We start from the raw sequence: 72089 nt of genomic DNA on the forward strand, positions 1-72089 counted from the left end.
TACTACCAGCACATCTGTGTACAGCACTGGGACAAGAAAAAAAACGGTCGTGAAAAACAAAAGTAAAAAATTGTCGGAAGCTTCAGAATTTTCAGGAAAATCTCTTGTTTTTTCTGGCCTTTTCTATGGCTAATGATGGGACAGAAACATATACAGGGTGTAACAAAAACAAGTGATAATACTTTAGGGTGTGTACGTGTTCCTTGTAGAGAGTTCACTGTGAAAGTAGCAGCGCTGAAAGACCAAAATTTTTTATCACTTTTGTATGGGGATATGATATTGAATGTACTGTCACTTCTTGGTGGAAATTCATCTTCAATTAAATAATTATATACTTTCCTTGCACTTATTCCACTTTATTTTAATATATTTAAAACAAAATTGTTAAATACACGACCGGTTTCGAAAAAATCATCATCAGGTGTACTGCAGGTAATTTTAAATTTTTATGTATGGTATGGTTGGGGAAACTCGTGACGCTCGGGCCCTTGCCCATACATGAGTGAAAAAATTTTTTGGTCTTTCAGAGCTGCTTCTTTCACAGTGAACTCTCTACAAGTAACACGTACACATCCTAAAGTATTTTCACTTATTTTTGTTACACACTGTATACTTAGGTGCTATCGGATAAGTTAATTCATAGGCAGATGGCGGACTTACGTAATTTGGTCGCGTTATGTCAAACACAGCCGACAGATCACGACTAACATTAAATTATTAACTAAGCCGACCAAATGACGTAGGTCCGTTACCAGCCTATGAATAAATTTCTTCACATCAACCTTCTGTCTTCGTCAGGGGTTTAAAAATGAGGGTTCGCGGATTTCTGGGGCGTGACTGGGGTCAGACGATCCGACGTTTCCCCTTACCAATGAAAATACTTACCCAGCGTCTTCGTTATGACTTAAGAGGATACACCAGGGGCTAGAGAAATGAAAAAAAAGTATGTGTAATATCTATAGCTGTCTCCCTTACCTCAAGCCTGTACCGCAGAACGCAATAGAGACAACTGCAGAAAATCAACGATTCGTTGTCCCCTGATTCCTTCTCCAAAACCTAACCGATTTAAGTACTTTTTTCATTAATGATTAACGAAAGGCTTGATCTGTGTTCCTATGTTTTTTTTTTGTAAAATTTAGCCAAATCTGTTTTCGGGATGTTTGAACACAGCGGAAAATCTGGCTATTTTTTTGGGTGTTTGAACCTTCACATCTTATTTAATAATTAAATTATGAAAAAAAGAAAACATAGGGACATTATATTAGTGGCCGTAGATATTCAGGATTTTTTTTTACGTTTGTATGGAAAAAAGGGCGGTGTGGACTCCTCTTAAGTGATTTTTTCAATATTATATCAGATATAAAAATCGGCAGACGTATAACTCGACGTGTAAGTAAATAAACAAAGTGTAACAAAAGAAGTGTCCTAGGGGACATTGTGAAAGTAGCGGCGCTGAGAGTACCTTTTTTTTACTTTTGTATGCAGCTCAGTAACTCTAGCATGGCCCCCAGTAGAAATGCGAAAGTATAGACAAACTGTGGAGATAAACTTAAGATGCCGTTCCGATCTTTACCGCGGCTAATCGCGACCGACAAAATTCTATTAAAATGCCACTTTATGACAGACTATATAGAAGCTAAGAATGCTGAGTTCTATGACAAAATATTTTTAATATTTAAGTCTGGTACCGACTTGTGTACATAGAAATAGTTGAGCTTTAGGAGAGTTATGCATTAGCACATTAAAGAGTAAGAATTATTTAACACTTTTTAGTTCATTATAAATTATTATTGTTTTTACCCTGGAAGTCGGTCTTAATTTTTTGTTAAAAATAATAATTTCACTCTTTTTAGTCATATTCAATAAGCTGGTTTTTTGTACAGACCAATGTGCTATGCTTAGTGACTTTGGATCCGACAGCTCGCTCTTAATCAAGCAATAATAAAATTAATGTTCAAACGCCTGTCTTTAAAGGCTCTAAGGTACTGTTCAGTGAATTTATTTCTATCATTACACTCATGGAAACTCATCAGCTCAGCAGCTAATATAATATTATGCTCAAATATAACTATAATCGTCCTTATAAATTTTAAGGAGAATAACATGCCTCATAGATCTCATGATCAAATTGCTAACTTGGTAACCTAAACACCAAGATCGAATCATTTACATTGAAATAACATTGTAATTTTGTAAATCGTTCGACAAATTCGGGTTTCTTTCTTAAAGACGATTAAAAGTACCAATAATAAGGGTTATAAGTAATTAGATAATTCATGGTGTGGTGACTGGTGGTAGTGATAATGATGATGATGAATGTAACTTGCATAGTAGCATATGCTTTCAGTTCTTAAACCAACTCCGAAACCCCCAAACTTGTATTTATAAGGAATCCGGAGTTCTCTTAGCACCTTCGGAACCATGGTATATCTTATTGCAAAATCTTGCTTTTTGGTAGCATATGCTTAGGATACTTCTTAAAAAATTGAAATCACTATATGTTTCCATATAAAATTTGAGGAGTTCCCTCGATCACTCATGGATGTATGGTGGAATGGTGGTGATGATGATGATGATTAATGAAATTTGCACAGTAGTATATGCTTTCAGTTCTTAAGACAACGCCGAAACCCCCAAACATGTATCTATAAGGAGTAAGGAGTTCTGTTCACCACCTTCGAACCATATCCTGGTGCAAAATCTTACTTTTTGGTAACATATGCCTGGAATACTTCATATGAAACCAAAAAAATCATATGTTTCCATTTGAATTTTGAGGAGTTCCCTCGATTACTCATGGATCCCATCATCAGGTACCACTTTTCTGAACATGGTACCAAATTGGAGTAATACCCTATACAAAAATTTTGAAAATCGGTTCACAAAGGGCGGAGTAATCGTTGAACATACATAAAAAAAAACATATCCACAGCCGAACGTATAACCTCCTCGTTTTTGGAAGTCGGTTAAAAACAAATAGGAGTTTAGGTCTCGTATAGTGCGCTGCTTTCATGTACCGCTGGGTTGCCACCACCAGTTTGACCCCGTAGCTGGCTATGCTTGCCGAAAGCTGGTTAAACGTGAATGCATTCTAAGTTTGTGACTTACCCGTATAAATATCTTCGTTTTCATTATTATCATTTTGTTTGTTTTCATCGTTTATTGTTACATCAGCCACACTGATTGGCAGCTGATTACCTGTGTACCAAACAGGAATGTACTTCTCACAGTCTTCCTTCCAGCCGTGATCAACTGGCGACAAACTAGTGGGAGTTTCTTTGCAGGCATTACTCTATATATAAGACACATTAGACAATTTCAAATTAGGTAGGTAGGGTAGACTGGGTACGATTGTGACAATTTTGGTTTGGAGGGCAATAGTTTTGTTAATTTTACACCTACGAGTAGCTAGGAAAATTTTATCACAAACCATAGTTTATTTATTTGTCTACATAAAAATACTAATATATCATGCTAAAATACGATGTATTAGTCATGGAATCAAATTTAAAAGAAGGAGGGAAATTGTCACAACCGACCACAACCCAAGGACGGTTGTGACGGTGGTTGGGGTGACATCTACAAAAAAATGTTTTATATGATTTTTATTTCAATAAAAATGTACCATAAAACATCATAATCTTATTCTAAACAAATTCATCTAGCGTATCAAAACATAGTCTATTTCTAAACATATTTATCAACCAAAACAACGACATCCGATTCATTTGATGAATTTCTTCGTTCTCTGTAAATAAGTCCTACGTTTGACTTCTCCGTAAGTATTGTCGTATTGACTGATAATATCCTGCACTCGTTTGGTCTCCTGCAAGCGTTTTTAGACATCTAAGAAAAATTATAGGATAAATGTATGTCACAACCGTACCCATAAGATTTGTAACAACTGTACCCAACACAGAATTTTAATTATCAAACAAGCGCCACGAATCGGCTAAACGATTTACGTAAAAAATAATCACTTGTAGTTAACTACTAATGATCAACTTATAATAAGAAAATAAACGACATAGGCTATTTGCATACAAAAAAATAGTAAACAATCAAATGAAGTAAATCAAGCAAGAAAACCTACTTTTGACTCTTAAAAAGCAATGAAGGCCCCTGATAACATTATCGTCAAATGCTGGCGGAAGCAATGCTGGGAGAAGCATTCAGACTTGCAAGACGCGTCTTTCTCTCTTAGCACCCATCCCCATATTCCGTATAGTTTCGCTGTTATGACGACTGTGTCAACCGTTCCCTGGCACAACCGTACCCAGTCTACCCTATGCACTGCATACTATACAGTGATAGTTATAAAAAATAACTGTAACCTAAACAACCTTATACCCATGAATTGCAACAAAATATTTAGTCAGTTTTGGTGTCACTAAGCTAGCACATACTGATACTTTACACCATATATTAAGTCTATGCTTTACACTATGTTGTTTTCAGCCATTTAACTGATCGTTTTTTTTGGTCACAATAAGTCACGTTTGAACGCTCGTTGCTTCATAACGCAACCGAATATTTGGTCAGTTTTGGTGCCAATAAGCTAGTACGTACTGACAGTTTACGATTTGTAACGTAATTTTCAGCCATTTACATTTTACCTGATCATTTTTTTTTGGTCACGATAAGTCACGTACTTTGAACGCTCGTTGCCTCATAACGCAACCGAATATTTGGTCAGTTTTTACGCTACTGATATGAGAACAACTAGTACTTACCTAATATAACTTACTCAGCCATTTACCTTATAATTTTTTTTGGTCATGATAACTGGGTTTTCAGGCGCCCTATACAGAGAACGCAACTACTTTACGCAGGCAGACCGACATATTTGGCATCAGAGAGTTGCTCTTTATCTTCTCAATCTAAAATAAGTAATTTTGGATATCGTTACCAAAAATGTCGTGACCTCCTAATCTAATAGTATAATTATGTCATAATAAAGTAGAATATTATTTCAATTTTTAGGACTATAGTCTGTCATAAAGTGGCATTTTGATTAAATTTTTCGGAACGAAAAAAGATCGGAACAGCACCTTAAGTTTATCTCCACAGTTTGTCTATACTTTCGCATTTCTACTGGTGGCTACTGAACTTATGTATATAGGCAGTACCTACAGGCCATGGTCTATAGGCGGCAGGGTCCTATGGCGTCCTATTAAGGCGTTATTTTTAACATCCATCCTTAAAATTATAATTTATGCGAAAGTGTGTCTATCTGTCTGTCTGTTACCTCTTCACACCGAAACCGCTGAACCGATTTTACTGAAATTTGGTATGGAGGTACTTTGAGTCCCGGGAAAGGACATAGGATACTTTTTATCCTGGAAAAATGTACGGTTCCCGCGCGATAAATTGCGGGCGTCATCTAGTAATTCACTAGTTAACTGCACCACTGTGAACTGTCTGTCTGTAAAGGCTGGTCATTGGCTATTTCAAACGAAACTCAAACATGTCTCCAGGCTTAGAATTCTCATTTAAATCCTAGTATCTAGATTCGTATTTGATCGTGATTGCGTCTGCGAAATTGGATGAGAGCAAACTAGTGCTCCTCTCGTGCGTGGTATTTACATGTCTACACGGTAAATACGATTTAAGGTACAAGTTGGTACTACTAATATATAATCTGTGGTTCAAGTTTGAACCGCGCGACAGACGACCAACTTCTACCTTTAGGTACACGTACAGCAGAAATTATCAGAAACTAGACGACGCCTGCAACTCTGTTGCGAAAACATTCGTTTAATCGCGCGGGACCCGTACATTTTTCCGGAATAAGTATCCTATGTCCTTTCCCGGGATTTAAAGTATATCGTTACCAAAACGTTTTTACGTGGGAGAGCCATGCTTCGGCACGAATGGGCTGGCTCGACCGGAGAAATACCACGTTCTCACAGAAAACCGGCGTGAAACAGCGCTTGCGCTGTGTTTCGCCGAGTGAGTGAGTTTACCGGAGGCCCAATCCCCTACCCTATTCCCTTCCCTACCCTCCCCTATTCCCTTCCCATCCTTACCTTCCCCTATTACCCTGTTCCCTCTTAAAAGGCCGGCAACGCACTTGCAGCTCTTCTGATGCTGCGAGTGTCCATGGGCGACGGAAGTTGCTTTCCATCAGGTGACCCGTTAGCTCGTTTGCCCCCTTATTTCATAAAAAAAAAAAACCCATACCAAATTTCAGCAAAATCGGTTGAGCGGTTTGGCCGTGAATAGGTAACAGAGAGACCGACAAACTTTCGCATTTATAATATTAGTATTTAGTACGGATTTTTTCCAAAAAAAAAAATCCGAAGCAAGATGATCCATGCGTCGGATGAGCATGTAAAAAATCGGTCCTGCGCCTGATCTCTCACCAGTCGTGTCGGTCGTCCGTCCCATTGGGTTATGAGAGTAAAGGAATAGAAAGTGCTCTTGTGTACTGCGCACATACTTGGGCACTATAAAATTACTCCTGCGTACCTAGCCTGGTTTCAATTGGGACGTTTACACTCAGCCCTTGCCGCTGCTCCTGCCGTTGTCGGAAATATTGCCCCAAATACTTCTGCGGCATTATAGAGGCGAGTGGGTGGTCACACTCAGCCCTCATACTCTTTTACGTAACGACAACGATTGCGGATATCGAAACTGTTGCGACGACAGCATTATGTCTGCTGAGTATATATAACTATAATTATGCATATTTTAAAAAGAAATCAAAACAGATCGAACCGAAGACGCCGTCGTCGTAGTAAAAGAAAATTGTAGATGGGGGAAATTCATTCATTTTTATCACACGGATCCCATATTAATATTATCCGTTCTGTTTCATAAAGTTCCAAAAACTTAATGATTTTCTCGTTACTCCACTCAGTTGGCGGCGGTATGGCGGTTGGCGGTATTTTTGTGGATTTTGTCGCACGTGCTTCTCGTTCAAAACGCTGGCGGCAAGTGAGCGGGAGAGCTGAATGTAAACACTTACTCGCGCTCGCGCTGCCCGTCCTTTGACTTCCGCCCGAAAAACCGACACTCGAGGGAGCGCCGGGCAATGGCAGCGGCATTAGCAATGGCAGCGCGAGTCACCTATTTATACAGTGTGCAACAAAAATAAGTGATAATACTTTAGGGTGTGTACGTGTTCCTTGTAGAGAGTTCACTGTAAAAGTAGCAGCGGTGAAAGACGAATTTCTTTTTTTCACTTTTGTATGGGCAAGGGCCCGAGCGTCACGAGTTTCCCCATACAAAAGTGAAAAAAAATTTTGGTCTTTCAGCGCTCCTACTTTCACAGTGTCCTCTCTACAAGGAACACGTACACACCCTAAAGTATTATCACTTATTTTTGTTACACACTGTATATTCACGCTGCCCACTTCCCTGTCCAACAGGGCTGAGTGTAAATGTCGTAAATGAAACCGGCCACCGTCACCGAGACCGGTGTGGGGAGTATTATTGTTATTATTATTTAGTATGGATACATCGCTTTTGCATCATAACATGATCGTCGTCGATTGTGCAGTGTGCACTCTACAGACTGCTCCGCGATCATGGTAGCAATGGTAATATTGGTTATCCATCATAGCCAGTGGCGGGACAAGATCTAAATATTATGTAGGCAAGACATCTTTTGCGAAGCCCCCTGATAGATGACGCAAAAGAACCTATCCTCACTTTCTCTTTCTTAGATTTTTATCAATCATAACTTTGTCAAAATTGCTAGCCGGATTCTTTATTGCTAGATATGAGTAATTATATATTGTATATAATATTTTGCGTATTTTTTCAGCGTTGCGGCCTTCGAGGCGCGACTCGCGAGGCCCCTTCAACCGCGAGGCTGTAGGCGGTGGCCCACATCGCCCACGCCTTACGCCGCCTCTAATCATAGGCCATAGCCCAATGCAACGTGAAGAAAGGCCTACAAACTCTATTACTTAAAAATTAGGTATGACTAGGTGTTAAACACACATTATAATATTTATTTCGTTTATTAAAAACATCGAATATTATAACACTCGTTCAACGTCTACATACAAATATCTCTAAGATATTTCTCATGCATTTTATATTATATTATTTTTTATTCGACTTGAAATCTCATTTCATAATATTATGTTTACTACAGGTGTATAATTTAATATTTTTTTTAAATAAATATTTTTAAGCGTCGGACAACGCAGCGACACCAGGCAACACTTTTCCTGAAACAAAGAAAAAAGAAGATTAGCGACTAATTATACAGGGTGTAACAAAACTTAGGGTGGGTTGCACCAACTTACTTTAACTATAACTGTAACTTTAACTATAACTTTAACTACAATGCAAAATGTCAAATATTTGGTTAAAGTTAAAAATGGACGCCATCAAGACGCCATATTTAACCATAACCATAACGCTCGACAAGGCTTTAAATGCACATGGCGAAAAAAGGAACTAACGCTGTCATCATACAAAAACGCCATTTTTGCCAGCATCGTCTTCGTCATCGTTATCGTCAAAGTTAAGGTTGAAGTTAAATTAGCCTTAACTATAACCATAACATTGACCATAACTTTAACTTTAACCACGCCTCTGGTGCAACCCAACCTAAGTGATAAATGATAGTACTTTAGTGTGTAAAACTAAGTGATAATACTTTAGGGTGTGTACGGGAAGCTACATTTTTTTCCCCACTCCCACACCCACCGGCCCCGGCCTGCCAGCACGCAGATTATCAGAAAGGATTGTTCAGGGAAGGAGCTAACGCAGTTTTAATACTGCAACTGAAGCTAAATTGAATTGACATAAACGGCTATAGTACACCGACGCTGCGAACTGCGAAACAGCGGTGAACCGATTTACTGTCTCACCCGCCACACGAGTCACGACAATGGCTTATATTGCATCTCGCTCTATTCCTGTTTCACAGATTTTTCGCGATCGGTTCGCAGTTCGCAGCGTCCGCGTCGGTGTACTAGAGGCGTAAACATTCAAAAGCGCTAGCGAATACATGAACTTGGGTCAAAAAAAGTACTTAGTGTTAATATGACGTCACTCGGCGAACGTCAATCGTGCAATGCGCTATGCAGATCGCATGACGCTGCACGCCAGAGTTCTAGGTCATTTGCGAAAATTCATTTATAATTGGATACAAATTAAAACTTTTCTGGTCAATGTCCTTGGATCCAGTCGTGGTAAAAATCCTGATCAAATGTTTTCTAACGCGTTCTTTACACATTATATGAAAGAGAAGGCGTAACTTTTAGTCGCATTATTACCCCTAGACGATCACGACAATGGCTTATATTGCATCTCGCTCTATTCCTGTTTCACAGATTTTTCGCGTTCGGTTCGCAGTTCGCAGCGTCCGCGTCGGTGTACTAGAGACGTAAACATTCAAAAGCGCTAGCGAATACATGAACTTGGGTCAAAAAAAGTAGTGTTAATATGACATCACTCGGCGAACGTCAATCGTGCAATGCGCTATGCAGATCGCATGACGCTGCACGCCAGAGTTCTAGGTCATTTGCGAAAATTCATTTATAATTGGATACAAATTAAAACTTTTCTGGTCAATGTCCTTGGATCCAGCCGTGGTAAAAATCCTGATCAAATGTTTTCTAACGCGTTCTTTACACATTATATGAAAGAGAAGGCGTAACTTTTAGTCGCATTATTACCCCTAGACGATCAATTTTATTGCCCAATATTATTGTGCAATATTATTGACGGCCTAGGCCCTAGGGTTAATATTGAACGCACCAACCTTTCAATCTCATTGTCAAATAAATTGTTCAATGATATTGCACAATAAAATTGATCGTCTAGGGGCCCACTTAGAGATATAGCTGTGATTGGTGAGGCCTTTATTATATGGCGGTCTTGTTAACATTGCATGACGTCACTGACTATAATACATCTCCCTCCTCTATAGGAAACAGCATCAATGGTTTGCGTCGCTCTTGTGACGTTATTGACCACTTTGTCGTTGTGTCAAGGAAATAAATACATATCTGCCGTTTCAACGTGCGTAAGTTACCCAATCTTAGGGGCCCCACGAAGGCAAGCTACGCTTCTGATGCAACATTATGAAGAGGTAGCTTAGCTAGCTTTTCAATCTAGTTATTAAGCCGGCGCCAGACATGTGATCAAATACGCAAATTCGCCAAGTGTGGCACTGACATTTGCCTATTTGTGGAAAGTTTGCTCAAACTTGGAAGCCCATGTCTGGCGCCGGCTTTACAGTACGTCCTACGGAATATTATAGATAATAGATACATTTTCCAAAATATTTTATTTCGTCAAAGGTTTTGAGCCTTCTAATTATTATTATTATTTATTCGTGATCCTCAGCAAAATCTCCACCAAAATTATAGGCCGCAAGGGCACCGGCATATGCGTCGCTGACTTTAAACTTGTAAAGTCATAATTCGATAGGCAATTTCATAAAACAACCGTTTCAAACACGGTAAGTGGTCCGTCTTACATAATGTAGCGAATTTCCGTGCTGTGCTGCGGGGCTGTGCATTATGAAATGATGGTGTTCAAACTGTGTCACGGTCATACGCTACCTTTCAGCCACAAGAAACAGCTAATTAGAGAGCCAAATTTGAATTACTTTGAACCAATTTCAAATAATAACTGTTTTAAAATAGTTTAACCCATTAATTGTGATGGTCGGTTTAATATTGCCATGTAAGTTGTAACATATTTTATAATTTGTATGTACGCCATAAACTTAATCATTAAGTTATATTAGTACATTATAATGTTATAACAAAATTAAGGAATGCTGCGCAGAAAGTCATAAAAATAGGATACTTATTCTTTAAACTTATTGAGCACGGTCCCTTTTAAGCGGCATTGTAAAACAATTTTTACGAATGCGTTGCGATGTGTGTATGCATTGTAAAGTAGCGTAAAGGTCTTCTCCACTTTACTAGATAAACATGCACATTTATCAATCCTTATTCCCCCCCCCCCCCCTTATCAATCCTTATCCCCCCCCCCCCCCCCTCACGCACGCACGCGCACACACACACAGTACAAGACGTACCTTCGAGCAGCTCGAGCGAGGCGCCGCCGCCGGTGGAGACGTGCGACACCTTGTCCTCCGTGCACCACTTCGCGCAGCACGTCGCCGTGTCACCGCCGCCTACACGTACGAAATAAGTCATCAAATGTTTCAAAATTTAGGATAGGCTACGACGCACTTACACTCAACTAAGCTTAATAGTACGGGAGCCCTCAACACACAACTACAAAAATCAGCTCGTTAGGGTTCCGTTATAGGGTTCTGTAATCAACAAAACTTGGTTGACTACTGAACCCTAAAACGGAACCCTAACAAGAGATTTTTTGTATATTGATGGGTTAGGTTAGCTCACAAAAAATTAGCTTGATAGTAATAAAAATGTTCTTGGGCTCCCGTACTATAATAGTTAAAACATACAAAAAATCGGCGTCATTTTTAAGGACTTAAATATCAAAATGAAGGCTAAATCTTAAATAAACGCAACCATCTACATATATTTACAAATCACTTTCACAACCTACCTTCTGTTTGTCTGTCTCCTATAAGAACAGGCTAAGACAGACATACAGAAGATGTATAATACCTTATACCAATGAGACTTACCGATGATGGTGATGGTACCCTTGGCGGTGGCGGCGACAACGGCGTCCATGAGGGCGCGGGTGCCGCTAGAGAACTTCTCAAACTCGAACACACCCGCCGGTCTGTATAATAACAAGTTGGGAGTCATCAATATAATCTTATATCTTTAAACGAGCAATTCTTGTATAATATATGTATATATATAATTGGAATTAAATTTAGGAAAGGAAAGGGTTTCGGGGGCGATAAATCGATCTAGCTAGGAATCATTTTTAGAAAATGTCATTTTATTCGTGTTCTATCGAATACCGAGCTAAGCTCGGTTAAACTGCTAGTATTACATAACAGAGCAAGAGTAAGAGGTAGGGAATTTACCAAATGTGATGGAAAATGTAAAAGAGATGCTAAAAAGCGTAATATAAGAGTTAGTACTTCAAAATCTTTTTTTTTCTGATTTGGTACATACCTATTTTAGCTTTGTCTATCAAAACTAGATATTATACATTATCAAGTTTTATCTATAACACATTGATTCAGTTACAATAGGATAACCATTCACTTTACAAAAAAAAAAAACAATTTTATATAACCGTTCCGCGCGGCTTCGCCCGCGTAAATTAGATATTTCACAGAAAAATTAGTCCACAAAAAAGTCTATGATCCTTCACGTGGTCTACTTCTTATCTGATCCAAATAACAGAAAAAATGCTCTAGTAGTTCGTGAGAAAAATTTCCCCCATTTTTTCCATATTTTCCTCTATTTCTTCGCTCTTATTAGTTTAAGCGTGATAAAATATAGCCTATAGCCTTCCTCGATAACTGGGCTATCTAACACTGAAAGAATTTTTTAAATCGGACCAGTAGTTCCTGAGCGTTCAAATAAGCCCTTCAAAATAATTTCCCCCATTTTTTTCACATTTTCCTCTATTTCCTCGCTCCTATTAGTCTTAGCGTGATAAAATATAGCCTTTAACCTTTATCTATAACTGGGCTATCTAACACTGAAAGAATTTTTCAAATCGGAGCAGTAGTTCCTGAGATTAGTGCGTTTAAATAAGCCCTTTTAAATAATTTCCCCCCGTTTTTTCCACATTTTCCTCTATTTCTTCGCTCCTAGAGTTGAGACTGGCTTTTTATTCCAAAACTGATTATGGTAACACTGTCATTAACGTCAGTGTCTATAGCATCTGTTGTTTATGTGTCAAAGTGAAAAATATTTCTGTGGTTTACGTGATTTTTTAATTTAAGCGTGACGAAAACTTTGAAAAGAGATTTGCGAATACTGCTTTTAGCTATGATTAGTAAATACGAACAAAAAAGAAGTGAAAAGGATGCAATTTTTAAACAAAAACAAGATTGTTTACATGAAATATCCCAGTGCATTGGTAAGTACAGGTAAAAGATTTTGATACTTTCAATTACAATTAATTAAAATCATTATTATTTATCATTGAATATATTGTTTTGCAGGTCACATGAATGATGCAAAGGATTCAGTTATGCAAGTTAAAATATCAAGCATAAATAAATTAAATGAGATATTATGTTCCAAGAAGAGTGTTTAAAGACAAAATCAGTTCCCTGATGAGATTTCTTCTTAGACCGGTAAGACCCTAACGTTACAAAAAAAATACCTGAAAGCAACCTTGTTATTGAATGCTAACTTTATTTATGAACATATTTTCCGATGTCAGTGTTTGTACCCTAAAAAGGATTAAAAAAGAAGGTCACATAAATAAAGGCGTGTGGAGTTTGGCTGGGAGGTGCTAATGCATCCGCCGTATAGTCCTGACCTTGCACCTTCAGATTTCTACCTGTTTCAATCGCTGCAGGATTCCGTCAGGCAGTGTCAGGTTGACATCACAAGAGGACTGCCAAAACCACTTGTTGCAGTTTTTTCATCAGAAGCCCCAAATTTTTATAGCAGTGGGATCGTGTCCCTGCCAACAAGATGGCAAAAAGTTGTGAAACAAAATGACACCTATATATTTTAGTCAATTGTAAATAAACTTTTCCGCAACCTTTGATTTTCTGTGTTGTTTTTTCATCTCCCCTTAATCCTTGGTTTTTAATCAATTTGCAAGGGGGGGTTATTAATTTCAGGCATGTACAAGTATGTATTAAATAAACATATTTGAGTATAATTAATACAATCTATGATGCTTGCGAGTAATAATATAAGTACTTAATATAGGAAATTATTTAACATTTTAATTAAATTATATTTAAACTTAGTGACAATTTAGTTTAAGAAAATGAAGATAATTGTTTGGTTAAATTATATTTTGTAATATATTTCATGATGTACTTACGGTAAGTGTTAAATAAGAAGTTTTAATACTCCGACAAAAACATGCAAGAGTTTTCGTCAAAAACAAAACACAATGAAATGTATTGCAAAATAAAATTTAAGTAAACAACAACAATAAACTTACTCTTGAAATGAGTTATCCAAACTAAAATATATATATAATATTATTGTCATAAATAATCAAGTATCAAAACTATAATTCCGACTATAGACAAGGTTGCCTGGATACGTAGATTTTTTTAATTTGCCGCCTTTTTTCAGTCTCATCTTTCGCTAGCCAGACCTTATTAGTCTTAGCGTGATAAAATATAGCCTATAGCCTTCGTCGATAAATGGAATATCTAACACTGAAAGAATTTTTCAAATCGGACCAGTAGTTCCTGAGATTAGCGCGTTCAAACAAACAAAGAAACAAACAAACAAACTAACAAACTCTTCCGCTTTATAATATTAGTATAGATTAGCTGTCCCGGCAAACGTTTCTTTGCCATATAAAGTATTTCGGCCGTATTATTTTATTGAAGTGACTAAATAAGTATGTCACCATGGCAACGTCCATCGCCTTCCCGTCGCACAAACAATGGTCGCCGTCAGTCTCGAGATGTGATAATTTACTATTATTTATTCAACAAATGCACTTATCAATATAAAAAGTACCCAGTAGCCGATTCTCAGACCCACTGAATATGCATATAAAATTTGGTGAAAATCAGTAAAGCCGTTTCGGAGGAGTACGCGGCCTAACATTGTGACACGAGAATTTTATATATAAGATTATAAACAATTCATCAACGGTGGAGTAGGTGTTGATCATACTTAAAAATAGCCATGTCCAAAAAAATTTTAAGTAATCTCGCGCGTAACATAAGTCACTGAAGACATTTATCGTTATGACTTTTTTTTCATTATAATCACATCCTGTCTTTTATAAAACATACCCATTCCACACGATGACCTTAGCTCTCGTGATGGGCTCGGCGAAGAGTGCCTGGGATTTGGGACCGACGTCCAGTCCCATCCAGCCGTCTGGGATACCACTGTCCACCTCAGCGGTACTAACCTGGATACAATTTGAGATAAACCTTAATAGGAAAACCAGATTTGCAAAGTTGTAAGTAAATAAAAATAATAATCATATTATAATAAGACTCGCATTTCAAGTCAATGACACTTTATGACATAGGCCCACAGACATAGATCAAGATAGATACTGCATGTCGCTCCATTTGTATGAAAACGAGCGTGCCACTTTTTTACTACCTACTGTGACGTACCGATGATAAGAAACGTGTCCATTATCAAGGCCAACGTTTCTATTTGAATTTCTACAGCTCAATACGACACTTTTAGGCATTTAGGCATTTTTAAAACTCCGATTCACGTCCGCTTCCAATAGCAGACTAAAGAACATACTTTCGAAAGACGTGCATTGCTCGTCGTTTGGGAACGCTTTATGGCACACGAAGTACATACACATGCGGTATCTATCTTGATCTACGTCTGTGCATAGGCCACAGGTTTCATGTTGCTCTACACCACTACAAAGCAGCAGCGGCATGGGTCGCTAGAGTAGACCAGTGATACTCAAGCTTTTTTTATACAGGCCACAAACATGTCGTTTTGAGTATAGCTGGTCTAGACCGATGTCGGTAGAAAATAAAAGCAATAGCGTAGATGTCATAAAGTTGCATTTTATTTGAATTTTTTCGGTAGCGGCAAACGACACATCGTGTCGTTCGGAACGGCACCAGGGTTTTGCAATAGGCCTACATTATAAATATATTAGTGATTATTTGAAAATACCTGTGCATTTTCATCGAATTTGTCGCCCAGAACAAAGTCTACTGGCAGGTGAATTTTAACATTATTCTTTGCGGCCTTTTCTAATAATTTACCGACTATCTTGGCGCCCTCAGCATCGTACAGCGAATTTCCGATCTGAAATAAAATAAATTATTACATTTACAGAAATAAATCAATCATAATTATAAATTCATCCTTACTTCCTTCCTTATGTTATTAACATGTAAGTGTATAATATTATCAGCCGGGCTAAAGTGGTAGCTTTGGAGAATCATATTATGAATCATAATATGATTAATTTTTTTAAATTGCAAAATGCAAGTCTGCTTGCAATTCATGTCTTCTTCTTCTTTTTGAAAATGGCTCCTTGGTGAGTTGCCAATGTCAGAGTGATTCATGGCGAGACTCTGTGTTGAAGAAGGTCTAATGACTAAACAAGACCTTCTTCAACACAGAGTCTCGTAATTCATACCTATTTGACATTTGTCAGTTTGACAGTTTTCACAATTCATTTGCTGAATTGATTGAGAGGAATTGCTAAATGTGACCAATTTAGCCCCGCAGTTCTCTCTTTTCACACTCTTTATACTCAAAATTCTGAATTGATTTTAAAGAAATTTGGTAAGGAAATAGTTTGTCTCACTGGAAATACACCGGATATAGTATAGTTTTTAAATACTTTAAAACCCAGGAAAACAGACAATATAATTTTTATCTGAGCTTACCGCCATGCCTTTGCTCTCTTTAAGGAAGGTGTAAGCCATGCCTCCACCAATGATCATTTCATTAACTTTATCTAATAGATTTTCAATCAATTGAATTTTGTCTGCCACCTTAGCACCACCAAGAATAGCCAGGAAAGGCCTAGAATAATGAATTCATATTATTTTACATATGAGAACCAAATTACAACAAAAATATATTAAAATATAATAACAATGTTAACCATTGTTAGCATTAATGTCCTTGAAATTAGTTACTCTTTTAGGCCACAAAATAATGGAAAACATAAAATAGGCTTAATTAATTTGCTAGTATATTTTTAAGTAAAAAAAAACAAAAATACAACTTTATTTACCTCTCTGGCTCGTGAAGGGCTTTGGCAAAGTACTGTAATTCTTTTTTAAGCAAGAAGCCACTGGCTCTTTGTTCAAACCCTTCACCCATCATGGAACTGTGTGCTCTGTGTGCTGTGCCTGTAACAAACAAAAAATATAAACAGACGGACATACTATAATCTCCTATTTGGAAGTTGGTTAAAAATAGTGTCTTTTTCTTCTTTAGTGCCTTTTCGCATCAACTTATTAGGCATTCATCTATGACTTACCAAAACATTAAGAGCAGGTACACATTGGGCGTTTTCACAGCAGGTACACATCAGCGCGCGTTACTGACGCACTTGCATGAGTATGCTTCAATAGAATCCAGGGTTCTCAAAACGCGCGTTAGCAAAGCGCGTGCTTTAAAACGCCCAATGTGTAACTGCTCTTAAAGTACAGACAGAAATCATGTTAATAAAAACTATTGCCTGCCTATGAAGAATCTATGAAGTTATATTTTATGGTTGCCTGGAAGAGACTACTTCCAGCAGTAAGGCCGCCAATTCAAACTATTTCTGTTTTTGTAACTAGTGTAAATTTATGTGTTTTATTTTTGTTTCAATAAAGAGTTTTTTATTTATTTATTTTAAATTTATTAATCTTCCTATGAAGGAAAATAATTCATAGGCAGATCCCACCTACAATATTTAGTAGGGTTAGAAAAATTTAATGTTAGTTGTAAATTAGTGACCGACCGAACTTTCGGTTTCGGTTTCGGCCAGTTTCGGCCAAAAAATCTAGTTTCGGCCATAGTTTCGGTTTCGGCCAAAATATAGCCGAAACTTTCGGCCGCGTCGAAACTCATGCGTCGTTCGGTAAACTTCGCAGTTAACTCGTGCTTGCTTGCTGAGGCTCCGGCTCAGTTCGCCACATCTATTTAATCGTGATTTGGGATTATGTTTTCGAGATTAGTCCTAAATCAAAAATTAGAACTTCGTTTTATTTTTATTAAATTGTCTAAACTTATTGTTATCGAAATTATATTATTGAATTTTATTTCTACGACAAACGCAGGCTTATATAATATACATAACTATTGGCAAATTACGTGCTATTTTAACAATGTTTACCAAACAAACGATTTAGTAAATGCTATGATAAATTGATTATAATATTGTGTATGAACTTTATTTACTTAAGAATTTTGTTTAACTGTGAGATTGTAGGATATATTAGGATATATCTTGCGAGATTTAGTGACGCCTACTGCAAGTTTGCTTAGTAATTTCATTTTGAACTTCGGCGCGGTCGTGACCATGTTTCCCATAAAAATAGTATACTGCAATTGATTTTGTTTTCAGTAGTACGCCGTTAATGTCTAAGGGAGGTTTTCACCAATCACACAACTTTGTTTTATAAAACTTAGTTCTCATTAAACGCGTACGGGGATGTAAATCTCGTTTTGTTTCAACTGGATTTCATAATCTTAATCACGATTAATAAATCAAAGGTTAGGTGACGTCTCGCGATGATTTTACATGGTTTTATCATTTTGGAGTCTAGTTACATTATTTTATCAACAAAAAAAGCAAGAAACGATACATAAGCTACCCAAACGCATCTATCAAAACTGTCATCTTGTCATTTTTTTCGTTTATGATTTTCGATTCGCCATGACACTACACCTTTTTTTTTGGGTCGGGAAATGCTATTATGCATCCCCGGCAGTGCTGGGGAGGACAACCGGGGTATGTGGGACTCGCTGCAACCGATGGATGGTAAGTGGCAGCTTACCCACTAAAACCCGACCGTGTTCCTTTCTGCGCCGGTACTGACAGATCCACGGGAAATGTGGCCACCGTAATTCTATCAGCGGGCGTCTGCCTGGTCGTTGGCAGACACGTCTATGTAGAGGCGTTTAGTTGCCCCCCAGGCCGAACAGAGACCCTACTAGGGCTCGTCTAGGCCATTTCTCTGCGTTTACGTCGCGATGCACTGGAACACATAGCGCATCGCGACCCGCTCGGGGGCTCTGTGCAATGGACATCGGCGTCCCCACACCGATGCCCCGATGCCCCGACCGAAACGTTCCGCCATAGCCTGGGAAGGCTATGGCGGAACGTTTCGGTCGTCATGGTTGACCCTACGTCGGCTTGGCCGGCTGCGTCTTCGGAGGTCGAGCGCCTCCCGCTCGCGTATGCGCTCGGCCTCCTCTTTGGCGGCCATTACTTGCTCAGCAAAGTCTTCGACCGCCTTCCATCCTTGATTGCTGCCCAGCATCGAGCGAATCAATGCTGGGAGCGAGGTGTCATATCCGATGGCGGCCGTGAGGGCCGCACGTTGTCCATTCCTTCTCATTTCTGAAGATTAAACTCATTTGCTGTAAATTTTGTTGGTGAAATGCAATTTGGTGCTATAAACGCGTTTAAATACGTTTAGAACAGATTTAGTGTAGACGAAACGCGTCCTATTTCTTAGGTGAAATTGCACCTAAATAAAATGACTTGAAATAATTTCTATTCTTGTTTCTTAGGGTAATCCTTCGTTGTAATACATTAAGGGGAATTTCACCAATCACACTTAAAACTTCGTTTTATTAAACTGAGTTCTCATTGAACAAAAAAACTAGGCCTTTACATCAGTTGTGAATGATTTATACAGTATTTTTCAGCGCGAAGTAACCACTCCTCAAAATACTGTAGTGCCTGGGACAAGATTTTTAAATGTCCGTATGGTTGCCCAAGCGCATACGGCATTCTCGCATCATAGTCGGCCTAGTCCAGAGGAAAGAACTAGTCAATACGTCTGGGACCAACTATGTGCGGGTTTCCTCACGATGTTTTCCTTCACCGTACGAGCGTCCGTATTATGTACTTGAGATCAGAAAATGTCTCATAGGTACACGCCTCCACCCGGGTTCGAACCTGCATCCTCTAGGAGTGCGAACCGAAGGTCTGCCCGTTAGGCCACGGACGCTCTTCATTGAACAATGAACGCGTTTATATGGCGACGTTAATCTCATTTTGTTTCAAATGATTAATAAATCTACGTTTACGTTACGTCACACGATGATTTTTTTATATTTTTATCATCTTGGAGCCTTGTCACGTTGTTTTATTAACAAAATAGCAAAAACGATAAATAAGTTCCCCAAACGCATCTGTGAAAACTGCCATCTTAACAAGTTTTTCGTTTATGTTTTTCGATCTGTCATGACACTACACTGACAGGACTTAAGTGTGTCTCATGAAGTTAAAATTCGAATATTGGGCGTTCAGAAGATAAAAATCGTATTTGCTGTGAACGAGTTTAGGTTATGTTAGTGAAATGCAATTGAGTGTTACAAACGTGTTTATATATTTAGAACCGGTTTAGTGTGCGCTAAGCGCGTTCAATTTCTTTGGTGAAATCGCACCTACTTGGAATCATATAAAAACGGAATATAGTACAAAAAAATATCTAGGGAACATAATTATTAGAGTCTAAGATTAAGTAGATAATAATATTTATTTTAAGAAATGTCACAAAAAGTAAAAAAATCAATACGATACTTTTTCTTTAGTTTAAAAAGTTTTAATTTATGTCAAAAATCAATAAATTTCAGTAAATAACCTTAATTTGAAATGCCTTACTCTAAGTTTCGGTATCAGCCGAAACTTAGAGTAAGGCCGAAAGTTCGGTTTCGGTTTCGGTTTCGGCTGAAAAAGCAGTTTTGGTCGGACACTATTGTAAATTAGCATGTCTGAGGGCATATTATTTAAATTAGCATATAATAGAAGTCTGTTCTTCATTGCCACGAGATTGATTTTTCTGATACTACAAAGTAATTGGTATTTAGTTCCGAGTTTTAAGGACTTACCAAAAGCATCATTGACATACAAATCACCCAACTTCCTCAAGCTTGCCCGGAAGGCTTTTACTTTCTCTGGGTCCGCCTTAACCTTGGCTCCCTTCTCATCAACACCCTTGCCTTCTTCCTCAACATGGAATCTGAGGTTCTCCAGCAGTATAATTGAGCCCGCTGGTGGATCGGCACAGGCCTGTTCTACTTCAGCTCCAACACAGTCAGAGAGGAATGTAACATCTCTGAAAATATAAGCAGCATATGATATTGAATGTATCATAACTTCTTGGTGGAAATTCATATTTCACAGTAATAATATACACTTTTCATTCACTTGTTCCACTTTTATTAATTTATTTTATTATAATTATGTTTCACACGACCGGTTTTGATAACCACACATCCTGATGATGATTTTTTTGAAACTGGTCGTGTGAAACATAATTGTAATGAAAATAAATTAATAAAAGTGGAAACAGGTGCATGAAAAGTGTATATTATTACTGTGATTTAAGCGGCAATTTAAATATATGTAAGTAGGAATTTTAAAACCTTTTGCGCTAGCTTTGCTGTAATGAAGGAAATGATTTTGCAATTGTTGGCCTAAGAAGCCAGCAAATGAGATATTTGTATTTGTTTTTAGTAAATACCTTACAAATATTTCAGTTTTACAAATTGTTTATGCTTTATAATGTTTTCCAACTAAATCAGTACTTTAACATGTTATTCTTTTTGAAAATGTACAGGAACTTCTAAAAATTTTATATGCTTTTGGATACTTTACTTGTTTAATAACTTCTTTAGCTCCTCGGCGACGGGTTTCATGGTGTACTTTAGGTTCGCCTGCCCATCCGGCCTTCCAAGGTGGGACATAAGCACCACCGACTTTGCCCCTTTATCCAAGGCATACTTTATGGTGTCTAGCGCCGCGACTATGCGCTGGTTATTTGTTATCTTCCCTTCTTTGAGAGGAACATTGAAATCAACTCTGGAAATAAAAGAAATGATAGATATTTACAAATTTTGAACAACCAACAAAAGGAACGTCAAGTCGATTGAGTTTACGACTTTTTTAATTACCTCATCAAGACACGCTTTCCTGATAAATTAAGAGCATCAATACTTAATTTATTGAGTGCCATATTAAACTTTTCTGGGCTAAATTAAACAATTTGTAACAATCGAATAAACCACAGAATTTGTTTTAACCTTGTCAAATGTCAAAAGGGTCAAATATGACGTCTGTCAAACGTTTTTTTTAATGCAGCAACTAGCAAGAAACTATAGTCTGTCAAATAAGATTTTAAATATTAATAATATTTTAAAGTATATATTGAGGAGCAAAACTGCCTTTTTATCCCGATAGGCGTCGCATCGTCGACTGACCTTAATTTCACATTAGAGCTGTCAAATCCAATACATTTTTTGTAAACAAGAGTATTATTTATCAATTTTCGTCAAAATGCCTCAATGTTGTGCTTTGAGTTTTAAAAACTGGAGATATTCATATATTTCCCAAAGACCCAAAGTGAAGAAAAAGTGGGGAAATGCCTTGTGAATAAAGAATTTCAAGGAAAGAATATGGCACGCTTAAGTTCACTTCATTTCACAGAAGATTATTATTTTGAAGGAAGTAAATAGGTACACAGGTAAGTTGTGAAATTATGATGTCTAGCCTAAGCCAAACTTATTAGAGTCTGGCCAACGAAAGCTGAACCAAGCATTTATTTCGACTGGCAACACTATTCTGCCAGTCGATAGTTTGCGGTTGCACGATTTTATGATCTTGATACTTGGTCATAATTATTATTTTATACTCTTATGATCTTTTAATTTTTCATACTAGACATGTTATTTATTTTAATAAATGGTATTTTTATTGAAAATCTTCACGAAGATTCGGATGAGAAAGTTTCCACCATACCATTGTGACCTAATTACCCATCGAATATTCTACTCTCTCGTTAATACCGATTAGACAAAAACACAAATAAAACACAATTATTTTACGTGCACTTTTTCCACTATATTCATTTATTATTATTACTAATTAGCTAAAAATTAGCTAAAAACACGACCGGTTTCGAAACAATTCTACTAGGCTTAGTTTTAGGCTTAGATAACAATATATTTTCTAAGTCAGTATAGGCTATAATTTATGTTAGACTTTTCTTTTATAGGTGCATAATTTTTTGCACATTGGAGTAATATAATATCTAGCATCAGCAGAAAATGATCTAAATCTATTATTCCTACTACATTATGTGATACCATATAAATAATTTTTAAATTTGCCGCGGTTCGCTTGGTTCAGCTTTCGTTGGCCAGACTCTATTTCCTAGACATGCCTCTTACAAACAAACCAATAACAAATTATAACATATATTTTCAGATGCTGAGCCATAAGAAACATTTTTAAGAAATACATACAGAGCTTCTGTTGTCTTACTGTTTATTAGCATAATTATGCAAGATCTATATGTGATTGACAAATAATGGGAATAGGCTATCTTATGACCAAGTGTCGAAGCAAATTCAAGACATGTTTGCTAATAGAAAAGTTACTGTAAGGATTCCGCAGCTTGTTGTACCACAGTTGCAGCAAGTACTAAAATGTGTTCATACCGAGAGGATTATAGGATTAACCAATAGCAAGTCAAATATTTTTTGTTTCATGTGTTGTAACTTTAGAGAATGTATTATGAAAATAAATAAAAGCTGATATCAATGATTGTTTGGTTTTATTACATTTAAATAATTTTTATACAATTATTTTTCAAAAACTGCTGGTTCAAGATAGTGGATGTAAGCCATGAATGACCATGACACAGACATATTGTTTGCACTTAGCAAATGCACCATTTCCTGCAGCGCATTCACAATAGCATTCCTCTACCCGTCTACACCTCCTTCTTGAGAGACTTTAATGTCTACTAAATACATCACTTTTGCAAGCTTTGCATATTCTTCTTACCAAATGTATAGTGTCCCATGAGTAAGGGGCGGTCAGAAGATGTCTAGATTTGTATAAAAGTTAGCCGTTGGTTCTGTGTTCAATCTGTAAAAAGATATATTTTAAGATCGTTAACACAAAGAAAACATAGAAAATCGCAACCACCCATTTGACACTTGTAGTCAATGAGTTTCTAAAATACTATTACGTGCTAGGGTTCGAGGATTTGGAGAGAAAGACCTGGTGACTCTCTTGAAGACTTTATTAACACTGCACTAAACACTAGGTCACAACACTTAGCACTAAGTCCAAACACAAATCACTAGGTCCAATCACTAAGCACTATCACTGTCCTAGGTCGTAGCCAAGTCGCAGGTTTCACTGGTTCACTCACTATTGATCGCTTGTTGTCGCTCCGAAATCGCCTTGATGAAAGCTCAAAAACGAACTGAACTGCCGAGCCTGCCTGCGGCTCTTTTTATATGGCGAGACGAATTCCAGAAATTTCCCGATTCACGTAAACAAGTAAACAACCGTGGGAAATTTCTAGGAGGCTCGGGCATGTACCACAATAAAACTGCCGTCCTTGCGATAAGTGCAGTAAGTTGAATTTAATTTAGACCTTATGGACTCAGTCATAAAGTCTAAATTCAAACACGCTAACAAAATAAAGGGTAAACACGTAAACAAACATTAGACCTTTCTAGAAGGTTCGAGTATGTACTTGCGCACCACGTGTCCGTATACCATGTACCGTAACAATACGTTACGTGTACGTACGTTTACTGTTACGTTAGTAACATAGAATATCATTGCTTGTAGTAAACAAAAGCCAGTCGCTGGTGGCTCCATCTGCTTCGAGCTTTTAGTTTGGCTCCTCATTCTGATTGAGTAGATTCTTTATAATATAATATTTTTTTAAGTAATTAATGTTTTATTATTATGTAAATTTTATATATTCTAGATAATAATTACCATTATTATTAATGATTTAATATTTTACTTAATAGGGTAAATGACCTAGGGTAGATTGGACAGTACTAGTCATTGAAATAAGGGTTCCGTTTTTTGCAATTTGGCTACGGAACCTTAAAAAGCACAAAAACACCATATTTATTAATGCTGCTTTAAAAACTGACTGTTTTTCTTTAAAAACAGGCGTTCTTTTACTTTAAAAACAGAAATTTTTAAAGCAACATTAATAAATAATTACAGACGGGTAAAAAATTTGTAAAAAACTTTATTGCTAAAGTAGTTACTCACATACGGTTTTGCTCGGCCGAGCCAATAACGTCGAGCAAAACCCGCGGCTCAGGCTTTCGTCCACACATTCAGCATTGCTCGATAGTTTTACTCTAAGGCGCTTTGCAGACGACGACGGTGCGGGGCGAGCCGGTCAATTTCGCCGGTATACCATGATTAGATTGGGAAGGTGCTGAGAGAACTCCTTTGCATTGCTTTAAGAACGGAAAGCATATGCTACTATGCAAATTACTTTCATCATCACTACCATATTATCTACACTACTATTATAAAGAGAAAGATTTGATTGTTTGTTTGTCTTGAATAGGCTCCGAAACTACTGGACCGATTTGAAAGATTCTTTTACCATTGGAATCCTACATTAATTCTGCTGAACATAGGCTAAATTTTATTTTGGAAAAAAAAATAGGATTCCGTAAGATATTTGGGATTTTCGGACGTAAGGTGTAAAAAATCAACCAGAAATGTTACTTTTTTCGCGTACGCTGCCTAAACTATAAAAGATAGAACCATAAAATGTTCTAAGGAATTGTAGATCTTTTAAATATCTACAAAATAGTCCGCAACACACTATACCTATCTATGTCGAGTGAGGCACAATAACCATTTTTTTATAAAAAAATCTTGAAATGTTTTTGGACTACATTTAAATGCCTTTATTTTACTCACGGCATTAATTCTTATCAAAATAAATTATTTCATTACTAAGCACAGTTAATGTAGATAATATTTGGTCTTTGAATTATTAAAATTGGACGTTTGGTTTTAATGTTATGGCGAAATTAAAATATTACGATTTCTGCTGCACGTTGCGAATTGGGAGTCGTCAAGGCGCGCCGCGCGGGTGTGCTCGCCCGGAGAGTCCACGTAAATATTAATTATTATTACCTCGATCATAGGAATCGCAGACACAATAGATTTATAATATAATAGTTATGCGACAGCCGGGTGCCGCTTCATTGATGGGATAATATTATAGTGCTTCATTAACTCATTACGTTTCACTAAGGAGCCATTATTAAAAAAGAAGAAGAAGAACTCATTACGTTTTGAATTGTGTAAAAAAACTACCAAAATATTCCATATATTGTAAGCTTTATAAATTATAGACACAAAGTGATGTACTAGAGTCTTATAAGTTATAGAGGACATTATATAAAAAAAAAATCAACGTAAAAGTCCGCGATATCGTATGTCTATTGTCTGACTATTAAAATTATTATCCTACTTTTTAATCTAAAAAAAATATATCCACAGCCGAACAAATAACCTCCTCCTTTTTGGAAGTCGGTGAAAAATATGCAATAGTAACGTTGCGCCGGTACAAACCAGGCCAAATTACTTACCAGCTATAGCTTAGTTAGTATTTACCAGATTTAATAATAATAATTGAATTATATTTTAATCAAGTGTAACAATAATTATCCCAACCATTACATTTACCACGTTTACTTAATCACGTTTACTTTATCATAAAGATTGACTAAGAAATAAAGATTGAAAAAAATTTATTTAAAAATCAATGTCCACCCGTGCGAAGCCGCGGTTGTTCGCGCGCGAGTGGGGATGGGGCCTAATGCTGGCAGGCTGGCAGCACTAGTTTTTTTTTTAAGTTTCTACTTGTCTTCTATAATAATTGGCAACACTGCAAGTACGTCGCGAAATGCACGCACAGAGACGCTCCGATTTAGAATGTTCCTCAAAAATCTACGTTAAAATTTATGAAACTTTACAAGGGAATAATATAGTTCGCGACTTACAAACTCAACATACTCGTTTCTTATATTGTTTAGTGTATACTAGTGATTGTTGTGGGTGACGAATATATCGTGAAACTTGTGCGTCGTAATTTGAAACATGGTGCCGCTAGGACCGGGGCCCGGCCATCCTACCGCACACCAAACTCACGGCGGGCCTTCCACTAACTTATCTGGACCAAATTCGCTATCACAGAGTACTTCTCAAACTAATAAGTCGTCAGTAGCGGTAAGTTATTTGAAAGATGACACATTTCAATGCAATCTGGCGGCTTGCACATGTTTATGTAACTTATTCTGAGCACGTGCGATTTGGCGCTAATTTTGATATTGCTTTCTAGAAGCCGAATTATACGCTCAAATTTACCCTCGCGGGCCACACGAAGGCCGTCTCCTCGGTCAAATTCAGTCCCAATGGAGAGTGGCTTGCTAGTTCCTGTAAGTATTCACTAAACATTTTCACAAGACGTGTAGAGACTAGATACCAAAGAGAGGGGCATTGTATAGAATTTTAATTGTAAGAATCATGACCAATGCTTTTAGAATCCAGTATTCATCGCCCGCGTCTAGACTTGGCTGGACCTGGCTCAACCTACTTTTTCATGGCTAGCTTTTAGCTGTTACAAGGCTAGCCACCTATTTATTATACAAACTGACATTTTTATCACCTTATAGGTTTTATGTCTATTTCCTGACTCTGCTATTCAATAAGATATAATGAATTTTATTAGTATTTATTACAATATTATAAGTTTTCCTCATAATATTACTCTAAAAGAAATTTGGTCAATATTTTTACCAAATGACTAAAGTCCACAATTTGTTTGATATAGTTTTGTGTCTTGTGCACACTGAAATAGAGTCCATTCTTGATTGAACAAAGTTGTCTATGACTTCATTTTTTCATGACACCAATTCTCATTTTGTACTTCCTAGTGGCTTGTTCACACCTTAAAATAGGCTGACAGCATAAAGGTTGAATGCCACACTTTCTAATCTACTTTTTATTTACATTTACATAAAATACTATACACCATTATTAATTATTATGTTCATACTAAGGAAATAGTTTATGACCTTGCTAAAAATATTCCATTTATAATTTGAGATTAAAAATATATTATTGTTCTACTTTTGTAATCTACTTTAAATCTTTAATGGGTAGTTTGTGCTAAAATATCTCTAAAAATGAACTGTTATTGCTGTGTAGGAATAGTATGAGATTTCAAATCAGTATTTATGCTATGAACAATAATTGAATTAAAACTTAAAATCAATCAAAAATATACTCAAAACTTATAAAATATTGTGTATTTGTTTAAAGTGACCAGTAAATAATCTGTGCAAAGGATAATCATGCTTTTGCTTTGCACTTTGATAACATACTTCTTTGTAGAAATTAAAAACTAAAGAGGCAAAAAAGGATATGGGCGGAAAGCTCCTCTTATGTAAATAAAAAAAAAATTAATACTACCAGCAATGGATGTTACCATCATTCCTTTTTCAATTTGTAACACTGTGGATATGTTTTTCAGCTGCTGATAAACTTATTAAAGTCTGGGGTGCTTATGATGGCAAGTTTGAGAAGACAATATCGGGACATAAGATGGGCATCAGCGATGTGGCATGGTCGTCGGACAGCAGGTTGATTGTCAGTGCCAGTGATGACAAAACCTTAAAGGTATAACATTTTGTTAGTTTTAATGACTCTCTCTAAGTTAGGTAATACTGAAGAAACCATAATTGTAAAGCTGTTTGTGTCAATGTCATGGACTATCCTATGGTTAACATTAATTTACCATCAAAATTTTTATTCTATAGAAATATGGCCCGTTACATGTTGCTTTGTAGTTGTTCATCATGAGTCAACAAGAGGCCAGGCTATAAAAAGTATGTAGGAAGCTTACTGTCAGTTTTTTGTTTGTGTATCACATGATGAGAAGTAGGCTGTTTAAAATAACATTATACTGTACTCGGCGAAACATGACGGTAGCGGTCATTGACTCCCTGTTAAAAACTTGTCGTTTTCTATATAAACCGTGATTGACAATGAAGTTTCAGATGTTGTCAATCGCAGCTTTGTATAGAAAATGACAAGTTTTGACAGGGAGTCAATGACTGCTACCGCCATGTTTCGCCGAGTATGGTATAGACATAGTAATCATGTCACTGATATAAACCTTGCAAAGTTTGTACCTGGGTCATAAATTACTCGTATTATTACAAGCTGTTCTAAATTCTTCAACATTTTATTTTTAGAAGCATCCTGAGTTAAACCTTGCATAATGATTACGGTTTCTAGTCTACAGTGTGATGAAACAAATCAATAAAAGTTGCAAAAGTGTCAGTTTCGCTCATACTTTTGACAGTTTATTAGATTCACTTGTAAACACAAAAGCTTAAAACATTTTAATAAACAAACTTGGATGTTATCACGAAATAGATACAGCTTTAATGTTTACATAAATCTAGTTCACCCTATATTCTCAGAGAGATAAGACCAAAGCAAACTTATCTAAGTATTTCACATGGTGACTGCACTCTTATCTCTCTTTTTTAAGGAATGATAAAGATTTTAAGACGATTTTATCTTAGATTTAACTTTTGGATTATGTAGAGTTACTAACTCAGGATTTTAATTTTCTAGTATATACCATACTTTTTGAATATGATAGTAGGGGAGGGGAAGGTGCTATTTGTGTAGTCACTCGAGCGTCATGGAGACCTGGTAGGTTTTTTACATTAGGTAAAACTGATAAAAAAATAATGAGTGTTTTTTATTTTATCGGTGGTTTCAGAAATTCATTTTAAAGTTTTGAAAAAGAAAATATATTGAGAAAATTGCTTATTTAGCTAAATTATTATAAATATATTTTACATTAGGTAAAACTGATAAAAAAAAATGAGAGTGTTTTTTATTTTACCAGTGGTTTCAGAAATTCATTTTAAAGTTTTGAAAAAGAAAATATATTCAGAAAATTGCTTATTTAGGTAAATTATAAATATATTTTAGACAACAAGGACTAAATCATTTAGTTTAGTGCAAAATAAAATATGTATCTGCAATTAGGAAAATATAAAGCTAAACAATAAAAATCTTAATCTGACAGATCCGATGACATTTCAATATTTAAAAAAAAAATTAACCCACCATGTGAGAAATCTGATTTCTATACCATGATAAACACATGTCGGAAGCTTATACAAGCTTAATCTGACACGCTCGAGCTTGTCCATCCCCTCTTCCCCTCCCCATTAATATGTATCTTAGTTGTTTAATGGTCCAGTAGGTTTAGAGCTTCAAAATAATGAAACAAAATATATTTTTTTAACAATATAAGAAGATATTTAAAAAAGTCCAGGATAATTTCTTGTATATTTTACTGATATTAAGTTACTGACCACATAGGCTTAGGAACCATTTCTTTACACAGGAACAATTCTTCCTATGTATTATCTTTTGCACTTCCGAAGTTGTAAATGTAATTGAGACATTTAAGTTATTGCCAACAATTATTTTAACAGAAAAATTTTACTTGCTATTCACATATATCTATAGTCTCAACACCTGCAGCTGTCCCAGCACACCTGCACCAGCTTTGCCCTAAGGGCAGGTGTGGTTCTAATTAAATGTCTAGACTCCCCCATAGAAAGTATTGGTGCATAAAATTTATATTATATTATACTCCAATATATACAGAGTGTAACAAAAATAAGTGATAATATTTTAGGGTGTGTACATGTTCCTTATAGAGAATAAGAAGATATATAGAACTGTTAAAATAGCAGCGCTGAAAGACCAAAATTTTTTTTCACTTTTGTATGGGAAAACTCGTGACGCTCGGGCCCTTTCCCATACAAAAGTGAAAAAAATTTTTCGTCTTTCAGCGCTGCTACTTTCACAGTGAACTCTCTACAAGGAAGACGTACACACCCTAAAGTATTATCACTTATTTTTGTTACACACCATTTTTTTAATAATATAATAATATTTACGAAATATAATGCTTACACAATATTTAATAAATTGGTCTCATTTACACTATTACTATTACACTTATATGTAGATGTCGCCCGCAACTCCGTTGCGCCAAAATTCATTTTTCGCGTGGGAACCGTACATATTCCGGGATAAAAGTATCCTATGTCCTTTCCCGGGACTCCAAAGTATCTCCATACCAAATTGATATCAGCAAAATCGCTTCAGCGCATTTCGCATATTACTAGCTGTAGCCCGCGACTTCGTCCGCGTTAGCATAGTAGATCACATCCCAAGTATTATTTATTGTACAAAAATATTCAATGTACAGAATTGACTTTCCTACGATTTTATTATATATAGATGTTCCGCGCGGCTTTGCTTGCGTAATTTAGGAATTTCACGCAACCGTATATTTTTCCGCAAAAATAGCCTCTGTCTCTTCACGTGGTCTATTCTTCATGTTTGCCAAATAACATAAAAATTGCTCCAGTAGTTCTTAAGATAATAAGCAATTTCAAATAATTTCCCTCCGTTTTTTTTACATTTTCCTCTATTTCTTTGCTCTTAGTCTTAGCGTGATAAAATATAGCCTATAGCCTTCCTCGAGAAATGGACTATCTAACACTGAAATAATTTTTCAAATCGGACCAGTAGTTCCTGAGATTAGCGCGTTCAAATAAGCCCTTTCATATAATTTCCCACGTTTTTTCCACATTTTCCTCTATTTCTTAGCTCCTTTTAGTCTTAGCGTAATAAAATATAGTCTATAGCCTTCCTCAATCAATGGGCTATCTAACACTGAAAGATTTTTTAAATCGGACCAGTAGTTCCTGAGATTAGCGCGTTCAAATAAGCCCTTTCATATAATTTCCCACGTTTTTTCCACATTTTCCTCTATTTCTTAGCTCCTTTTAGTCTTAGCGTAATAAAATATAGTCTATAGCCTTCCTCAATCAATGGGCTATCTAACACTGAAAGATTTTTTAAATCGGACCAGTAGTTCCTGAGATTAGCGCGTTCAAACTTCAAATAAGCCCTTTCATATAATTTCCCCCGTCTTTTCCACATTTTCCTTTATTTATTCGCTCCTATAAGTCTTAGCGTGATGAAGTATAGCATATAGCCTTCCTCGACCAATGGGCTATCCAACAGTAAAATAATTTTTCAAATCGGACCAGTAGTTACTGAGATTAGCGCGTTCAAACAAACAAACAAACAAACTCTGCAGAATTATAATATTAGTATAGATAATATTATTTTGGATTTACATTAATTATCATGTAAATAATTATGACCATCAATTTCTTTGGTGAGCATTCTATGCTGACGTTTATTTTAGTAATATATTAATATTTTTGTGATATTTTTTTTAAGGTTTGGGAGTTAAGTTCAGGGAAATGCTTGAAGACCCTAAAAGGACACAGCAATTACGTGTTCTGCTGTAATTTTAACCCACAAAGTAACCTGATTGTCTCTGGCAGTTTTGACGAGAGTGTACGGATATGGGATGTCAGAACAGGTATTTTTAATGTCTATTTATTTGAAAAGTTCAGGAGGCCTACCACGGAACCGTTTTGAGACTCAAACAATCGAACGAGAATGCCGCGTCCTGTTCTAACAACGTCGTTTCGCGTTTGTTAGAGCAGGACGCGGCTTTCTCGTTCGATTGTTAGAGTCTCAAAACGGTTTGGTGGTACGGGCCCAGTTGCGTGTCTTGTAAGGAAAGTAAGGCTATGGGTTGAGAAATTATAAGGCTGTTTTGGTGCGTGGCCAAAATCAGGACTTTCACCGTCATATTGTAAAAATGTCACATGAAATACATCTTTTTCACATTCCTGGTAAATATGGTATGTATGCTGGATGACTTATCCACTTATGATTTTGCAAGTGGCCAAAATGAACTATTTGTTGACAAAACATCCTTAACATGTCTACAGTTAAAATTCAAACAAGAATCATGTTACCTCTGTTTAGAAAACATGAAAAATTGTAACTAAAGCATTAAAAGTCATTATAATACAATACTTTTAATTTTATGTTATTTTAGGTAAATGCTTGAAGACGCTACCTGCACATTCAGATCCAGTATCGGCAGTGCATTTCAACAGAGATGGCAGTCTGATTGTATCCTCCAGTTATGATGGATTATGGTGAGTTTTGCTACAATACTTCCTGCTTTAAATTATAGCTATTAGAACCATTTTTTTTGCCTTAATTTGACAATAGCTATGTTCGGTGGTTCTAGTAAAATTATAGAACCACTTTTGCATGTACTGTATATTGTATACAATAGTTTCTTGACTGAACAAAGTCACAGACTTACAGAATGTCTGTGGGAGCTTTAAAGTTTGTTTTAAAGTAAAATTGTCAAAGGAACGGTTGAAGTTATAACTTACTCGAAAATGTCTAAGTACATATTTTATTTTGTACTTAGAGCACTTTATTTTTTCTGGGCCAAGAGTATCATCATAAAGTTAATATACCTAGCGGAATATAGAAACAAAGGCATGAGCAAGCGAGATGACCTAATAAATAATACCTTCTAATAAAATTATTTCTTTGGCTTTCTATGACACGACCGGGTCGCCAGTATATTACAATCTGTAAAGGGGTCGCGAATTCAAAAAGATTGAAAAACACTGCACTAGAAATTGACAATTACTTTTTATATTTTCAGTCGAATTTGGGATACAGCATCCGGACAGTGCTTAAAAACGCTGATAGATGACGACAATCCCCCAGTTTCTTTTGTTAAGTTCTCACCGAACGGCAAATACATTCTCGCTGCTACGTTGGACAACACACTCAAACTATGGGACTACAGCAGAGGCAAATGTCTAAAGACATACACGGGACATAAAAACGAAAAGTATTGCATCTTTGCCAACTTCAGTGTCACAGGCGGAAAGGTATGTTGGAACTTGTATTTGTAATTAACAAGGTATCTGTTTCAAACATTATAAACAAACCTCACCATGAATGGCTTTAATGCTTAAACTCCCAAGCGGCCACATGCGGCCGCGATAACAATAGATAAGCTATTGTGTCTGGTTTTTCGTTGCGTTGTGGTGCGTTGCCGCAGCAGCGATGTTCTGACGTTGACGTCGGCGTTGCGTCGTCGGACAAGTGTTTTGGAGAAATGACGTGCTGCTTTATCGCTTTCTTGTGTAGTCCTGTTTCGGTGCACTGCAATGTAACATGTAATAAATAAATGTAACTATAGCTGTTGTCCTAGCCTTAGCCAGTTTTTTTTCACCTTTGTACAAATGGCTATATTTTCGTGCGCGTGTGACGAAGCTCTATGACAATGACTAAATTGCTTTCTAAAACCAGCGGAATTTTTGTATGGAAGCCCAAAACAAAAGATTAAAAAATATATTTTAACAAAAATATACTTATTACAGTGAATAGTAATATTTAGCAAATAATTATACTTGTTACAGTGGATAGTATCAGGGTCTGAGGACAACTTAGTCTACATCTGGAATCTACAGTCAAAGGAGATCGTACAACGGCTCTCGGGGCACACCGACACGGTACTCTGCACGGCGTGCCATCCGACCGAGAATATCATCGCGTCCGCCGCGCTCGAGAACGACAAAACAATCAAGCTTTGGAAGAGCGATACTTAATGAACGTAAAATGGTAAGTGATTATAAAGGAGTTGGCACATCTGTCCGTGCGTACGCGCCGCACGCGCCGCATCCCACAATTAGTTGTATGAAATGCGGCGCGTACGGTGCGGACAAATGTGCGATTAGCTTAATAGAAGGCGCAAATAGCACCATCACCCGTAGCATGGCTACAGTAGAAATACGAAAGTATAGAAGACAAACAGCGGAGATAAACTGAAGGTGCCGTTCCGATCTTTACTGTGGCTAGCCTAGCCTAGTTTCGCCCACAATTATAGACCAATACTGGCGATTACATTCGTACAGAGGCATAACCATAACCGACGGCTATTGAGCATATATATATACATACTCGTATACAGTACGCTCAATATGATGACCTATATTTAACATATTTTTTTTGTTTCAGAGGACTGTACATACAGTGATCTGTATATGATGGCTTCATGTGGAAGGGCCCCCTAGCCGTTGGCTTGTGAATAGTTTTATAGATTAAGTTTATTATTGTTTTCGGAATTACGGACAAACGCAAAACAATATTTTATTTAGACTTAGTCGATCAGTGGTGGAGTGAGTGACTTTTATTTGTTAATAAGATAAACATATTTTTGTATGTGACATGCAATGAGGAGATATAAAATGTTAGCCATAATGATTTAGTATATTGAGTTAAGAGCCTGCTTATCATTAACTTGTTGGAGATGAAATAAAAATTTAGCAGTTATGTGTTGTTTACTTGACCCTTTGTTTGGTATCTTTATTGTACGCCGTTTTAAAACACCATGATATTATAATGTCAGGGCCCCGATTCTTATGTACCATCGAGGAAATTGATTCCTAGGCACTTGACAGACGAACGTCATTTGGTGGGATCATGTCAATTCAATGTAAATTGTGATCTGACGGCTGGGTTTGACGTAACGCGACCAACCTACGTAGGTTCGTCAACTGCCTAAGAATCAATTTCCTCGATGGTACATAGAATCTTGCTGCACGCGCAAGCAATATTTTAGTTATGTCCACACTATGCGCTTTCGTCTTCAATTTTCAACTTTCAACTTTCGTTTTGGCGCATTTAATAATTGAATGCGTCAACGAACGCAACGCCAACATTGTCATTTTTGTTTTTTGGATACGGTCAGAGGGCATGCGTCGCGGGCATGCCTCACGTTCGCTGTTGACTGCGCTATAACGCATGCCCTTGACGAACAGAAAAAGGCACAGTGTGGACAAAGCTATTGCGCTCCGTGCTGTTGTTCTGAAATTCGGGCCCTGGGTATAGTTTAGGCCAGGGGTCACCAATTAGTTTCGCTCGGGGTCCGTTTTAAGACATGAAATGACCTTCGCGGTCCACACATTTTATAAAAAAGGAAAATTATTAAACAAAAGTAATTACGGAAATTACAAAGGTATTTTTTAGATATCAATGACAAAAGTAACCATTTTTGTAGCTAATTATCTCTCTGCAGTTTGGAGTGAAATATTGGTGCAAGCTTTAGATATTGACATTAAATCCTGGAGATGTTGAAGTCCTAAGATGAACGAAGTTCATCTTCGAACATGCTCGGTCCGCACACAATGGGTCGGCGGTCCGCCATTTGGTGACTCCCAGTTTAGGCCTTAGGGAATATTATTACACAAAGGTCGGAGCAGAGGGCGCTACCGGCACATATTATAGTAAATACTCCCTGCGTTTCATTTGATGTTAAAAACGATCAAAACGCTCAAAATGCCTCCTATTTTGAGCGTTTTGATCGTTTTTAACATCAAATGGAACACGGGGACTGTATAGTCTGACCAAAAGCCGACACGTTGCACGCGTCATATAAGAATACTAGCTGTCCCGGCAAATGTTGTTTTGCCGTATAAAGTATTTCGCGGTTCGCCCATAAATTATTTTATTGAAGTGACTGTATGTCGGCTCTCTGAAGTGACTAAATAAGTATGTCACCAAGGCAACGTCCATCGCTATCCCGTCGCACAAACAATGGTCGCCGTCAGTCTCGAGTTGTAATAATTTACTATTATTTATTCAACAAATGCACTTATCCATATTATATTCTCAACTCTAGCCGATATGCTCGCTAGGATTCACGAAAATCGGTCGACACGAGAATTTGATACTTATATTAGATTCATAGAAACGTCAAACGGTGAACAAAACTTTTTGTTTACTGTCTGTTGGTGCTACCCTAGCGTGAAAACCATGTAGGCAGGTATGTTTATATTTCTCTATAGTGAAAACATTGCAGTAATATAACAATTATCATCGAAGCAAGCAGTATAATGTTTTTAATGTAGCACCAGTCATCAGTAAAAATAAATTTTAATAACAATATTATGTCGACAGCAAGCAGTGGTGATGGTGCTGGCTTCAAAGTTCAAACCTCTAATTTCGTTTGACTTTAGGAATTTGTCCAGATCAACAATAGATGGCGCTTTTCTACGATACACTTTTATTTGGGAGCCTGAAAAAAAACTTTCAATATCATAATAATATTATTATTATTTTAAGTAGGATGCAGGACGAGACTGTATCGGGAGATAATTTTATACGGCAAATATGTACGGTTCCCACGCAATAATCGAATTTCAGTCAGGGTCAGAGCCGGATTTTTATTTTTATGAGTATAGGCCACTTTAATTTAGCCGCCCCTGTGAACGAACTCTGCCGCCCCCCTAGGACGCCATAGGACGCTGCCGCCCATAGGCCATGGCCATGGCCATGGTATCCAGAGCAGGGCCCCGTAAGGGCTACTGGCGCCTGCAAAAAAAGGATTTTGGCGCCCCTTTTTGGAAAATTTTTTGGATCCTTGATTTTGGCGCCCCTAAAGATGGCGATTTGGCGCCCCTAGATGATGGCGCCCGTGTGCATTGCAAACATTGCACATATGGTATGGGGCCCTAGTCCAGAGCTGGTCAAAGTATTTAAAAAAATATTCTACGATTAGGTAATAGTTAAATAGTTCATTATTAATCGTTGAATGTTTAATAAAGCCACATGAGTATCATCCAACCTCTGTGAATGGTACCCAACCCTACATAATATTACGGACGGACGGGAGTCATCAAGTTCGTGTATTCATTAGATTTGTTCCGGTCGTACCCAATATATCCCATTTATGAGTTTGTTCAGCGTATTTTGTTTAACAACAACTTACGTAAATTATTATGAAGCACAAACTTGAGAGCTTTTGCATTGTATTAGGTTGGGGAAAAAGGTTCTTCGCATTTTATATAAAAATTCAAAAGGTTCTTTAATAAAGTTTATTTACAATTGACTAAGTCATTTTGTTCGATAACTTTTTGCCATCTTGTTGGTAGGGACATGATCCCATTACTATAAAAAATTTGGGGCTTCTGATGAAAAAACTGCGACAAGTGGTTTTTACAGTCCTCTTGTGATGTCAACCTGACACTGTCTAAGGAATTCTGCAGCGACCGAAACAGGTGGAAATCTGAAGGTGCAAGGTCAGGACTCAGGACTATACGGCGGATGCATTAACACCTGCCAGCTATACTCCAGTAATTTTTGCTGAGTAGCTACAGATGTGTGAGGTCTAGTCTAGCGTTATCCTGGTGAAAAACCACACCCCTTCTGTTGATTAATTCCGGCCGCTTACCTACTCTCAACTTCTTGCTTTAATCTCATCACTTGTTTGCAGTACAGTCCAGAATCGATGGTCCTGCCTGGCGGTAACAGCTCATAATGAATAATGCCCTCCCAATCCCACCACACACACAGCATCACCTGGTTGCGAGTAAACCCGGGTTTCGTCACAGTCTGGAAGCCTGACCGGCCTTTGACCACGATCTTTTTCGCACGTCGTTCTTGTCGTACGTGATCCACTTTTCATCACCAGTTATCAGCTTCTTCAAAAATGGTTCGGTTTCATTACGTCGTTATAAAGAATCACAAATGAGTAAGTACACGGTTCATTAAGTTTCTTTCAGTGAGCTCACGAGGGAAAAAGCTGGGTACACAAAAAAGCTCGATATTTGGGTAAATATCGAGCTCTTTGTGTACCCAGCTTTTTTCAAATGCTCCCGTTTTGTGGTCAATCTTCAGTTCTCCAGCTACATCGTAATTCGTAACTACTAATAATATGCCGATCTTGCTCCACTTTTTCAAAAATGGCATCAGTTTTGTCCGTAACGGGGGGCCAGAGCGACGTGCACCCTTGAAATCATTTCCGGATTGAAAACTCTTATAAAAACCGCGCTACTCTCACAGATACAAATTTTTTTCGTGGCTTGTGTTGCAATTTTACCTACCTACCTATCGAATTTCTTTATTAGAATCACTCATTTTAACAATAAGAAAAACAAATAAAAATCTCATATTTACCTACCTACTTAATTTGAATTTGGAATTGTCTTCTGTAAAATTAAAACTTTTTAATGATACCAAAATCAGCCAGATACAATAATTGGTACAGCCCAAGTACTCGTAGTGCAGCACGAGTCGGCGCATGAGTACCGAAAACTATTCCACCTCAATTTTTTATTTTAAGTCCTCCTGATGATATATTTATGCATGTTGCCATGGCGCAACCTGAGGGTGCAACCCGGTGCCATATTGTTTAAAATGGTTTAAAAGCAAACCTTAGATGAATGATTGGTCTCGCGCGTGCGCTACGACCGCGCGCGCGAGACCAATCATTTATCTAAGAAGCAAACATAGTTTAACAATTGCAAGGAATTGTTATTTTTCAACCGGACAATTTTTTTTTATATTCTTTATTGAAATACCAATAAAAAAGCTCCTATGACTTTTCACGATAAAGTTAATATTTTTAAAGATATGAATTTTTAAAAGTTCAAAAAATCACAAATTTGGTTCATACATACTTACTATATAATATATATGATATAATGCGAAAATACTTTTTCCCCAACCTTTATATAAAGCAATGCAATATTAATTCATTGAAGTCATTTTCTTTTATTAATTAACAACCTACAAAGAGAAATAATAATATAAGAAACAACAATGTACTTCCAATACTGTCAAGAAGGAAGTAAGTGATTGGTCGGAAATTATAGAAGCGAACCGCTTTGATGTGAGTATCAAAGGCGGTGTAAAAAGTCCGTCAGCCGCAGCGTCGCGCCGGTTTAAGCCTGGGGGCTGGGAGCCTGGGACTACATTATCCGGAATCTCTCTGGTCGAAAAAATAGTGTGGAAATAAACCTAGTGTGAAAAAAAAGCGCTAGAGATTCAAACATACAAGCTATGTTTCAAATGTTTTGAATACTTATAATGATGATTGAAGTAAAAAAAAATACTTTCACTCTTACAAATAAAAAGAAAGTACCTACAATATGTTAGGTTTTGTTAGTGAATAATATATTAATTAATTTAAGTTTATTTAAGCACTTTTTAATTTTTTTAACTGGCAAAGTATTTATATTATACCTGCACAGAGCTTTGATAGCCTTTTTTAATTTTGAGAAGGGAAATTTCGTTATGCATTCCCATCCAATAGAGGACATTAACCGGGTTATGACGTACGTACCTATTTACTGTTTAGGTCCACTCACTGTATAGGATTGCTGCTTTCTTCGCTATTCTGCTGGCCCGGAGCCACCTAAGGCCATAACTACAACAACCTTTTGACTTGGGAGAGCCATGCTTCGGCACGAATGGGCCGGCTCGGCCGGAGAAATACCACGGGCTCACAGAAAAACGTCGTGAAACAGCGCTTGCTCCGTGTTTCGCTGAGTGAGTGAGTTTGCCGGAGGCCCAATCCCCTATCCTTTTCCCTTCCCTACACTCCCCTATTCCCTTCCCTCCCCTATTACCCTATACCCTCTTAAAAGCCGGCAACGCACCTGCAGCTCTTCTGATGCTGCGAGTGTCCACGGGCGACGGACGGACGGAAGTCGCTTTCCATCAGGTGACCCGTTTGCTCGTTTGCCCCCTTATTTCATAAAAAAAACCTCATTTGCAAAAGTCAAGTAGGTATACCTTAGCAGTTAGCTGTTATTAGTAACTATATATCGTAAAAATACGCGTCACTCGGGGACAGAGGCGGTAAAGCTATTCTATAGAATTTTTATCAACTTAAGCAATTACAATTCGCATACGTCTAGTCGCACGCACACAAACACCGTGCCGAAGTCTGGCAACGCCGCACCGACCAGCACATTGCTGTGCCGGTCGGAGTGGGGTGTGTTAGGTTTTTTCGTTACGGAATTTCTTGAATCGGTCGTCGCGCTCAAAGCCCGCGATAAAAGGTATGCAATAGCTCAGGGGTACCCAATCTTTTTCAGCCTGCGCCGCACTTACATGTCAATATTTTGTCACGGCGCGGCGTCCTTCTGTACCTAGAGCTATTACAAAAAGATTAAATAAACACCTTTAATGATTATAGTTAGGTTAAGCAAGTGAATAATAATAAAAAAATATTTTGACAATCATCTGCCTGCTTTGTATTATTCATAATGTTATTATTATATTATTTTATAATATTTGTAGTTATGGATAATGATGGAGGATCGACTCACGGCGGCGCCCCTCTTGCCTTTCCACGGCGCACCAGGGCGCCGCGGCGCACAGTTTGGGAACCCCTGCAATAGCTTAAAAACTGTCAACAAGCTTGTAATGTCGCTACTAATTTATTCATTCGGTTACATTTTCCATAAGGGCCTTATTGATTTTAACTCGAAAATCAATATGAATTTCGGCACAAATCATAATATTATTTGTTGAGTAAAATATGTCAATGTCTACTTGGACGGGGCTAATAAAATATTCATGAGCTACGTGGAGCTGAATTTTTATTCGATCTTAAGTATTCACTAATTGTATAGAAGCGGCATTCGTAAGATGAAAATTTTGGGAAATGAAAAAAATTCAAACAAAGTCCCATCAGGAAACCTAGAATGTAATACGAAAAAAGACACTTTTATATTTATAGCTAGCTGTCCCGGTGAACTTCGTGTCACTTTAAAACCTTCCCTAGACTTCTACGAATATTTTAAGACTAAAATTAGCCCAACCCCTTCAGCCGTTTTCGAGTTTTAGCGTTACTAACATAATTGAAAATCCATTTTTATATATTTGACTTATAAGTATTATCACAAATCTTTTGTATGGGAGTATAGAAAAGTGTTGTTTTTAGACTTTTTCAGGAATTTTTTTTTTAGAATTTTTCTCTCCGTAAGAACCATCCTCGTACTTCAAGGAATATTTAAAAAAAAGAATTAGCGAAATCGGTCCAACCGTTCTCGAGATTTGCGCTTAGCAACACATTCAGCGACTCATTTTTATATTATAAATATGCAACTTCAGATATTATTTGTAGGCACACGTCTTAAACTTGTGTTTACCGACGCTGCCTTCAAAAGATAGAAAAGATACCGTAGAAAAGATATTGCATTCCTTGCAGATAGTTATTTACCTAACAGACAAATAAGAACTATCCTAACAAGGTCATGAAGCTTTCAGGATAGGCTATTCTTTAGCTAACTTTTACCGTTTGTAAGTATGATATATGTATAGGTTGAATGAAAATAAGTATACTAACAAGTGCATTAACTATTAACTCATCAATCCCCAAGTTAAGCGGCACCTGGCTCATAAAAATGAAAATCTATAGTGTCTGCGATTCCCACGATCAAGGTATAATGAGTGGGCCAAAACCACTGTAACAATTTTTATAATATTAAAACTTATTAAAGGTTAAAAAAAAAAAACTTCAATGCAAATGTTGTACTGTGTGGGATATTATATTTGTTAATTGTTACAAGCTACGGTTGCCAGCTACGGTTGTAAGTTACGGTTGTACGCCACGGTTGTAAGCTACGCGCTACGGTTGTGAGCCACGGTTGTAAGCCACGGTTATAAGCGTAATGAACAAAAAGCGAGTTATCGGTTGTCACAATAATGAGCGGCTTGACTTCTGAGCGTAAACAAAATTTGTGTGGTTGGACCTTTGAAGTGGGAATACAGGCCCACAGGGGTATTTGTTTCAATCAGTCTCTTTTAGGGTCAACTCACACTCGAAGCGTCGCGACGCGTCATGTTTTACGCCATAGCATTAACTAAGTGATAATAATGTACGTTAGGGTGTATATTATGAGTCCCCTGTATTGATTTCACTGTGAAAGTAGCAGCGCTGAAAGAGTAACTTTTTTAAATTTTGGAAATATTCCTGACGCTCGGGTGCTTGCCTATACAAATCACTAAAAAATATACTCTTTCAGCACTACTACTTTCACAGTATACTCAATATAAGGGACACTTACAAACCATAAATTTTTATTACTTAGTTTTGTAACGCCCTGTATAATTATTCACTGGGCTCACAGAAAACCCGCGTGAAACAGCGCTTGCGCTGTGTTTCGCCGAGTGAGTGAGTTTACCGGAGGCCCAATCCCATACCCTCCCCTATTACCCTATTCCCTAAGGCCGGCAACGCACCTGCAGCTCTTTTGATGTTGCAACTTGCAAGTGTCCATGGGCGACGGAAGTTGCTTTCCATCAGGTGACCCGTTTGCTCGTTTGCCCCCTTATTTCATAAAAAAAATTAAGTATTTCTGCTATAAAATATGATTTCTCTCTTCGACGCTTTAAAATTTTCATAATATGGGTTGGCGAAATACATGATGCGTCTTGACGCTTCGACTCTGCCCCAGCGGCAGCGTTTAATGTCAGCAATTTAAAATTAAGCATTTGAATGTACCTAGCGGAGAAATTAATGAAGCTAAAGTTTTTGCAATCGTGTCGTAGCAGCACTACTAGTTTTGTTAAAATTTACTCAGTATTAAGCGACGTGAAGCTTACGAAGAATTTATGAGAAAGAGAGATCCTGATTCCATCTTGCGAACCATTCTCGAGACGATGTTATCGTCTCATAAGTTTCTTTGTAAGAGTCACACGTATACAAAACATAGCTCCGAATGAAAGCTCTTGTAAACTGAGAGTAAAAACTTCTTTTAAAATAATACACTATTGTTGAATCATCCAAATTCTTTATTGCCATTTTCCAGATGTCTAGGAATCGTGCTCTTTTAATACTTAAGAGGATACAACAGCGGCTAGAGAAATGAAAAAAAAGTACGTGTAATATCTATAGCTGTCTCCCTTACCTCAAGCCTATACCGCAGAACGCGATAGAGACAACTGCAGAAAATCCAGAAAATCAACGATTCGTTGTCCCCTGATTCCTTCTCCAAAACTTAACCGATTTAAGTACTTTTTTCATTAAAGATTAAAAAAAGGCTTGAGCTGTGTTCCTATGTTTTGCTTTTTTTGTATAATCTAGCCAAATCTGTTTTCTGGACGTTTGAACACAGCGGAAAATCTGGCCATTTTTTTGGGTTTTTGAACGTTCATATCTTATTTAATAATTAAATTATGAAAAAAAATAAAACATAGGGACATCGTATTAGTGGCCGTAGATATTCAGGAAAAAAATTATAACTCTACTAGCATTATCCAGGGAGGAAACAGGGGACAACGTTTGTATGGAAAAAATGGCGGTGTGGAATCCTCTTAAAAGGGCCACAGAAGAACCTCAGGACGAACCTACACCATCTAAGCATTTAGGAAGCATGGAAGAGGATATCGAAAACACAGCCGTTGCAGCAACAACTGACGTCTCGTCAGTTGTTGCTGCATCAGTGCAGGTATCAGCATCTTATGAAACATCAAAAGGGAGGTACCCGTTTCTATTATATTTTATCGTAGCGATGAATTTATAGATCATCCTAACACGGATCCAACGTTTATTTTACCTGCTAAAAATGTCAGTCGACCTCCTGTCATTCCTAGAAGAGTATGTTCTTCTTCGTCGAGTTCGTCGTCAGACTCTAGCACATCATCGTCAAGCTCCAACAGCTCGAGTAGTACATCTGTTGATGAATCCTATAGACTTAAGCCTTCTATAGCAGATACTCAAAGGAAGTCTAATACTACTCCGACTAACGTAGCCTCTACTTCTGTCGCTGCAGCTGTGTCATCAGTGATTAAATCCAAAAAATAGTAGAAAACGAGTACGAAATTCTGCTGGTTGGAAGTCTGAGGTTGGTAAAATTTTGCGGAATACAGGAAAATCTTATGTTTCTCTAAAAAACCCTACAAAATACATACCTGAATGTAAAATTCGTCCGCCTTGTGGTGATAAATACAGGATGAACTGTAAAACTAAAATATAAATGAAACAATGAGAGTAAAAAATTTTTTTAAAAATTTAATAATAAAATACTTATTAATAATTTGGCACTAATGGGTGATTTGGAAAAGCAAAGAGAATATATTGTAAGACATACTCACGGGATCAAACCAAAATAAAAAACTGAGGGCTTTGAATTCTGCTTATTTCTTAAAATAGAAAAAGAAAAAATTAGAGTTTGCAAAGAATTTTTAAGGCTACACTGAGTATTTGTGATAGGTACATAAATACAGTAATTTCGAAGAAGACAGAGGATGGTTTTATAAAATCTGATGCACTTGGGAAGCATGGTAATCACAAGTTTTATTGTTGTGCCATAATATTATATTATTTTATGTTTATTTAAAAATATTTTATTTTTATTTTTGAAGTAGGCATTGCAAACGTGCAAAATAACAAAAAAAGATATTAAATCAATATTACATAACAATGTGCCATTGTTTTAATACCTTTTTTTGTTATTTTAATAATTATTTGTAAGCATTAATTTAAAAGTGATGCTACTTTTGTAATGTTGATTAAGTGCCTACTTATTTTGGAAGATTTTTTAAATTTTATATAATATATCTACTTACGTAATTATGTGCTTAAGTATTCAAGTAAGTAATAATTTTGATTTTGAACATAAAGACCTACTGGGTATTTTAAAACATTGTGTTTTGTCTCAATTTTGTTAATCCTATTCCCTAATAAAATAAAATGGAGCGTTATTGTATATTACAATTAAGTAAAAATATTGTGGAATAATAGCGCATTATTTCAAAATCAACCAGCAAAAAACAATTAACTCAAAATAATTTTATTTTGCTTAATACGCTCATTCATCAATAGCGGATTAAGTCAAAAAAAGCATTTTTTTTGCTTTATTGATGAATATTGAATAAACTAAACTACATATTTCTAAAATGAACTTAAGTCTTTACATATTTTATTAAATTAATTGCAACAACTTTGAAACTATAAAAGATAATGGTTTTTCGTCGTTTCTGAAAAATGAGCTTTTTTGACTTAGTGCAGTGTTGTATTGGGTGTGCGAACTGTTAATTAAAGCTATCTTAAATCACACGTAACTCGATCTAATGATCTCCACTAATTATATGTAACACAAGCTTAACCTCAACCTTGACATAGCGGTAACATAATGAACCCGAAGAGCGACACGTCGGCCCATAATGACTTTCTCTGAAAATATTCCACGTTCAGTGAAAATTTCGCCGTCAAATCATATGTGGTGAAAAAATTATTTAAAACGTTGGTCGTTGGTGTAAAAAATCATACTCTGTATTTCTTTTAACACGTTTTTTTTCATTTATTTTTGTGCCTAAACGATTTGCGGATCCACATATGCCCGAAACTTTGATTGTTTGATATTCCAAACCTTAATCCAGACTCTTTAAAATTATAATCAAAAACTATAATATGGTACTTGTGCTTTGTAATTATAATTATTTATTATATATAATACTCAGTTTTGATTGATGCATTAAAGTAGGTACGACCCATAATGTTGTCAATTAAAATATACAATGTGTCCCGACACCGGTGTCCGATCCTTTAATGTCATGATTTATGGCATATTTTATCGACAAATTAGCCCTCAAATTTTTTCTCTCTCTCACGGTTGTAAAATGGCAGCCATTTTAGTTTTTCTCGGGCTTTCACACTAATTTGACCAGTACTTCTCATGTAAATATCCTATGAAGATAAAAAAGGTCTCATTTGATAGCTAAACTTGTGGACTACGCTTACATAGGCAATATGTTATAAATTTCGTGGAATTAAACATAGAAAAACCAAAGTTTAAGAAAAAAAATTGTGTATTTTTTAATTAATGGCTTTTTGTGAAAAATCTAGCACATTAAACTGATTTTTTTTTGTTTTACAAAGATAGAGGAGGTTTTTATGTTAAATAAATTCTTTACTTTAATGCTCTAAGTGAGATAGTTTAGAAGTTATAACGATTTTCCTATGAAGTATAGGTCAGATTAGTATGAAGCCAGAGAAATTTTTTTTTTGCATAAGTTAGAAAAAAATAATATTTGGAAGCCGATTTGTCACTAAAATATGCCATTAATCATGAACTGTACCTCATTCCATTCCATTGAAATCTGTCCAATATTTTGAAGATCTTGTTGCTAAGAAAAAAAAATCTCCTTTATTCAGTATCAGTCTTATAGTAAAATCTATTTTTAACTATGAGGCCGTTTTTAAGAAATGCTCATGACCTAGTCGGTCCATCATTAGTATGTACAGTCACGGTCAGATTTTGGATTAACCTTTAAAAGTTAAAACTACACAGTACACGTAGTAAACAAATAAAAAAACGGTTTGTTCACAAACTTTTTATGGAACAATGTGATTATGTATTATAATTTTTACTTTTTTAATTTAAGAATGACTAATTTAATGAATCAAAAAATCAAATATATAAGTAGAGATTTTAGTTCAGGTAAAACGTGTTACGTGTGCACCTACATAAATATAATATTTTTGTACGCAGTCTATTCAAACACTCATACTCTTTTACCTCTAAACCTTTGAATATTCGTGTAACTTTGAAATACCCTAGCCACTTGACCGATATTGTGTCCTAAGGGCAACTGCGGGCACTATTTAGGAAAAACAAATAATTAATAAGCGAGTACTATATAATTCGTGAATAGGCTATATGAACATTAAACTTAATTAGAGGTACTTGTGGCTACTTTTGACAAGGCAACCCAACATTAATCCATTCTATAAGTTCTAAAGATTATTTTAAAATATATTTGATCGAAAAAAACGATTCCTGCAGGATTTTACGGTCGGATCTTAGGATATGACGTCTTTAATCACCAAAACTTGTAATAATAATATATAATATAATAATATCTATATCCTATATGGACGCTTCACACCACGTCAGTCTGGCTCCGTGCTAAGTACCTGTAGGATTTGTGTTACAGGTACCAGACAACGGAAATATATTTAATTTTTTAAACTATACATATTATATTTAAGATTTTTATATCATATAATAAATATATTTAATACACATCCATGACCTAGGAACATTGAAAACTTTTTGTTCCGTCGGTGGGATTCGAACCCACGACGCCTGTTTGAACGCTGACCACGCTCTCAACCACTGAGCCACAGAGGTCGTCATTACTCATAACTGACCCATCAAACGTTGTGTTGTCATTTAAGGTAAAAATTAAGGACAATGTTTGTAACGAATGTACACATTCGTTACAAACATTGTCCTTAATTTTTAACAGATGATTGTATTTTACATTTTTAACAGAAGACAAATCTTGTTTAAGTAAATTCAATTTTTTAACAACACGTAAAGTTACATCAAAACTTTTATTTTCGAAAGCTCCAGCTATAGTAGCGGACACTTTAGGTACATCAGATTGATATATTTCAATTCCAAAGGCATCAATAAATTTTATGGGGCTAGACTGACAAGTTATAAGACCTACATCACTCACCAAGTCCTTATCGTTTTTGGACATGGATGCGCCGTTGTCTAGTAAAGCGAATGCACTCACCGTGCCCTTTGGGCCACTGAGATTGACTTTCACAACTTTTAGTAGCACTTCACTATTCACTTGGGGCCCGGCGTCGGCGACGTCGGCGGCCGGGCTCGCGGGGCCGCTCGACTCGCGCCGGGCGGCGGCCAGCTGGTGCGCCACGGTCTCGTTGCACGCTGACGATGACGACTCGCCGTCGGCCGTCTGCGGCTCGTAGGTTGCCGTGCTCGCTGTAGCCTCCTTGTTGACTGGGGGCTTCTTGAAGTGTAGAAGTCGATGATGCGACAGTCCGCAGTTATCGATGTCGCACAGAGGTGCGGGACATGCGATGTTTTCGTGTCGCTTCTGCAGGCAGCAAAGGCATAGATTTTTTGCTTTCACAAAATTCCATCTGTCCTTTCGCATTGCCCTATTGAAAAATCGGAATTCGGCAAGCAGATGCGCAGATTTTGAGCAGAACGGGCAATTTTTCGATGCCGTCGGTCGAAAGGTCTTCGTTGCCGTCGCGAGTACAGGGCGATTGTAGTACATAGGCTGCCTCTGTTTCTCGTCCGGCTTCGCTCGTCCGTGTGGCGCCGGGTCGGGTTTCCGGTTGTCTCGCAGGTGAGTAACTCCGACTGTCGAGGCCACAGTAGCTTCTCGTTTTAGAAATGTGGCCAGTAGCTGCAGTTTTGGTACTCTGCTAGCTAGCTTGTCGTAAGCGTAGTCCGACCACTTACGAGTACTTATCAAAATACTCGGCAGCTTGGTGACGATTGACGTCGGTAATTCAGGACTGCGTAGATAATCGTGCTGATTGAGTATAATCAGCGTCGCAACACAATTATTCACTTTCATGGAAAAGTTAATAATATCATTGTGATAATTATTCGAGAGTGGCGATAGTTTTCTCATTTGTGCAGTGAGCTGTTGGACGATTAAGTCTGGGTGTCCAAATCTGAGCTCTAGCGCCTCCATTACAATAACTGGCGAGGTGCCGCCGATTAGCAAGTCGGTGACGGCTTCCTTGGCCTCGCCTCGGAGCGCTCTGCGTAGTCGCCATAAGTTCTCGGATTCGCTGAAATGGCATACCTGTGTAGATTCCTCGTAGGAACTTTTGAAGTGTAGCCATTCGTTACATTCACCGCTGAATGTCGGAAGTTCTCGTGGTGTACATAAGCGTGAGAGTAGTCGTTCGTCTTGATGTTGTTGTGACGAGATCATGATGTCTTTCAACGTGTGAGCGAGCTGAATAATTCCTCCGGCGTCTGGAGCAGTAGCCCGACTAGGTGCGCATGCGTTTGCGCTAGGTGCCGGCGCCACCTCCGCTGCCGTTGCTGCCGCCACTGGTGACGGCTGTTCAGTACGTTCCAGCCAACTCTCAACGTTGCATTGACTCTCGTCGATCTGGAGGAACTCTCGACCAAGGCTAAGTCACATTCGAGCCTCTTGTGGATTAGTTCCATGGCTATTTTAGCCTTTTCTTCGGCAGCCGCTAGTTCCAACTGTTTTCGCCTCAGTAGAGACGATGACGATATTGACACATTAGACTCACTTTTCACATTGTCCGACTTAAATATTTTACGCGATTCTGGTTGTTTGTGACACTCTCGCGACAACACGTGCTCCGACGCGCTTTCGAACTTTTCTAACAATTTAGCGCGGGATCTAGTTGTACGATGCATTGTACTAGTTCAAGATCCGGCTCGAAGGACCAGAAATTATAGGGAATTTAGTAAAACCACGAGTTAGAAAAACTATGGTGCATCGGAGCGTTCAATAAGTAGAGTGTCACTTCGCGTGCGACTTGCGTGCGGCTTTGGTTGCGACTAGGTTGCGACTGTGGGTCCCGGCTCCCGGGGAGTCGGGCTAAGGGCCTGAACCCTTTCCTGTGGGAACGCTCTTTCAGCATCTAATCTTTATTTATCGAAAGCATACAAATCACAAAGTGCTAGCAGTATTTTAAAACCAATACAAAGATCTTATTATTAAACTTAAGTATAGACCATATATTCAGCAGTCAACACTGTTTCTTACACAGAACTAATTCTAATAAATTATCATAACTTATGGCCTATGGTGTAGTGCGTCGCCTACAAACTGAATTGAATAAAGGTTCAATTTTTTAAAGTTTGAGAATTTCTGGACTATTGTTTCTGTGTAGCTTATTGAACTGAACGTTCCTTATAATCTTATTTACCATAATTTCTTATCCAATAATTCTAAAAATTCCCCCTGTTGCAGGGAGTTTCAAGTTTAGAACGGCGATGATTGATCGCCGAGCTAATGACGTGGGTACATGGGTTTGCGTTTTATCAAGTTTACTCGCCTGTGGAGCCCCGCCTTAAATATAGCCTATGTCCGATACGACTATTAATTTCAACAAAAGCTCCTAAATTCAGTTCCATAAATAACACGAAAGGTGTGGCGTTTTGGCCTATAGGATAAAACGCGATGTTCGAAATTAGAACTTTAACAGTAAAAAGGTTTTACTACAAAGATTTCTAATTCCGAATTTCTTCTACAATATTAAAGTTCTCTATCTGAAGCTTGTAGGTGGAAAAAAGCCTTGTTTTTGTTTGGTATGCTGGACTTTATATTATATTATTATTTATAACTTCGCAAACCGCTGAACCATTTTTATAAAAGCCTTTTTTTATCGCCATATTTCGACGAAAACATGAGTAAAAACCGCATTGAAATCGAATACGAATTACGAACTTTAAAATTTCTGTGTTCAGATGTGAAAAGCGTAATTTTTCCTCATTCTTACCGTGTAATAAATAAAAAAATACAGTAGTAACTAGTGTCACAGAGTATGATTAAAATAGAGACATTACTAGTACCTTGTCTTCATGTTTAACCTGTCTAGCGTCTGTTACCTCTTCACGCCTAAACCGCTGGACCGATTTTGCTGAAAATTGGTGTGGAAATACTTTGAGTACCTACCAAGAAAGGACATAGAATACTTTCTATCTTTGCTTGCTATATTATTAGTGAAAAGTGTGATCATGGAAAGATTATCATAGTTCTGTAACACCAAAATGTACCACTTTTGAAGCAAATAAAGAAATATGAATATGAATATGAACATGAACATGAACATGAACATGAAAATGAACATGAACATGAACATGAACATGAACATGAACATGAACATGAACATGAACATGAACATGAACATGAACATGAACATGAACATGAACATGAACATGAACATGAACATGAACATGAACATGAACATGAACATGAACATGAACATGAACATGAACATGAACATGAACATGAACATGAACATGAACATGAACATGAACATGAACATGAACATGAACATGAATATGAATATGAATATCCTAGAACAATGTAATAAAAGAATTTTGGCGCAACGGAGTTTCGGGCGTCGACAAGTTATCATAAAGCTTTCTTTTGAATATCTTTATTACATAAAACGATATTTACTTAAAATCAACTTTAAAAATAAGTTATAATCACTAATGAAAAATGTTCGTGAATCCCAGAAGAATTTAATATTATGGAGCATCTGGTTTGAGTATAAAATATATCTTTTATGTCCCCTCCCTAAGCTGCTTAGTATATTTAATCGTTCGCGTTCGACGCAAAACGAGTCCGGCAAATCTTAGATATTCTTTTAAAAGCTTTGCATTGAACATCTCAAAGATATCGGCTTTCTATGAGTAATTACTATCTTATATATAAAATTATCGTGACACAATGTTAGGCCGCGTACTCCTCCGAAATGGCTTTACTGATTTTAACCAAATTTTATATGCATACTCAGTGGGTATGAGAATCGGCTACTGGGTACTTTTTATATTGATAAGTGTATTTGTTGAACAAATAATAGTAAATTATTACAACTCGAGACTGACGGCGACCATTGTTTGTGCGACGGGATAGCGATGGACATTGCCATGGTGACATACTTATTTAGTCACTTCAATAAAATAATATGGGTGAAATACTTTACTAGCTATTTGACCGAGCTTAGCTCGGTATTCGATAAAACACGAATAAAATTACATTTTCTAAAAATTATATATATATATATATATATATATATATATATATATATATATATATATATATATATATATATATATATATATATATATATATATATATATATATATATATATATATATATATATATATATATATATATATATATATATATATATATATATATATATATATATATATATATATATATATATATATATATATATATATATATATATATATATATATATATATATATATATATATATATATATATATATATATGGAGATATATAGGAGCTTCATACTTATAGTTTCATTTAAGCATTTAAACGCCAAGAGGGCCGCACACGCATAATGTTATTCTCTTTTGCATTTACAATAGGTTTAAGTGTACCAGAATCTAATGGCAAAAAGTGAGAAAATAAATTGACTCTATCAATACCGGGTAATTGGAAAATAAAACATTTTGATTAATTTTTTTCCTAATAGCGGCTTATTCTGTGTGTGAAACATGCAAATATAAAAATTTATCCAATGATCAAGGATATTTTTTGAAAATCTATCGTCAAAATTTGCCATCAGATTCTGGTAGACCTATACTACATTCACAATCTGTGGTAGGGTTCTTCTGAGTGTGTGTCCCAGGGCGGCACTTGGATATGTCTCCGCGTAAAATTTTATGACAACCTGTAGGCGCGAAAAAGGTTTTATGCATAACTCACGACTTGACACCTGTGTGTTATGACAGGTCGTGTGTGGTAAACCAAGATGTCATATATAAAAATAATAGGAATATTTCGCAAAGGTCGAACAGATGGCGCTACTAGCACATACAGCTACGAATAATAAAAACTATTATTATTCGTAGACAAAGTAAATAATTCGACCAAAATCCAACATGTCGCACACGTCATATCAGAATATTGACAGAAAAGTCATCAAACGCCGAACAAAACTTTTTGTTTACAGTAATTATAAGCTGGTGCGGCCTCTAGCATACAGTAATATCACAATAGACACACTCTGTCTACTCTGGTAATATGTCCTATTCTTATGCTAAGTACTCACATACGGTTCTACTCGATAGTTCTACTTCAAATCGAGCAAAAACCACCGTGTGGACCGCAAAATTCACAGCTCGAAGGTTCGCATCGAGCCGACTTTATGGAATTAAATATGTCTAATTTCCTTCGATTTAGAGTAAAACTATCGAGCGATGGACTGTGTGGACGAAAACCCGAGCCGTGATTTTTACTCTACGTCATTGCTCGATCGAGCCAAACCGTATGTGAGTACTTAGCATTAGAATAGGGTCTAGTTATATGTCTACAGTAATATCCCAACAAAAGCAGTTCGTAATTTTAGTAAGTCGGCGTTGTATAAGCATTTATGCGTATCCATGTAAAGTATTATAATTCTAGCAGCAACCGTTTAATTCAAACAGTAAATCAAAGACGGACGAACATTAATCATGACAAAACTATATTATCCTGATTCCCATCATTCAAGAGTCTTTGTTCGTCATGTGAATTTTCCAGTGTGCCAGATGAAGACGAGTCCGTGTATTTTTATTAGTTTCGGGTTTAGTTCCCAAAAGTAATCCCAAAAGTCTTCCACTTGTATAACAGACCTAATTATTAGATTATATATTAGATTATGTATTAATATCCTATCCTATTATACGAGTACATATTGTATTATATAAATAAATATTATGAAATTTTGTTAGTCTCGCTAAAAATCGAGAATGGCTCAATCGATTTGGTAAATAGTCTTGAAATATTCGTGGAAGTTGTATAAGGTTTATAAGGGTAGTAGTAACTTCACCGGGCCATCTAGTAAATATATTGAAATTTAAGAAACACAAATTAATTACTAAGAATGTCCATGTTTAGTTCGATGGATGGATGTATGCTCAGTGATCGCGGCGCAGTATTGCTGCTTGGACGTATGGACAGTTCTGTGAGTGTTGTTCAGTGATATGGGATTGTTTTATTAATATAAAGTAAGTACTATTTTTATTTATTTATAAAAAATACTTTATCAAATTTTTCTTTTAAGTATATTACATTTATTCAAAAATAAAAAAAGTTTTTTTTTTCAATGTAATGGAATGAAAACCAATATTTTAAATGTTATATTGACATTTTTTACCGATTCATCAATAAAGTTGAAGTATTTTATTGAAGTTGATGACACTAAATACCATATTGACGACCTCTGTGGCTCAGTTGGTGGGCTGTTGGTAGCTCAAGCCGGGGGTCGCAGGTTCGAATCCCGCCGACGGAACAAAATGTTTTAAAAGTTCCTGGGTCATGGATGTGTATTAAATATGACGTGTAATAAAAATCTTAAATATAATATGTACCTATAGTATAAAAGTATTAAATATGTTTCCGTTGTCTTGTACCTGTAACACAAATCCTTCAGGTACTTAGCACGGGGCCAGACTGACGTGGTGTGAAGCGTCCATAGATATTATTATTATTATTATCTTTTTCTTTTTAATCGGCATCCGAAGGAGGACGTACTATGCTTCGTGTAACATATATTTTTAAAGCCAGTTAAAGTCTATTTCAATTTCAATTCTACCTCAAACTTCACAAAACAAAATATTTTCAATTTAGAACTACATTGCTGTACCTTTTGTACTAACTTTGAATAAACATTGTTGTTTTTATGACTCATCCATTATTCTAAAGCGCAGCTTGTCTATAAAGACTTGTATTGTACTTTTATACTCTGTAAAATAAAGACAAAGCTTATTACAGCTTACTTCCATTATTTATTACATTGTATTATTTAATTAACATAGAGAGGATTAGGCTAGAGATATCGATCTATGCGATGGTATAGAGAGTATAAGGGTCAATTCACACGAAATGGCAGCGCAGCGGCGAGCATTTTCGAAGTTAAACTTTATCTTCATTATTGTAATACATAGTATCGCTTGAGAAACTTGGAAAGTCTTACGGCCGCCCGCGGCCGCGAATTCTCAAGCGATACTATGTATTACAATAATGAAAATAAAGTTTAAAACAGCCTTTTCCAAAGTGGGCGATAACGCCCCCTTGTGAGCGCTGAAGGTCTAAAGGGGGGCGGTGTGGGACTCAGAAATAAAACGGGGGCGTTGTGTACAGGCATGGGAATGATCTGTAATTTTATTTTATCTGAATGCATTTTAAATTTGTTCTCAAATGGGGTAGTAGACAAAATTAGTTTGGGAACCCCTGGTTTAAAATCATATGACACTAAAAATGCTCGCCGCTGCGCTGCCATTTCAGTGTGAATTGACCCTAAAACTAATGATAATACAAACTTTTATCCCCTATTTGAACCCCTTGGGGTTGGAATTTATCAAAATCCTTTCTTAGCGGATGCCTTCGTCATAACATCTACCTGCATGCCAAATTTCAGCCCGATCCGTCCAGTGGTTTGGGTTGTGCGTTGATAGATCACTATGTCATTCAGTCAGTCACCTTTGAGTTTTATATATATAATAATAATAATTATAAAGATTTCATGAAAATCGTTGGAGCCGATTCCGAGATTCCAATTATATATATTATATACAAGAATTGCTCGTTTGAAGATATAAGATAAGATGAGATAGTATTATAATGTTATATAAGTAGGCAGTATAAGGACAAAGGTATACACTTGTTAAAGGACGAATGTCTTTTCATCAGGCGAAATATTTGCTCGTTTTTTTATTAAAAATGCTGCTAGAGAACAAGAGGCAGGTCGAGAATTCCGTTCACAAACGCTTGAATAAAATAATTTGTAAAAAACTTGAAGCATCTGCTGCTACCATAATATAAATTGTAATACAGTAGACCGTTTCCGCATAATCAATTTTGTAATCCTTTATGTGTTGGATGTTGTAGGTAAATCTAACTATATAAATAAAATGAATTTTTAATTTTGTTAGTCTTGCTAAAACTCGAGATTTGTCTAATTTTAGTCTTGAAATATTAGGAGAAAAGTGATACGAAGTTGACCGGATCCTCTACTAGTTAATATTATTGTGGTGTAATGGTTTTTTTTAATCATTTATTTATCAATAAAAATTTATAAAATTAATTATACGGCGCAATATAAGCTAATACAAGTTTTACCATGCGCCGTCAAAAGTTTAAGTTGTTCGCCGATTAAGTTCTCAATAGCAATAGAGATTCCCGAATCAGCTACACGTATAAGTGTGCTTGATTTCAGAAAGGTTTAGAGAGCAGAACAATTCAGTTTTACGACTCACGCGCATGTAATATCGTCTATCATCTTGTTACAAAAACTTGATTTTGAGAACACGTCTAAAATACGCTACTGTATATAATTGTATTGTGGTGCTACTATGAATTTTCATAAAAGTTGAAATTCAATAACTTTCTGAAAGTTGAGCGGTGCGCATTTAATCGTTCGTAAAATATTTTGTTATAATGTAGTAGACATTACTATGTGAATTCAAAATAAAATGGCGATTATTAAATCCTAACCTTATTTTATTTAAGAAGTTACTTAATTGTTATTGCAGTTAAGTCACATTTATTTTTCTAAAAAAACTTTATTAAATGATTTAAATAAGTTTGATTATGAACTTCTATAAATTAATGTCATGCAGCCTATAAGCTTTGTCCTTACTGTGCCTTTTTTGTTCATCAAGGGCATGCGTTATAGCGCAGTCAACATCGCAAGTGAGGCATGTCCGCGACTGACACTTTTCTTTCCAACGCGGATGGATTTTGACGCATTCAATTATTGAATATGCCAAACGAAAGTTGAATAAAAAGATGATGACGAAAATTGAAGATGAAATTGCACAGTGTGGGCTGTGGAATGTGGACATAGCTGATATTTACTTTAGCGTAAGCGACTACGTCGTAGCACATATAGATAGGCAGCGAACCACTTTGTAATATCTAGCTACGTCGTAGGCCCACCGTAGCACACAGAGCTACGCTGCGTAGCACATTTTGTGACGTGGGAGAGCCATGCTTCGGCACGAATGGGCCGGAGAAATTCCACGTCCTCACAGAAAACCGGCGTGAAACAGCGCTTGCGCTGTGTTTCGCCGAGTGAGTGAGTTTAACGGAGGCCCAATCCCCTACCTTATTCCGTTCCCTTTCCATCCCTACCTTCCCCTATTACCCTATTCCCTCTTAAAAGGCCGGCAACGCACCTGCAGCTCTTCTGATGCTGCGAGTGTCCATAGGCGACGGAAGTTGTTTTCCATCAGGTGACCCGTTTGCTCGTTTGCCCCCTTATTTCATTAAAAAAAACAGCTACGACGCAGGCTTTACGTAGCATAATGTAGACCTACGTGGCGTAGCACTTTGTAGCATCTAGCTACGTCGTAGAATATTTACTTTGGCGTAGGCATCTACGTCGTAGCACATAGAGCTACGCAGCGTACCACATTGTAATATCTAGCTACGTCGTAGGCTCACCGTAGCACACAGAGCTACGCTGCGTAGCACATAGCTACGACGCAGGCTTTACGTAGTTTAATGTAGACCTACGTGGCGTAGGCCAAGATCACATAGAGCTACGGTGTCGCATGTAGCTATGACGTAGGCTTTACGACAGGCTAGCTAAATTCACTTTATACACAAGTTTTTATAGCTCTGATAATGAATTTAATAGTATATTATAAAATTCGCTTTTGCTTGTTTTATGCCGTAGGATTTTATATTAGTTAGGACTTAGGAATATTATTACTTACCTATTACATACTTGAGTTTTCAAATAAAATATTTATTTTATTTTATATCCGTATCTTTATTAAAATTTGCCGGTGACTCTGTCTTTATAATTTCTTGTTTTTGTTAGTTTTTAGTTTAACAATAAATATGTTATACCAAAAAGAAAAATCCTTACTAATCTATATCTATATCTTCTATCTATATACTTATAAAATTACATGTCCTGACTGACTGACTGACTGATTCATCATCGCTGAGCAAAAACTGTAAAAGTCACAGCCACGAAATTTGGTGAGTAGGGTTGTTTTATTAAGTAGACACCCACTAAGGAAGGAATTTTGAAAATTTTACCCCGAAGGGGGTGAAATAAGGGTTGAAAGTTTTAATGAAAGTCCGTCATTTCTTGAGTTAGAAACATGAAACTTTATTTTTGGGTACCTGATTAAAAATAAATGGATACGTATTTAAGCGTTTTTGGAAATTCTACCCCCAAGGGGGTGAAATTGGGGTTGAAAGTTTGAATGAGACCCCGTTATTTCTTGAGTTAGAAACATGAAATTTTATGTTTGGGTTACTGATTAAAAATGATTAGATACGTATTTAAGTGTTTCTGGTAATTCTACCCCCAAGGGGGTGAAATTGGGGGTAGAAAGTTTCAATGAAAGTCCGTCATTTCTTGAGTTAGAAACTTGAAAGTTTATTGACGTTTGCGTTTGACGTTTGCTTAAATAGGGTCCGTTTTTACCCTTTGTATAAGGAACCACAAAAACAAAAAGGAGAAAACTATCCATATTTGTTATTATACTATGTTAACGCGAATGAAGTCGCGGTCAACAGCTAGTAAGTATATAAAACTCAAAGGTTTGACTGACTGATTGGCATAGTGATCTATCAACGCACAGCCCAAACCACTGGACGGATTGGGCTGAAATTTGGCATGCAGGTAGATGTTATGACGTAGTTATCCGCTAAGAAAGGATTTTGATAAATTCCAACCCCAAAGGGTTCAAATAGGGGATGAAAGTTTGTATATAATAATACTTCTTAACGCGAGCGAAGCCGCAGGAAAAAGCTCGTAATAATAATATAAATACCATTCTGTGTTGGTCTATCTTTTACCCCTTCAAGCTTAAACTGTTCAACCGATTTTAATGAAATTCGACGTGATACTTGAAATGACGGGAAAGGACATATAATAGTTTTTGCTGCGGAACAATGTACGGTTTCCGAGTGACGACGCGATTTTTGGTGCAATAGAATAGCGGGAGTCATCTAGTTGAAATGTTTTATCTCTGTTCATTGTATCTAACTTAATAGATCTTTATAAAAATACTAGCTGTCCCGGCAAACGTTTCTTTGCCATTTAAAGTACTTCACCCGTATTATTTTATTGAAGTGACTAAATAAGTATGTCACCATGGCAACGTCCATCGTTATCCCGTCGCACAAACAATGGTTGCCGCCAGTCTCGAGTTGTAATAATTTACTATTATTTATTCAACAAATGCACTTATCAATATAAAAAGTACCCAGTAGCCGATTCTCAGACCCACTGAATATTATGCATATAAAATTTGGTGAAAATCAGTACAGCCGTTTCGGAGGAGTACGCGGCCTAACATTGTGACACGAGAATTTTATATATAAGATATTACTCTCAAAGGGGTGTACGATAAAGTTTTTCCTGTCGTTAAAATATTCGACAAACTTTTCGTCGCACGTCGAAAGTTATTCAAAGCATAAGTAACTTGTATGAAGTTATATTAGAAAGGAAATATCCTGTTAGTGATGCTTTCGGTACAGCTTGGAGCAGACGAGCCACACGCGACAACATGTCAAATGTGGCGCCGATGCAGGTTGAGATTTTGTGGGGGAAGGTCAAACGCTAGGTCACGGATGAGAAGCGTAGTATGGCTTGGTGGGGCCCCGTATAAAATTTGTTTGGGTTTATTCTGAAAGGGTAACTTAGACATATAGGGGGCCCCTGTGCCCCGGCGGCACAGTTGATATGGCAGATAGAGCGGTAGCTACGCCCCTGACACATAATATAGTAATAAGCACGTCAGTTTTATGTCAAAATAAGGGACTCGTTTTATAATTACCTGGATAGTAATTAATAATTATAAAAGGATTCGTATGTTCTATAACTACACTACTGTCGACTTCGCTTACATCATACATTCCGTAGATCGTTATACAAATCCCTACTTCATACAAGCTAGAGCTTTTCTTAAAAGAAGAGCCAAACTACTAGAAGTAATTAATAAAAAAAAACCGCTATTGTCACGGACTTCGATCTGTAAAAGACACAAGTTTAACCTTGGTATACCTTATAACTTATCAAGGTATTTGCTCGTAGTTATCTTATTAAAATAGTTTTATTTCTTAATAGGTTAATTCTTTTTAGAAATGCTTACCACCTGTGAAATGAAAAAATTATACAATCAGAAGCGGCCACTCGTGTCTCGTCTGCACCGACCCTGATACATTCAACCCTTGCTACGGAGCAACATATTACATTCTGTGTCATAATATCGTACGCCTTAAACGACGTAATCCCCCTAATATAAATGTGAAAGATTTAATGCGTAAATACATGTAAAACAACGTAACACGTAATAGCATGAACGTGTGGGAATATGCGTGGTCGCCACAAAGGAAGATCTTCTCAGCTATCGTATATATACTGACGCGCTCAGAAAACTTCGATAGCGCGATGCAGAAATGTTAGGCGAATTGTGGGTACCGCCACAAACGTTATAATTTATACCTCACACGCCGCCCGTAACTCCGTGGCGCCAAATTTCGTTTATGACGCAGGAACCGTACATTTTTGCGGGATAAAGAGTATCGTTGGCTCTTTACCGGGACTCAAGGTATCTCCATACCTAATTTCAGCAAAATCGGTTTAGCCGTTTGGGCGTGAAGAGGTGATTTCGCATATTACAAGCCGTACTAATTCACAGTTCACTAAAACTGTAGCAAATAGGTATTTTCATTTTTGAGAACTAGATGACCCGGTAAACTTTTCTCGTGATATAAACTTTCTCTGGACTTCCGTCTTCCACGAATATTTAAAGACAAAAATTATCCAAACTGGTTCGGCGGTTCTCTAGTCTTAGCGAGACTAACAAAATTTAAAGTTATATTTTTATACAGTGTGTAACGAAAATAAGTGATAATACTTTAGGGTGTGTACGTGTTCCTTGGAGAGAGTTCACAGTGAAAGTAGCAGCGCTGAAAGACGAACATTTTTTTTCACTTTGGTATGGGCAAGGCGTCACGAGTTTCCCCATACATAAGTGAAAAATAATTTTGGTCCTTCAGCGCTCCTACTTTTACAGTGAACTCTCTACAAGGAACACGTACACACCCTTAAGTATTATCACTTATTTTTGTTACACCCTGTATATTACACATAGATATAGAAGGATATTTTTTTTTAATACTTAATAATAACAAAGCAATTTTATCGCATTTAGTTATGTGAAAACTTCTATGGGCTTTCTATGTGACAGATTTATGTCGATATTAAACTACGTTTAACTGAAATTGATGGGGCAAAATAAAAGGGCCCTTTTTGTTAGCCGCACTCGACTGGACCCTTTTCGGAAAGTTTTGTCATAATATAAATGACCCTTGCAGGTTATTAGCATATTTAAGTACAGCTTATACGTGGACATTGTCCGAATTGAGTAATTAATAACAATAAAACTGACCACTAACTGTTGGGACTTGGGTCCTTAATATGAGGAGGATTAGGTCGCGTTATATGTATTCTTTAGCTGGAAGATTTTATACACCATGGAATTTTTGAACTTTATTTTTGGTCAATGGTTTCCGTTAACCATGTAATGTAAATTAAATAATGAATTAATAAGCAATACAATAGACATGTACACAACAACTTTCTATTTTTTAATACAAAGTTGTTTGATTCTGCATCAAACAACTGTTTTACTTATTATATTGTATTTATAAGAGCAAAATATGATAAAGTAATCAGTAATTATACATACAGTAGATTTATCAAATATCATAATATTGTAGAAAACTGCTGTCTTATATATTTATATATAATTACAAGTCTATAAAATTTCCATATTCACATAATATTATCATTAGTAATCCTGGATACTTCCATACTAATATTATAAATGCGAAAGTGTGTCTGTCTGTCCGTCTGTCTGTCTGTCTGTCTGTTACCTCTTCACTTCCAAACCGCTGAACCGATTTTGCTGAAATTTGGTATGGAGATACTTTGAGTCCCAGAAAAGGACAAAGGATATTTTTTGTCCCGGAAAAATGTACGGTTCCCGCGCGATAAACGAGTTTTGGCGCAACGGAGTTGCAGGCATCATCTAGTTTAATAATTTTTATTTTTTATTTTAATTGAGTAGGCTCCGAAACTACTAAACTGATTCTGACAATATTATACTCGTGGTATTCGATTTAGAGGGTATCCAATATCAAGAATCATCTTGCAACCTAGTATAAAAGTTAAAAATATTATTGAAGTATTAACCCATAATACATTATACAGACGTGACAGATTTCCGGTATTTTTTACCCCATCCGCCGGAAACCCAATATACCCAACGGGTTATAGGTATACTTCGGGTAACGAGGCTCTTGATCGCACAGATCCATCTTGTACCGGCAGGTGTGATCCGAATGACAATGGCGGGTAAATTATATTCAAATTTCGAATGCTCCTTGATTTATGCGTGCTATTGTTTGAAAGCGCAAGTTCATCGTTTATGTGTTGAACTTGCTTATACTGCTTACAACGCAGAATGCTCGGATGCAGAATAGTTAACATTTTAATCGACGACCTCTGTGGCTCAATGGTTGAGTGTGTGACAGCTCAAGCCGGGGGTCGCGGGTTCGAATCCCGCTGACGGAACATAAAGTTTTCATTGTTTCTGGGTCTGGATGTGTATAAAATACGAGCTTTTACCCGCGGCTTCGCTCGCGTTTAGAAGTATTATTATATACAAACTTTCATCCCCTATTTTAACCCCTTGGGGTTGGAATTTATCAAAATCCTTTCTTAGCGGATGGTTCGTCATAACATCTACCTGCATGCAAAATTTCAGCCCGATCCGTCCAGTGGTTTGGGCTGTGTGTTGATAGATCACCATGTCAGTCAGTCACCTTTGAGTTTTATATATATAGATGTGTATGATATAATAAAAAATCTTAAATATTTATTATGTATAGTATAAAATTATTAAATATATTTCCATTGTCTGGTACCTGTAACACAAGTCTTAGGTACTTGGCACGGGGCCAGACTGACGTGGTGTGAAGCATCCATAGATATTATATTTAATTATATTATTTAATGATATGGTTGGTACCAAAGATTTGAGTATTGGTAGTGTTTTAAAGAATTTGACAAACAATTAATTTTATAAGTATGAACTTAAGCAAACTTACAGTATATGAACTATCTAAACCTAATATTGGAATGCTAGTTTTATAGTAGTAGAACATATTTTGTATACTACATCTATTACATATAAATAAAATTGGAGTGTCTGTTTGTAATATTAAAATAACCGTTTTTTACTACATGCTTATGAATATTTAGACGGTACTTACACCAAAATAACAATTTTTAGAATTTTTGTCTGTCTGTATGTCTGTCTGTTTGTACCGGCTAATCTCCGAAATGGCTAGACCGATTTTGACGGGACTTTTATTGGCAGATAGCAGATGTAATAAGGAGTAACTTAGGCTACTTTTTAACCGACTTCCAAAAAGGAGGAGGATATTTTTTTATTTTTTTATTTTTTACCTATGTATTTTACATTTGGTTGACGCGGACGAAGTCGCGGGTAACAGCTAGTTTTAAATATAATATCTCTCCGACATAATATTAATTATTAAATTTTAAGATTGTAAAAAGGTAATCATCCTTTTTATGTGATTTAAAAATCGTGATCGGCGTCTACTCTTCTTTTGCCAAGCTATTATGTGTGTCACCTCACCACACCTAAACCACTAAATTTGGATTTTAGGAATGATTTTTGTAATGGCAAAATACTCGTCGTAAAGGAATATCTACGGGCGCAGAGTAGTATCATATCTCTGACACTTATTTCCTATACTTTTCAGTGTTTAATAAATCCACATAAAAGTAGGGCAAAAGCACAATATGGCATCGCATCATTACGTCTATTGTTTCGACCGGCCTGACGAAAAAAGGCCCCTCGATTGCTCTTAACCCTAAAGCGACGATAATTTGGGGGTAATTCTGTGAAATTAGCCGTGAAAAGTGGTGTCGTTTATGCAGATAATAGATTTAACCGTTGATATAATGTTAAGATCCCTAGTCAGGGAATTATTGGAATTTTAAGGTACTTTTTGGCGAGAATAGTAGTCTGTTATCTTATATAATATATAGCTTATATATAAAATTCTCGTGTCACAATGTTAGTTACCGTACTCCTCCGAAACGGCTTTACTGATTTTAACTAAATTTTATATGCATATTCAGTGGGTCTGAGAATCGGCTACTGGATACTTTATATAGTTAAGTGCAGTTGTTGAATAAATAATAGTAAATTATTACAACTCGAGACTGACGGCGACCATTTTTTGTGCGACGGGATAGCGATGGACGTCGCCATGGTGACATACTTACCTATTTAGTCACTTCAATGAAATAATATTATGTTATACGGGGGAAATCCTGTATATGGCGAAACAACGTTTGCCGGGACAGCTAGTATTATTATGTTATATTATATTTTTTGTAAAGGGACGATGATGTAAGTTTCGAGAACAATTTTTAAATTTTATTCTTGTTAATTTTATTTGAATTGCCGTAATAAGTGTTGTTCCGCCGCCGCCGCCGCCAGGATGGCGAAAGTTTATCGTATCAAATCAAATTAAAATAGGACACGTTTCTTTGTCGTCTATATTCCAACAAGCACACCTTTTATTTTTATAATTTTATTAATAATCAGTTCTACATAGGTTTCGGTGACGGTTGCCAGTTTAATTGAAACCAGGCCAGTTACGTGGGAGTTTTTATAGTTCTCAAGTATGTGCGCAGTACACAAGTTCACACTCTCTTTCTTTAGTTTCATAGCCCAGTGAGACGGACGACCGACCGCGACACAACGACCTGATTGTCTGACAAGCTTACGCTGTACACGCTACGGTTTACCGGAGAGGCTGCCTGTGCAGGTATCAGTCGAAACTCGAAAAAATTGATTTTCGATTTTGCTCTGGTGGACTGCGCAGTCCTAAAGTCTATTGTCACACACGTTCCGGTCTACCTGCGCAGGTAGACCCCTCCGGTAAACCGTAGCGTGTATGGCGTAAACTTGTCAGATAATCAGGTGATCAGCCTGCACTTTCCTGACCAAACTTGGAAAAAGCAATTATATGTTTCCAATGTGGGAATCGTACCCACGACCTCCGAGTCAAAAGCCACACCCCAAACCACCACGCAGGCATTCTATAGTATAGGATACAAAATATATTATGAGTCCGAATACAGTAGGTGGATTATTGCGTTTCTAATCGACTCTCTCCCACGTAAAAGTAAAAGCTTTGTACATTCGATCTTCAAATTATTTATATTCTAACTACGTTTTTGACCTTTTAACGAACAGCATCAAATTAGATAAAACAAGTGTCAATTATTCCACGAAATTTATTTGTGGAACCGGAAGTCAAGTTTAATCAATATGGCCGACGTCTTGTTAATATTATTAAACGAGTATTGATTAATGTTAACAATTAGATAATTATTGTGATTAAAGTAACAAAGTCATTTGGATTTTTATTGTAAACTAAAATAATCGGATTAGAGAGATGCAAACTACAGGACAGGCTATAGCTGTGTGCTAATTTTAGTAGAAGCAAAATGTACGGTCCTATGATATTGCCTTTTTCATGCAAGTCCCAAGTACCAACAAACACCTATAGTCTATCCGCGATAAGAAGGGAGTGACGTCATCAACGCAATTTCAAAATTGATCAATGATGCTTCCGTTTTTTTTAATGAAATAAGGGGGCAAACGAGTAAACGGGTCACTTGATGGAAAGTAACTTCCGTCGCCCATGGACACTCGCAGCATCAGAAGAGCTGCAGCAGGTGCGTTGCCGGCCTTTAGGGTAATAGGGGAGGGTAGGGATGGGAAGGGAAGGGAATAGGGGAGGGTAGGAAAGGAAAGGGAAGGGAATAGGGGAGTGTAGGAAAGGGAATTGGGTAGGGGATTGGGCCTCCGGTAAACTCCCTCACTCGGCGAAACACAGCGCAAGCGCTGTTTCACGCCGGTTTCCTGTGAGAACGTGGTATTTCTCCGGTCGTGCCGGCCCATTCGTGCCGAAGCATGGCTCTCCCATGTCTATACAGATAAATAGCTAACAATTAATATATTATAACGTATATCAGGTCGTGGTCATCCATACTAATATTATAACCGTGAAAATGTGGGTGTCTGTCTGTCTGGTACCTCTATATGCCCAAACCACTGAACCAATTTTGCTGAAAGATAGGAAGATACTTTGAGTCCCTGGAAAGGACACAGGATACTTTTTATCCTGGAAAATGTACGGTCCCCGGGCGATAAATGAATTTTGGCACAAAAGAGTTGTGGGGTCATCTAGTATTATAATATATACATCTTTTATTGTATATATAAAAATGGATTTTCAAATGTGTTAGTCGCACTAAAACTCGAAAACGGCTGCACGGATTGGGCTGATTTTAATCTTAAAATATTCGTAGAAGTCCAGGGAAGGTTTTAAAGTGACACGAAGTTCACCGGGACAGCTAGTCTATATATAGACTTAAGAAATGAGTATTTTCTATTGAGATCAGTAAGACTCTGTATAAACTCCATTTTCGTTTAAAATGTCGTTTATATCTGTCATCACTAATCAGTTATACGAGTATACGGTACTATTTAAGCATATTTTCACTAGATTGTTTTAAAGTTTCACTCATCAGTTATACAGTGTGTAACAAAAATAAGTGATAATACTTTAGGGTGTGTACGTGTTTCTTGTAGAGAGTTCACTGTGAAAGTAGCAGCGCTGAAAGACGAATTTTTTTTTTCACTTTTGTATGGGTAAGCGCCCGAGCGTCACGAGTTTCCCCATACAAAAGTGAAAAAAAAAAATTGGTCAGTGAACTCTCTACAAGGAACACGTACACACCCTAAAGTATTATCACTTAGTTTTGTTACACTCTGTATACTATTTCAACTATAACGCCTCCGTGGTCTAGTGGTTAGAGCGTCGCTCTCGACTCCGGAGGTCGTGGGTTCGAATCCCGCGTTGGAAAACATGTTATTTCCAAGTTTGGTTAGGACAATGCAGGCTGATCACCTGATTGTCTGTAAGATGATCCATGCGTCGGATGGGCATGTAAAAAGTCGGTCCTGCGCCTGATCTCTCGCCAGTCGTCTTCCGTCCCACTGGGTTATGAGAGTAAAGGAATAGAGAGTGCTCTTGTGTACTGCGCACACACTTGGGCACAATAAAAGTACTCCTGCGTACCTAGTCTGGTTTCAATGAAACCGGCCACCGTCACCGAAACCGGTGTGGGGAGTATTATTATTATTACTATTTCAACATATCATTTAATTTTATCATATTGGACGTAATGTGGTTTCACCTTTGTGGTAACGAGTTGTAGAATAGTTTCCAACGTATAGACTCCAGAGAGAGGTTGACAAAGGCCAAGTAATATTATTACTTGTTGCAGAACGTAGCCACTAAACTTTATTAATATAGAAAACGAACTGATTCTAGAAGTTGTGTATTATGTTAGTTGGGTTCATATAAGTTGTGGAGTAATATTAAACTTTGTTTTGATATATTTTGACCTGTGTGAACAAAAAAGTGTCATTGTGTTTCTTTACTGCGCGATTCATGCGATATTAAATGGGTGGCAATATTATACAGTGTGTAACAAAAAGAAGTGATAATACTTTAGGGTGTGTACGTATTCCTTGTAGAGAGTTAGCTGTGAAAGTAGCAGCTCTGAAAGACAAAAAAATTTTTTCACTTTTGTATGGGCAAGGGTCCGAGCGTCACGAGTTTCCCCATACAAAAGTAAAAAAATTTTTTCGTCATTCAAAATCCGTATTTACATTTACCTTAAAATAAAGTAATTACTCTTAAGAGGATACACTAGGGGCGAGAGAAATTGAAATATATTTGAAAATGTATTGTTGTCTCACCAATCTCAAGTCTCCCACCGCAGAGCGCGATAGAGACAACACGACAACAGTTCTAATATAAGAACAGAAAATCTTCGATTCGTTGTCCGCTGATTCCTTCTCCAAAACTTAACCGATTTAAGTACTTTTTTCATTAAGAATTTTTAAATTGAAGCAAGGCTTGAGCTGTGTTCCTATGTTTTATTTTTTTTATATATTTTAGCCAGTTTTGTTTTCTGGGTGTTTGAATACAGAGGAAAATCTGGCCATTTTTTGGGTTTTTGGACGTTCTTATCTTTTTTAATAATAAAATTATGAAAAAAAGAAAACATAGGGACATGCTAATAGTGGCCATAGATATTCAGGAAAAAATCATAACTCTACCGGCATTATCCAGGGAGGAAACAGGGGACAACGTTTGTATGGAAAAATGGCGATGTGGACTCCTCTTAAGGACGCTATCACATTTTTTCTCAAATATCAGCGATTTTCCGGTACCATTTTAAAGAATAAGGAGTCACACTGCGAGGATATTTTGGTTTCAAATGAAAGATAATACATTCATCTCCACGTCTATGCCATAAAAATGTTATAGCCGCATACAAAATTTTCACATAAAATACGTTTTAACCATCACAATAATCGCAAAATATAAAAAATGGGGTCTGATTAGGTACCATTATAGCTAAATACACTGAACTAATACGTGAAAAAATACGTGGGAGAGCCATGCTTTGGCACGAATGGGCCGGCTCGACCGGATAAATACCACGTTCTCACAGAAAACCGGCGTGAAACAGCGCTTGCGCTGTGTTTCGCCGAGTGAGTGAGTTTACCGGAGGCCCAATCCCCTACCCTATTCCCTTTCCTATCCTCCCCTATTCCCTTCCCTTCCCTACCCTCCCCTATTACCCTATTCCCTCTTAAAAGGCCGGCAACGCACATGCAGCTCTTCTGATGCTGCGAGTGTCCATGGGCGACGGAAGTTGCTTTCCATCAGGTGACCCGTTTGCTCGTTTGCCCCCTTATTTCATAAAAAAAAAAACTAAGGAAAATAAATATACAAAAAATTATTGCTTATTTAATCCCCTATACGAATAGCTAAATATTTTATATAAAAATAAGTAACATTTCCATTTATAAGAAAAATAAGAAACGCTCTCAAATTTCTTCATACATTATCGCCCTATCGAGAAAGCGGCGAGCGTCGTAACCGCCACTGTACAAGGCGCGCTGATATTGAATCTTATTTTAATGTCCTTAACGTCGATATTCGTACTGACCTCCTAATTTTTGTCATAATTTTTGTGACAGCGTCCTTAAACAATAAAAATCCTAAGCCCGGGCGCGCACTAGCGGCCAAGCCGCGGCGGCCAGACCGCGGCGGCACTACTATGACATATCCCTAGCGGCGGCCATCGAGATAGATACCTTCGCATGAAACCGCCATAGACGACGCGCACCTGGCCGCAACGCGACCTGCGGCCACAAAATACTTTCGATGGTCGCCGCGGCCTGGCCGTTGCGGCCTGGCCACTAGTGCGCGCCCGGGGTTAGTACTTAGGCTCTTACGTTGTCGGGGTCCGGGGTCGGGGTAAAAGTAATTCAAATTTCATCTCAATTTACGGTGAAGCCAAACGAGCGTAATTTGTGAGTTGTGAGTCGCAGAATTTCTGCCGCGTAAATATCTTTTCATACAAATCATGACTCACAAAATTACGCTTGTGTGAATCAAACAGGACTTTTGTATGAAACTGAATGCAGTAGAATTCTGCCGAACCGTAATTCTGCGACTCACAACTCACAAATTACGCTCGTTTGGCTTCGCCCTAACATGCAATTTACACAAGAAGATGCATATTTCATCGCCAGTATAAATTTTCCAAGTGCTAAAATGCTGGGCATTAACAAAAAAAAACTTATAAAACCACTCTAAAGAGTAAAAGCAATAACTACTATAATATGCTGATTTTATGCAAGAACGTGTCTGTTGTTTGGAAAATAAGATTCGTTGCGAAGAATATAAACTCAGAAGAAATATAAAATGTATGTTCCCTAATGAAACCCAGCATACTGCCAGTGTTCATGACGTCTGGAATCAACGCCATGCTGTTGATTCGTTCCGAAATATACGCCAGTGCCTTGACGTATAAGGTGTGTAACAAAACAAAGTCAAAATATTTTAGGGTGTATGGGCCGGGACACATAAACACGATACGACGTCGTGTCGTACCACGATGCGGCGTCGTTTCACGATGCGACGTCGCGTCATGGGAATCTACGACGAGGATCGTAAAAAACTACGTCGCGACATCGTAACGTGCCACGATACACGGTACGACCTGGCACGACGTCGCGTCGTAGAAAATCACGATGATCATCTTTGAATGTTGAATAACAACTGTGGCACTGACACAGGAACGCATTATATATTGTAATATAAAATACGTTGCATATATATTGTAATGATATATTATATCACTAGCTGTCCCGGCAAACATTGTTTTGCCCATATTATTTTATTGAAGTGACTAATATATAAGAGACTTGGCTCTCTTAGGCATTTTCAAATACCTATTTAAGAAAACTAGGGATCGCTCAATGGTCGAAATTCGATCTTAGTTTCAACGACATTAAGACTACTACCTATATTTTGTAAAAAAACATTGACTTTATCATAATTTTTTCAACTCTTGTCTCTGGGACTCAGCTGATCTCAGACTGGCCGTGTAAGCATTGTCTAATAGTATCAATTCAATAAAAAAAAATACAACCCATTTTCAATTTGTCACCTTGTTCATTGTTGTCAACAGACTTCAACCATAAATAAAAGAGTTTAATTCGTAAGTATAGGCTTGTCACTCAAAAATGTTTTATTGTAATGTTTTATTTGTTAAAAAAATGTATGATAAAAGCATAATTTCAAAATAATATTAGCTCGATGCACTCCTTCACCATAATATAAACTATAACTGTGCAAAATTTCATTCACCTACGTTTCCCCATTTTTCGTCAAAAGGGATACAAAGTTTTTGGCTCAAGTATTAATATATAGATGTTAATAGCGTGTTAATATTCTAAGACCCAATTTCACCAACGACTGTTAAAGTTAATGATCGAATTACTATCACGTTACCTCTCAACGCCTCCGTGGTGTAGTGGTTAGAGCGTCGCTCTCGACTCCGGAGGTCGTGGGTTCGAATCCCGCGTTGGAAACATGTTATTTCCAAGTTTGGTTAGGACAATGCAGGCTGATCACCTGATTGTTTGACAAGTAAGATGATCCATACGTCGGATGGGCATGTAAAAAGTCGGTCCTGCGCCTGATCTCTCGCCGGTCGTGTCGGTCTTCCGTCCCACTGGGTTATGAGAGTAAAGGAATAGAGAGTGCTCTTGGGTACTGCGCACACACTTGGGCACTATAAAATTACTCCTGCGTACCTGGTCTGGTTTCAATGAAACCGGCCACCGTCACCGAAACCGGTGTGGGGAGTATTATTATTATTACGTTACCTCTTTCGCTTTTCATATGAATGAAAGAGAAGACATGATATTTTAACAAGCTGTTAACACTAACAGACGTTGGTGAAATTGGGCCTAACTCTGAAAAGAACTAATACATCTAATTTCGCACGCGACTCCCGCCTTGATGACGCCCACTTCGCAACGGGCCGTGCAGTAGAAATCGTAATACATATTTTAATTTCGCCATAACTTCAAAACCAAACGTCCAATTTTAGTCATTCAAAGACCAAATATTATCTACATAAACTGTACTTAGTGATTTAATAATTTATTTTGATAAGGATTAATAGCATGAGTAAAATAAACGCGTTTAAATGTAGTCCAAAAAAATCAAGATTTTTTAAATAAAAAAATTGTTGTTGTGCCTCACTTGACATAGATAGGTATAGTGTGTCCTGGACTTTTTTGTAGATATTTATAAGATCTACAATTGATTAGATGTTATGGTTCTATCTTTTATAGTTTAGGCAGCGTACGCAAAATAAGTACCTTTTCTGGTTGATTTTTTACACCTTGTCTCCGAAAAACCCAAATATCTTACGGAAACCATTTTTTTCCTAAATAAATTTTAGCCTATGTTACTCGTGGATAATGCAGCTATCGAATGGTGAAAGAATTTTAAAAATCGGTCTAGTAGTTTTTGAGCCTATTCATTACAATTATACAAACAAAGTTTACCTCTTTATAATATTAGTATAGATAGTATAGATTACAATACGTCAGTACAATATGGCGTCGGATACATGACATCTTGAGCACTGATAGTACACTGGGTTTTATTTCGGAACCTAAGCAAAATAATGAGCATAAACGA

The 72089-nt window shown here is 36.9% G+C and overlaps 2 protein-coding genes across 2 annotated transcripts; one reads left to right on the forward strand and one right to left on the reverse strand.

Moving 5' to 3' along the window:
* Positions 1-7956: 7956 nt before the first annotated feature.
* On the reverse strand, positions 7957-21798 carry LOC121729630 (phosphoglycerate kinase). The gene is made up of 10 exons (XM_042118200.1): positions 21657-21798; positions 21361-21564; positions 20592-20818; positions 16771-16888; positions 16418-16556; positions 15693-15827; positions 14828-14949; positions 11600-11700; positions 11018-11116; positions 7957-8183 (listed from the first exon to the last, which is right to left on the reverse strand). Exons 1-10 carry the CDS (start codon positions 21716-21718, stop codon positions 8143-8145), a joined length of 1248 nt encoding a protein of 415 aa, XP_041974134.1. The 5' UTR covers positions 21719-21798; the 3' UTR covers positions 7957-8142.
* A 4635-nt stretch (positions 21799-26433) lies between these two features.
* LOC121729635 (WD repeat-containing protein 5) lies at positions 26434-34887 on the forward strand. Its single transcript, XM_042118207.1, has 8 exons — positions 26434-26778; positions 26891-26987; positions 28085-28230; positions 31906-32050; positions 32579-32681; positions 33209-33440; positions 33975-34176; positions 34573-34887. Exons 1-7 carry the CDS (start codon positions 26650-26652, stop codon positions 34161-34163), a joined length of 1041 nt encoding a protein of 346 aa, XP_041974141.1. The 5' UTR covers positions 26434-26649; the 3' UTR covers positions 34164-34176; positions 34573-34887.
* Positions 34888-72089: the final 37202 nt, after the last annotated feature.

This window comes from Aricia agestis, chromosome 8 (assembly GCF_905147365.1).
Source record: "Aricia agestis chromosome 8, ilAriAges1.1, whole genome shotgun sequence".
Taxonomy (NCBI): Eukaryota; Metazoa; Arthropoda; class Insecta; order Lepidoptera; family Lycaenidae; genus Aricia; species Aricia agestis.

Excerpts from the sequence above, each read along its gene's own strand:
- LOC121729630 (XM_042118200.1), bottom strand. The coding sequence starts at position 21,718 with ATGGCACTCAATAAATTAAGTATTGATGCTCTTAATTTATCAGGAAAG. Across the intron at positions 16,889-20,591 it reads GTATGTCAATGATGCTTTTG|GCACAGCACACAGAGCACAC; the intron begins GTAAGTCCTTAA and ends TGTTTGTTACAG. Across the intron at positions 15,828-16,417 it reads AAGAGAGCAAAGGCATGGCG|ATCGGAAATTCGCTGTACGA; the intron begins GTAAGCTCAGAT and ends ATTTTATTTCAG.
- LOC121729635 (XM_042118207.1), top strand. The coding sequence starts at position 26,650 with ATGGTGCCGCTAGGACCGGGGCCCGGCCATCCTACCGCACACCAAACT. Across the intron at positions 28,231-31,905 it reads GTGATGACAAAACCTTAAAG|GTTTGGGAGTTAAGTTCAGG; the intron begins GTATAACATTTT and ends ATTTTTTTTAAG. Across the intron at positions 33,441-33,974 it reads TCAGTGTCACAGGCGGAAAG|TGGATAGTATCAGGGTCTGA; the intron begins GTATGTTGGAAC and ends TACTTGTTACAG.